This window comes from Acomys russatus, chromosome 17, assembly GCF_903995435.1.
Source record: "Acomys russatus chromosome 17, mAcoRus1.1, whole genome shotgun sequence".
Classification (NCBI taxonomy): Eukaryota; Metazoa; Chordata; class Mammalia; order Rodentia; family Muridae; genus Acomys; species Acomys russatus.
In genome coordinates, this window is record NC_067153.1 from 39152029 (window position 1) to 39221934 (window position 69906).

General features: G+C 54.8%; 2 protein-coding genes and 1 non-coding gene across 4 annotated transcripts in view; all 3 read right to left on the reverse strand.

Moving 5' to 3' along the window:
* Positions 1 to 1960: 1960 nt before the first annotated feature.
* On the reverse strand, positions 1961 to 36833 carry Plec (plectin). The gene is given in 32 exon segments (XM_051159783.1): positions 1961 to 8510; positions 8657 to 12037; positions 13041 to 13139; positions 13240 to 13344; positions 13565 to 13648; positions 13722 to 14078; positions 14167 to 14305; positions 15465 to 15918; positions 16009 to 16192; positions 16299 to 16425; positions 16518 to 16672; positions 16766 to 16918; positions 17782 to 17907; positions 18118 to 18213; positions 18315 to 18371; positions 18373 to 18420; positions 18635 to 18796; positions 18904 to 18981; positions 19068 to 19377; positions 19459 to 19613; positions 20291 to 20384; positions 20665 to 20792; positions 21046 to 21141; positions 21207 to 21335; positions 21413 to 21519; positions 21591 to 21706; positions 22255 to 22421; positions 23332 to 23424; positions 23513 to 23590; positions 24423 to 24512; positions 24882 to 24943; positions 36085 to 36833. Coding segments are annotated over 32 exon segments (14190 nt in total). The 5' UTR covers positions 36626 to 36833; the 3' UTR covers positions 1961 to 2291.
* An 8214-nt stretch (positions 36834 to 45047) lies between these two features.
* On the reverse strand, positions 45048 to 45154 carry LOC127201927 (U6 spliceosomal RNA). Its single transcript, XR_007832262.1, has one exon. It is a non-coding gene; the product is annotated as a U6 spliceosomal RNA (small nuclear RNA).
* A 16747-nt stretch (positions 45155 to 61901) lies between these two features.
* Parp10 (poly(ADP-ribose) polymerase family member 10) overlaps positions 61902 to 69906 on the reverse strand; it is an 11571-nt gene continuing 3566 nt past the window's right edge. For both annotated transcript variants that reach the window (XM_051159787.1, XM_051159785.1), the window contains exons 8-11: positions 69631 to 69906; positions 69396 to 69529; positions 62391 to 62565; positions 61902 to 62305 (exon numbers count right to left, since the gene is read on the reverse strand). The exon at positions 69631 to 69906 is cut by the window's right edge and continues 360 nt beyond it. In XM_051159787.1, the coding sequence (XP_051015744.1) occupies positions 62001 to 62305; positions 62391 to 62565; positions 69396 to 69529; positions 69631 to 69906 (890 nt within the window). In that variant the 3' untranslated portion in view covers positions 61902 to 62000. The remainder of the gene's footprint in view (positions 62306 to 62390; positions 62566 to 69395; positions 69530 to 69630) is intronic.

Below are 69906 nucleotides of genomic sequence, written 5' to 3' on the forward strand. Positions count from 1 at the left end.
TACTGACCCACAGATGGTAAGGGACCCACCTCTGGAGACGTGTGGAGACTGCTGGTCCTGTCATCCACAGCAATGCAATGGCCATGTTGAAATATGACAGCAGGCAGAGGAAAAGGTGGCCAAATCCGAAGAGACCGAGGTCAAGGGGGGCTGGGGCCTGGGGACATAAGCAGATGACTTAGGACTGTGGTCTTTAACTAGCGGGTTGCACTCTAGCAACACGGCAAGTGCCTAAGGGGCTTCCTTAAATGCGGACTGCTGCAGCAGGCTGGCTGTTCCTCTCAAGGCAGCACATGCTAAGAAACCCATTCTAGTCGGCCCGCAGGTAAGGCAGCTGTCACCTGGCAAGTGTGACCCCCTAATTATTCACCCAACATTGGCTGAAAAGAGGCCAATGAGTAGATGGATCAAGAAGGTCTGCACCCCACGGGCAAAGGACGGAGTCACTAATGCTCCCAGAGCAGGTGGCTGCAACAGGCTGCCATGTCTTGTAGGTCTTAAAAAAAAAAACAAAATTGCAACCAATGAGAATCCTGACCCAGCTCAAATCTAGGACCTACTGACCTTCACTTGAAAAAAAAATATAAGATAGACTACACTTGAGGTAGGTGGTGCTGGTCCCTGGCAACAACTACAACTAAAGCCAGCTTCCTAAAAAAAGCTGCCTGTGTCCAACAGGCACCAACTCACTACCCCGTCTCCCGCCCCCCCTCCCCGCCGGGGGATGAAAGGCACAGCCAATGACCACGGTAGGAGGTGGTGGGTGTTCATCAGAGAGCGCTACTACAAGTGCCAACCATGTGGCTGCCACAAGGTTGGGCCAAGTGACAGGCCATCACCCAGATGAGAGGCTGGCTACCAAAGGGCCACCTAGGTGGAGGCTTCTCCCTTCTCCATCCTGCCTTCTGTGCCTGGCAGCTCTGGCAGCCACCACTTGGGTTTTCCTGGTTGTGCGGCCCAGTCTTAGCCTCTTGTTTTTGCAAGGCCTCATCTGCAGAGCCCAGAGCCTGGAGCCCAGGGACCAGGGCCCCTGGCCTCCCACCGATCACACAGATGACCTAGGACCAACCAAAGCACAAGGCGAGAGCCAGAGGAAGGTTGGAATTGCTTTTATTGAGGGGCGGACACCGCAGGGCCCCGCCCATGGTCAGGTTAGTGTTCTGCCTGGCATCTCCACCTGCCACCAGCTCAAGGTTAGTGGAACATGCAAAGCTCACTCAGAGGGTGGAGGCAGGGGTAGGAGCCACCAAAGGGCCAGAGGCTGGCTGGACAGGAAGGGAGAGTGGCACTGGCCAAGTGTTTATGTCAGCACAGATGGGACAGCCAGTGTCTCTGGGCCATGGAGGGGCCAGGGCTCCCTGGGAGAGAGGTGGGCAGCAGCACCCAGAGAGGGGTTCCACAGGCTTGAGGAGTCACTGGGTCTCTGGAGTAGAAGTCTTAGATCTGCAGAACCCTCCAGCCCCGCCCAGCCAGAATGTCCGCCTACTACTACCCTGTGTCTGGGTCTTTAGGGCCTGGGTACAAGAAGGACATAGAAGGCACTTACAAGGGGAGCTGGGGCTGGAAGGCTGCAGCAGAGGCTCAGGTCTCAGGGGAGTGAGTATGGGGGTGGTGAGCTACAAAGCACAGCTCCAATGGCAGGGACAGGAGCCAGGCGGGAGGCTGGGGCTGAGAGCAGGCCTTATCTTCCCATGGGGAAGGGGCTTCTCTGGGCAGGCTGGAAGAGATGGTTGGCCTGGAACCTTTCCTTTGTCAGCAAAACCCACTGAATAGGCGGGCCATTCAGAGACACGCTGGACAGGGGGAGAAGTAGCTGGCTCAGGACAGAGGCCTCAGGAGGCTCAAGAGCTGTCTGCTCACAAGATTGTCCCCAGCTCCCCTCAGCAGCTAGGACCAGCAGGTAGATACCCAGTGGTGTTGGTTTGGAGGTCTGGGGGGGCCTTTCCCACATAGAATCCTCCCAGGAGAGTCAGGAGTAGTAGGCCGAGTGCCCAGGCCTGGATTCTCCAAGGCACCTAGCTATGGTGAGTGGCAGGTAGAAAGGACTAGGGAGACCCCAGGAGACTGAAGTCGTCACTGGGCCTGGGCCAGCCCCGGTTTCCCAAGACACAGGCTGTCTGGACATCGGATAGATATTAATGTGTTAGTCTGGTCTTTTTGGTTAAATTTTAGGCACCGCTTAGGAGGAAGACACCTTTACGTGTTAGAGGGGAAAAAAAAAAAAGACCCCGGCGCCTCCACAGGGAGCCTGGCCACATGCAGAGCAGGAGGGCAGGGTGCAGGCAGAGGGGTCAGGCCACTGCAGACTCAGGGCCCCCGAGAGAGGATGAAGGCCCTGAGGCATAGCGACGGCCGTAGCCAGAGGAGGAGTAGGAGGAGGAAGAGAAGGTCATGGAGAAGCCGGAGCCAGTGGCATCGAAGCTGCCACGGCGGGAGCCGGCCCGGGAGCCGGTGCGTGAACCAGTGCGTGACCCGGCGGTGGAGCCAGAGCCGCTGACACTGTACGGGCTATAGTAGCCCTTGCTGGACTGGGCCGCAGCTTCCAGCAGCCTGAGCCCCGTGCCGTCCTCCACCATGCTTCGATCCAAAGCGTCCTTGTAGGAGATCTTAAGCTTGGTCTTGGGGCACGTGAGGTACTTGGAATAGGCACTGACATCACGCAGCTTCTGGGCTGTGCGGGCATCCACAGTGCCACGTTGCAGAGCCTCATCGAGGGACACACGGCCGGGCGTGTCAGGCTCTATCAGACCACCTGTTAGGTACTGCACCTCCAGGAAACGCTGGCCTGCCTCGTAGTACAGCCAGCCTTTCTTCAGGGCCTGGGCAGCTGACATCTTGGTCTTGGTCCGTGGGTCCTCAAACCCACAGAAGGCCTTCTGGGCTAGATTGATACGGTCTACCATGATCTTGTCCACCAGGCCCTTGTTGACGGCCTCGGTGACTGGGAAGCGCTCACCAGTGCTGGGGTCAATGATGCCCCCAGTGCAGGCCTGTGCCTCCAGCAGCCGCTGACCAGTGATGTTGTCTACCAGGTTGCGGTGCATGGCCTCTGTGATGGACACCTTCTCCAGAGTCTCTGTGTCCAGGATGCCGGCCACTGGGCCAGTCTCCTCAGTAGGATCAGACCAGGAGGCTAACTGGGTCCTAGAGACAGCGGGGCTGATGGGGTAGGAGGACGATGAGCCCACAGAGGAGGAGCGGGAGCGGAAGCCACCAGCGTTGCCCGAGAGCATGTCGGCAAACTCGGTGATAGAAAGCGTGCCGGCCCGGTACTGGTCCAGCGCTGAGTGGTCAATGAGGTTCTTGGTGATGGCGTCGTCGATGTCGTACTGGCGGCCAGAGCGACGGTCAATGATCATAGACTTGACGACGCCGTCTGAGGAAGAGATGGTGATCTCTTCCCACTCGCACTCTTGCTCCGACAGCTCGAGGTACGTCTGGTGGTCGATGAGGCCCTTGCGGTAGGCCTCGTACACTGACATCTCCTTGCCCGTCTCAGGGTCCACAATCACCACGCGGCGCTTGCGCACTGAGGACTTGGAGGATGTCTTCCGCTCCCGCTTCTTCTCCTTCAGTGGCAGGAGACACAGGCCAGTCTGGGGGTCAGTGATGCAGCGCTCCATCAGCTGCAGGTAGGTGAGGTTCTCCTCTGTGTTGGGGTCGAAGAAACCCTTGGTGTCATCTGAGGGGTCAGTCAGGATCTCGTTCATCTCCTCATCAAACAGGCCACGCTTGTAGGCCACTTCCACAGGTAGACGGTGGCTCTCCTCGGGATCGATGATGCCACCAGTGGCGATCTGAGCCTCCAGCAGACGAATACCATGGTCCTTCAGGATTAGGCCCTTCTTCATGGCCTGGAAGAGAGAGATGAGCTTCCCAGAGTAGGGATCCTTGTAGCCCGTGACGGCACGTTCAGCTGAGAGCAGCTTGTCCTTGAACTCGGGGCCCACAATACCCATGCGCACGGCCTCCTCCACAGTCAGCTTGAGTCCCTTGATGGGGTCAATGACATAGCCAGTGGCTGCCTGTGCTTCCAGGAGCTCAAAGGCTGTACCAGGGCGGATAATGCCCTTCTTCATGGCCTGGTACACCGAGAGCCGCTCCTTGGTGGTATCAACAAAGACTCCGGCAATGCAGCTGGTACCCTCAAGGAACTTCTGCAGGTTCTTAGTGACCTCCTCGATGGAGGTCAGGCCTTCTTGCAGCTGGAGCGCTGTGGCCTCGTCCATGACCTGAGAGCGCACCAGCTCCTCCACAGTGATCTGCTTGCGCAGGCCGCGGAAGGTCAGCTTGCGGGCGTCAGAGAGAGGCAGGAGCATCTGGCCGCTGTTCTCATCACGGCGGCAGCGCTTGAGCAGCTGGGTGTAGCTGAGGCGCTCATCCGTGGAGGGGTCCACATAGCTGCGCACCTCACTGGGCTCCGACAACTGGTCGTGTGTGTCCTTATTGAGGTAGCCACGTTGGTAAGCCACCTCCAGGGGGAGGTGGAAACCCAGGCGGGGGTCCACGATGCCTCCTGTGGCTAGCTGGGCATCCAGCAGCCTCAGTGCCTCCTCAGCAGGGATCAGCTCCTTCTTCATGGCCTGGAAGAGTGAGATGGTCTGTTCCGTGTAGGGGTCACGGTAGCCAGTGACAGCCCGCTCTGCAGAGAGCAGCCGGTCATGCAGCTCAGGGCCTACCAGACCCTTCCGCACGGCCTCATCCACAGTCAGCCGCTCGCCCTTCACTGGGTCCAGCAGGAAGCCCGTGGCTGCCTGAGCTTCCAGCAATAAGCGGGCCACCTCGGCATTCAACAACCCCTTTTTCAGGGCCTGGTAGATGGTCAGCGTCTGTCGGGAGCCAGGCAAGTAGACACCAGCCACTGATCCTGTGCCATAGAGGTAGCGCCAGGCAGACTCCATCTCCAGAACCTCACGGAGGTTCTTGGTGCCTTCCCGGAAGAGGTTGTAGGTCTCAAGGGAGATGATCCGGGCCTCATACAGGTCTTCAGCAGTGAGCCGGCGGCGCACATAGTCATAGGAGGCAAGGTTCTGCTGGCGGATGATCTCGGTCTTCTCAATGATTTCGATGATGATGATGATCATTCGCTCCTTGGTTACTCTACCAGCCTGAAAGTCAGCCATGAGCCGGGCTCGCTGGTCCTCCGGGATCATGTCGGACTGCATCACCTCCCACAGGGACATGGAGGAGCCACCGTGGCTGCCACCGCCTGGGATGTCAATCTGTGTCTCCTCGAAGGCCCTCCGAGTCTCCTCCTCAGTATACACCTGTGTGGTTTCGACCACCTCTGTCTTCTCCGCCCCTTTGAGTGGCAGGAGGCGCAGGCCTGTCTCGGGGTCCTCGACGCAGCGCTCCAGCAGCTGCAGGTACGTGAGATTCTCGTGCGTGTTGGGGTCGAAGAAGCCCTTGGTGTCATCGCTCGGGTCAGCCAAGATGCGGTTCATCTCCTCATCGAAGTAGCCACGCTGATAGGCCACATCCACAGGCAGGCGGTGGCTGTGCACTGGGTCGATGATGCCACCTGTGGCGACCTGAGCCTCCAGCAGGCGGATGGCATGTTCCCTGAGGACCAAGCCCTTCTTCATAGCCTGGAACAGTGAGATGGTGGTGCCTGAGTAAGGGTCCTTATAACCAGTGACCGCCTTCTCAGCTGACAGCAGCTTCTCATGGAGCTCAGGGCCCACTACTCCTGCCTTCACAGCCTCGTGGACGTACAGCCGTTGGTTCCGCACAGGGTCCACTAGAAAACCAGTGGCTGCCTGGGCCTCCAGCAGGAGAGTGGCTGTGCTGGGTCTGAGGAGGCCCCGGCGCATGGCCTCGTAGATGGTGACTTTCTCCTTCGAGTCCTCCAGGTAGACACCTGCCAGGCAGCCACTGCCCTGCAGCAGTGTCCGCACAGAGGCCACCTCTGACAGATCTTTGACTGACGTCTTGCCATCCTTGAGCTGCTCAAACTGAGCTCTGCTGAGGATCTTGGAAGCCAGGAGCTCACTAGCTGGCACAGGGGCCCGGAGGCCACTGAAGGACAGTCTCTCCTGCCGCTGGGTCTCCACCTCTTCCACAATAGTGATTAGAATCTTGATGACCTTCTCTACGGTGACCTTGCCTGTGCGGAACTGCCGGAGCAGCTCCTGCCTCTGCTCCTCAGTAAAGTATTCGGAGCTTATGAGCTCCCACACTGTCAGTGCCCTGCCCTTAAAGCTGCCCACAGGAACCTCAACCGTGGCCTTCTCCAATGTCTCACGGGCCTGGATCTCAGAGTAGACTTCCTCCTGCCGGGCCCGGATGGCCTTTTCTGAGAGTGGAAGCAGGCTCAACCCGGTCAGCTGGTCAGGCCGGCACCGCTGCTGGAGCTGGCTGTAGGTGACTGGCTCCCGGGTGCTGGGGTCAAGGTAGACTCTAGCATCTTCCCTGGGTGATGACAGGGCCCTGTTGGTTTCTTTGTCCAGGTAGCCCCGGGCATAGGCAACATCCAGGGGCACACGGTGGCTCTTGCTGGGGTCTACAATGCCACCAGTGGATAGCTGGGCATCCAGCAGGCGCAGACCCTGTTCTCGGGGGATGAGACCCTTCTTCAGGGCCTGGAACAGTGAGACACTTTGTCCTGAGTAGGGATCCCGATAGCCGGTCACAGCCTTCTCTGCTGACAAGAGCTTCTCATGAAGCTCGGGGCCCACCAGGCCAGCTCTCACCGCCTCGTCCACAGTCAGCCGGGCACTAGTGGCAGGGTCGATGATGTGCCCAGTGCCAGCCTGGGCCTCCAGCAAGGCCAAAGCCACGTCTGGCTGCAGCAAGTCTTTCTTCACGGCCTCGTAGATACTCAGCTTCTGCCCTGCTTCGTCCAGCCACACACCTGCAATGACGTTGGCGCCCCGCAGGGCCTGCCTCACGCTGTCCATCTCGGCTACTTCCCGCACGGAGCGCTCACCCCGCTGCAACTGCTGGTAGAGTTCATGGCTGATGACCCCACTGTCCAGCAGCTCGGCAGCCGGCACAAGGGCCCGGAGGCCCTCAAAGCAGAGCTGGCCCTTCCGCTCGTGTTCTTCTACCACGGTGATGACAATCTTGATGATCTTCTCCACCGTGATGCGGCCCGTGCGGAACTGCCGCAGCAGGTCCCGTCGCTGCTCCGCTGTGAAGTACTCTGAGTTGATGATCTCCCAGATGGTCACAGTCTTGCCCTGGAACTTGCCAAAAGGTGCAGACACAGTGGCCTTCTCAAAGACGTCACGGGCCTCTGTATCGGTGTACACCAGCTCACCACCCTTGGCGGCCTTATCTGTGAGCGGTAGGAGACGCAGGCCTGTCTCAGGGTCCTCGACGCAGCGCTCCAGCAGCTGCAGGTACGTGAGGTTCTCGTGTGTGTTGGGGTCGAAGAAGCCCTTGGTGTCATCGCTCGGGTCAGCCAAGATGCGGTTCATCTCCTCATCGAAGTAACCACGCTGATAGGCCACGTCCACAGGCACACGATGGCTGTGTACAGGGTCAATGATGCCGCCCGTGGCAATCTGGGCTTCCAGCAGGCGGATGCCATGGTCCCTGACGATGAGGTCCTTCTTCATGGCCTGGAAGAGTGAGATCTGTTCCCCGGTGTAGGGGTCCTTGTAGCCGGTGACGGCACGCTCTGCAGACAGGAGCTTGTGGTGCAGCTCGGGACCCACGACACCCTCCTTCACGGCCTCATTGACAGTCAGCCGCCGGTTCTGCACAGGGTCCAGGAGGAAGCCTGAGGCCGCCTGGGCCTCCAGCAATATAAGAGCTGTTCCGGGGCTAAGCAGCTGCCTCCGAAGAGCCGTGTAGATGCTCAGTTTCTCATTGGTGGGCTTCAGCAGCAGTCCTGCGATGCTGCTGCGGCCCTTCAGGTACCGGCGCACATCTTCCTGCTGCATGAGCTCAGCCACTGTGGTGTGACCCTGTGCCAACCGCTGCACTTCCTCCAGGCTCAGAATGCCTGCTTCCTGCAGCTGCTGAGCTGGCACCTTCTGACGTAATCCCTCGAAGGTGTGCTCTGGTTCTCCCTCGTTGGCGGGACCATCAAGCGCATCGCGGCCATTGGGCAAGGCTTTCGTGGCAGCAGCCTGAGTGGTGGCAATCTCCTCAGAGTGTGCCAGCGCGGCTCGGTGCTCTTCCTCCAGGCGCTGCAGCCGTTCTCGCAGCCTCTGGTTCTCCTCCGCCAGCAGCTTCTCCTGCTGCTGCCGCTGCTGCTCCAAGTGCTGCAGTTCCTCTTGCTTGCGCCGCACACCCTCCTCTGCCTCACGCTGCCGCCTCCTGGCCTCCTCCATGCTGGCCACCAGCTCCTGTTTCTCCTGCTCCATCTGCCGCTGCTGCCGCTGCTGCTCCTCGCGCAGCTGTTGCGCCTTAGCCACCTCGTCCTGGAACAGCTGCTCCAGCTTGGCCTTCTCCTGCTCGATGAAGTGTTCCCGCTGCAGCAGGCTGTCCTTCTCAGAGAGAAAGCTCTTCTGCAGGGCCTGTGTCTCCTGCAGTATCTGCTCTTGCTGCACGGTCTGCATCTGTTGGCGATGGGAAAGGGGGTTAGCTATCAGGGAGAATGGAGACCCAGGATGAGTCACCACTCTACCCAACGGTAGACTGGACCCTCCCTGAAAACAGGTGCCACCCAGCCCGCCCTTCCGCCTGTGAGGAGGGAGGGCGCTACCTCCTCAGACTTGAGCTGGAGCAACTTGGCCTCTTGCTTGAGCTTCTCCTTCTCCCGCTCCAGCTCCGCAATGGCCTCCCTCAGACACTCGGCATCATGGTCACTCTGCTGCCGCTGGATCTCGAGCGTCTGAACCAGCGTCACCTTCTCCTGGGTAGCAAGCTCGGTGCGGTGCAGCTTTTCACCGATCTCTTCAGCCTGCTTCCGGAAGCGCTGGGCATCCTCCTCTGCACGGGCCTGGGCCCGACTCATCTCAGCCATGCGCAGCTTGAGGCGCTCAGCCTCCGCGCTCATTTCCAGCTGCCGCTGCCGCTCTGCCTCCAGAGTCCGCTGGAAACCCTGTGTCTCCTCCACCAGCTGCTGGGCCATCTGCTCCTTGTCCTCTTGCAGCCGCCGGGCCTGCTCCTGTGCGAGCTCCTTCTGCTGCTGCAGCAGCTCGGCCTCAGCCTTCAGCCTCGTGGCTTCCTGAACGGCCTGCATTTTCTCCTTGAGCATCTTCTCTGCCAGGGCCCGCTGCTGCGCCAGGTCCTCCTCTGCTAGCTGCCGAAGCCTGGCTGCTTCCTGGGCGGCCACACTCAACCGTGCGGCCTCCTCTGCCACCTGTTTCATTTTCTCAGCCTCCTCCTCCAGGAAGCGTTGTGTGTTGTCCTTGTCACGAAGGATGAGTGCCCGATTTTCAGCTTCAATGCGAGCTTTGAGCTTGCCCAGCTCCTCCATCTGCACGCGGACAGAGAAGAGCTCCTCTTCCACCTGGCTTCGCTGCCGGGCTGCCTCTGTTACCTCGGCCTTTAGCCGCTGCAGCTCCTCATCCAGAATGTTCTTTTGGTGGTCAGTCTCCTCAAGCTTCAGCCTTAGTGTTGTCAGCTCCTGCTCTACCTGGGCCTTCTGCCGCAGCGTCTGCTCGGCAAACTTCTTATGCTTCTCCATCTCCGCGTCGGCTGCTTGCTTCTGTTTCAATGCTGCCTGCTCTGCCTGGGCCCGGCGCGCTGCCTCCTGCTCGGCTTCCTTGCGCAGCTTCTCCGCAGCTGCCTGTGCCTCAGCCCGAGCCTGTGCCTGCTCCTCTGCTGACTGTTTCAGCCGCTCCGCCTCTTCCACTTGTTTCCGAGACTGCGCTGCCTCCCGCTCTGCCTGCTCCCGGGCCTCCTCTGCCTCCTCAGCAGCTCGCCGTGCTGCCTCTGCCTCGTTCCGTAGCCGTTCCAGCATGCTCTGCTCCTGCTGCAGTGTCTGCTGCAGCTCCTCTTCTCGCTGTTGCACCACAAAGGCATGTGCCTTCTCCTCGGCCTGCAGGCGTTTCTGGGCAGCCTCCTGGGCCAGCTGCAGCTGCCTTGCAGACTCCTGCTCTGCCCGCTCTCGCAGGCGCCGTGCCTCTTCCACTTTGGCCTTGAGCCGCTCGACTTCCTCCAGTGCAACCTTGCGCTGCCGTGCAGCTTCCTCCTCAGCCGCCAGGCTCTTCTGCACGCGGTCCTCGGCCTCACGGCGCCTCTGCTCCTCCTCAGCTGCCAACTGCCGCTGCCGGGCTGCCTCTAGCTCCGCCTGCTCTTTGATGCGCATTGTGTCCTCCGCATTGCTACGAATGCGACCCAGCTCCAGCTCCAGTTCTGCTTTGCCGGCAGCTGCTTTCTCAAAGCTCACCTTCAGCGCCATGATCTCCTCCTCCACTTGCCTCCGCTGCCGCAGCGTGTCCTCCACCAACCCCTTCTGACGCTCCAGCTCGCTCTCGGATGCCTTGCGCAGCTGCGCCAAGCGCTCCTCTATGTCAGCCTTGTGCAGTGCAGCCTGCTCCTCCAGCCGCCGTCGCTGGAAGGCCTCATCTTCAGCCAGGCGCCGTAGGCGCTCATTTTCGGCCTCCTTCTCTTTGAGTGCAATCTCTGCCTCTGTCTTGAGCCTTGTGGCCTCACTGATGGCAGCCAGCTTCTCAGTAAGGACTCGCTCTGCCTCAGCACGCTGCCGAGCTGCATCCTCCTCGGCCAGCTGCCGCTGCCGCTTGGCCTCTTCAGCCAGGGCACGCAGACGGGCAGCCTCCTCAGCCAGCTCTCGAAAGCGGTCGGCCTCAGCCTCGAGCCTCTGCTTAGACTTCTCACTGGTTGAGCGAGACTCTTCCTCTGCTCGGGCCTTGCTGGCCAGCAGTACCTCCATCTCTGCCCGAACCTTGGCGAGTTCAGCCTCCAGCTCCTGGCGCTTCTGCGTGGCTGCTGTGGCTTCACGCTGTAGCCGAGCCAGCTCCTCTTCCAGCAGCTGCCGCTGCTGTTCACCCTGCTCTGTCTCAGCCCGCAGGCGGATCAGCTCCTGCTCTGCAGCCAGGCGCTGCTGCGCGGTGCCCTCCGCCAGCTGCCGCTGCTTCTCCAGCTCCTGTTCGGCTAGCTCTCGCTGCCGCACGGCCTGTTCCTCTGCCTTGCCCCGCCGGCGGGCTTCACGCTCTGCCTCTTCCTTCTGCTTCTCCGCATCCGCCTGTGCCAGAGTCTTCTGCTGTGCCACCTCTTCTGCCTGTAGCCGCAGGCGCAGTGCTTCATTGGCCTTTAGCTGCCAGCGCTCCAGCTCCCGCTCGGCCTCTTCGCGGGCTCTTTCGGCTTCAGCTTGCTGCTGCGCCCGCCGTTCGGCCTCCTCCCGCAGCTGTGCCACTGTCACATGCTCCTCCTGCAGAGTGCGCTCCAACTGCGCTGTTTTCTCCGCAAAGGATGCCCGCTTGCTCTGCAACTCCACTTCTGCACTGCGCTGTGCTGTCTCCAGGGCTACCTGCACTTGGCGTGCCCTCTCTGCCTCAGCTTGTCGCAGCCGCCGTTCAGCCTCCTCCGCCTGCATTCTCAGCTCATCCAGGGCCTGCAGGGCCCTCTGCTTCTCTCGAGCCGCCTCGGCTTCAGCCTTCACGCGCAGGGCCAGCTCGGCCTCTGCTTGCCGTTTGCGCTGGCTCTCATCTTGCACCTGCCTGCGCAAGCGTTCAGCTTCCTCCTGAGCCTGCCGCTTCTGTGCTTCTGCCTCCTCGGCCCTTGTACGCAGAGCCTGTAGCTCACCCTCTGCCCCTCCACGCTGCCGCTCAGTTGTCTCCAGCTGCAGGCGCACTACACGGATCTCTTCCTCGATGCGTATCCGGCTGCGCTCTGCAGCCTCCACCTGCTGGGCCTTGGCCTGGATCTCTGCCTCTGAGCTCTGCCTCAGGTGCTGCAGCTCCTCTTGGATGCTGCGCTTCTGCTGCTGTGCATCCACCGCTGCCTCCTCACGCCGTGCCACCTCCTCCTGCATGCGCCGCTGCAGTTCTTGTGCCTCCAGCTCTGCCTGTGCCTTAGCTTGGGCATGCGCCTCAGCTAGCTGCCGCTGTTTCTCCAGCGCAGCCTCCACCTCGGCTAGGCGCTCCCGCTCCTCTGCCCGCTGTTGCTCAGCCAGCCTCTGCGGCAACAGCAGAGAGGGGAAGAGAACCACAGACAGGTGTGAGCGTGGGGAGGGTGGGTGCCAGGCGCTCACACGACGCAGAAGGTGCCACCACAGTTCACTTGGACAGTGCGGTTTGGGGGATCGGGGAGAACAGAGATTCCAACCCAGCCAAGGAGACAGCGTGCACCCACCCAGGGTACTTGGGCAGCGAGCATAGCAGCCCCACCATGCTCACCAGCCTGGGGAAGGAGGCCCAGGCGTCCTCCCCTCTTCCCGCAGACAGGCGATGGAGACAGACGGACAGGGAGAGAGAGAGAGAAAGAGCAAAGCAGGAGGCTCGCAGGGCCTGCAAGCCATACCCACCATAGTCCTGCCTGAATTCTACCACCCTATCAGACCTGCTCCCCACCACAAGGCCTCTCTCTCTCCCCTCAGGGGGAGGGGGGAATGTTCTCAAAGCCCAGTGGGGTGGGGACATGGCGACGCAGCCAAAATCGGCACAGCCGTGCAGACCAGAACCAACTCAGAAGGCCTCTCAAGCAGGCAGACAGTGCAAAGAGGAGGTAGGGCTGCAGGCAGGCCAACGAGGCCACCTGGGAGGTAAGGAACTAGACAGATGACACCATGCCTGGCCAAGTTACTCCAAGATGTTCCTCTCCAAACTCCATAACCTCATACACCAACTCTTTCCAGGGCAACAGACCCAGTGACACCAACACAGAATCCCCAGGAAAAGCACACAAGAGCCAGAAGGATGCGCATAAGAGCACTTGCCAAGGGCACACCAGCCACCAGGCGGAGAGCAGAGCCGTGCGTGCCAGGTCAAGGTGAGGGCCACAAGGAAGAGCAGCCTGGGCAGCCGTGCTGGGGTAGGGTACTGGCAGCACCAGGTGTGGGGCGTGGAATGAACTGTAACAAGTGGTCTCACACAGGTTCCTATGGGCTGCATTTGAAATTGGGAAAGAGGGGTTCCCGGTCCACCCGCACCCCATCCCTGTCCACATGGCCCCGGGCATACCTCTTCTTCTTCCATGCGGCGCAGTGTCTCACTGATGAACTTGATGTACTGACTCGTGAGTGTGGTCAGCTCACTGTAGCGTGTACGCAGATCCACATACTGGGGGAAAAGGAGAGAGTCAACCAATGACCAAGAGCTCCCCCCATGAGGCCCATCGGTCCCCCTTGGTCAGCTGAGGCTTAGCCCACTTCCATCCTACCTCCTGGATGACACTCTCTGATCCTGACTGCACCTTGGGCTTCTTGGCTGGTGAGGCCACGGGTTCGAGCTGTGCCTTGTAGGTGACCAGCTGCAGCTCATAGTCCTACAGACACACACACTGCAGTCAGCTACCAGCTCTACACTCAGGCTGCCTGGGCCTGACCACCCCCCCACCCCCCCCCACCCCCATCCTCCCAGGCTGCCTCACAGGCTTTCTCTGGCATAGTCCAGGCTTGGGAGGGTCATTCAAAAGTCCAGTGCCTGCTCAAGAGGCAAGTGTGCCTTGGTTTTGAGTTTTAGAGCTAGCGGCTGGGAGGCCTCACCTTGATTGCATTGATGTACTGCTTGGCAAATTTCTGGCATTCCTCAACCTTCTCGCCATGACGCTCAATCTCTTCCAGCAGGGCCTGAGGGAGGAAGGGGTTAGCGTCGAGCCCCAGGCTGCACCCTACCACATGCCAAGCCTAACCCTGGGCCTACCTTCTCCTGGCGCAGTTGCTCCCGTGCGGCCTGACTGTTGGCTATCGGCACGGCCTGGATCTGCTCCTGCCGCCTCTTGGCGTCCTGCAGCCAGGAGCTCAGTGGATCCGCACTCTCACGGTAGTAGCGGAGTTGGCGGCCCAGCTGTTCGAGCTCACGCTGCCGCACATCAGTCTGGGCTAGTACAGCCTGCCAGCGCTCCAGCAACTGAGTGACACGCTCTCGCCAGCGTTCGACCTCCACGTCCCGCTCACCGTGCCGCTGCTGGAGCCGGTCACCAACTTCCTGTGCCCCTCGCAACTCATCTCTTAGGGTGTCGAATACAGGCTGCTGTGCTTCGGCCTGGGCCCGCAGCTTCTATAGGGCAAGGCAGGGCGGGTACCATTTTTAACATGGGCTCCTAATGACCCTGTCCCTGGTGAAGCTCAAGCCCCCAAAAAGGTACCTTTAGTGAGGCCTTGGTTGCTTCAAGCTCTTGGAGAGTGGCAGGAACAGCCTGGGCCTCCTTGAGCTGCTCCTCATGGGCTTTAAGCACCTCCTCAGCCCCCTGGGTACTGCGAATTACCAAGCTGATAGTCTTGAGTCTAGGTAAAAGATAGGAAAACTCAGAGCCAGGAGATACTGGGCTCAAACAAACATCCTCAGTGAAGGAACTAGGGCCACTAGGTACCTCCTACTGTGCCCAGACTCTACCTAGCCGGAGCAGGTGGTCACTTATGCTGGGAAACCTGGGGGGAGGATGCCCCAGGCAGGAGCGGCAGACTGTAAAGTACTGGGGCAGGTAATACCACCTACAGTGTAGTTCTCAGCCTTCTAGCTGAGCAAACAGGAAGTAGGAAGGGGACCGTGTCTGACAGACACAGTCCTTTCAAACACCGTACCAGCGTGTTAATGAAGAGTGGGTACATTATGTAATACAGGACACAATAAATGCTGGAAATAAGTGCTGCTAGGGGCATGAAGCTTCTGAAAGTCAGGCCCTATGAATAAATGCTGTACCCACTGTGTCTGCAATAAACGGAAAGAGATGCGCAGGAGCGCTGCAACTAGGCACAGGAGGATAGGCAGAGGGGCTGCACTCTGGGAAGTGCTCTGCCATCAAGAGGTCAAGCAAGGAAGGATCCTAAGAGGTCCAGAGGCCTGGGGGTGTCTTGCTGCCTTGTCCTTCTAATGTCTCAAGCATTGCTCCAGCCTTAGGACTCCATTTTTCTCCACCGAGAAGCCTGTCTGTCTCTCAAACTCACTGATGTCCTCTGTGTAGCAGGTTGGTCCTTCCTCCTGAAACCATCAGTCTGGCCACACCTCACCTCATGGCATCCCTCCCTCCCCCCCCTCCCTCCCATCTGTGCTCCCTTCTATTCACAACTTGGAACAACCTCTGCTTTGACCCCTCCTTACCCCCACTCTTCACTGGGCTGGCTCCTGGTCAGTGCCAAGTCTAAGACTTCCTGTCTTGGCACTCAATGAGTAGCACCAATGTCCCCTTACCGACACTTCACATCCCATTGTCAGGAAGACCTATGGATCTGACCTTTAAAATGCATCAGGCTCTGAGCCTTTCTTAACACACCTCATGCTGCAGTGTAGGTCCAAGCCCACCATCCCCTAGCCTGACTCTTTAAAGGCCCCTAATGCCACTTGACACGCCCACCCTCATCTTCCCTCTTCTCAGAACATGTCTGGAATCACTGCCCTTACCAGAGGAGCCCCACTGGACCCCAAAACTTGCACAGGAACACTTACTTCTCCAAGTAGATGGCAGACAAGCTTCGGACCTGTTCCAGCTTGCCCAGGGTCAGTTCCAGCTCCGAGCGCAGAGTGGGTACAGCAGGTGATGGCTCTGGCAAGGCTAGAATCTTCTCAGCCTCTGCAGAGAGCCGGGTGACTCCTTTGCCTAGCCCCTCCACCTCGGCTTGCGCTTTCTGTAGAGAGACCAGGTAGGGACAATGACCAGCAGAGCCCACCAACCAGTGTCCCTCAAAGGCGAGAGAGGTTGGGGTGGGCAGGAGGAGTGAGAGGTGAGTGGAGTTTGTGCCTGCCTGTTGCTCGGCGATGCGTTGGGCACACTCCCGTGCAGGTTCTTTGCCCAGTGGCAGCCGCAGACGGTGCACAGTCCGAGTTTCGCAGGCTTCCAGTTGCAGCCGAATATCCTTGAGCTCCGAAATGCATCGCTGGCATCGAGACTCCTCCTGCTCACCTGGGGAAAACGCTGAGGTTAGTCAGGAGTGGCCTACATACAGCCTGCCTACTCCCCCCCCCCCCGGGGGGGCCTTGGCCACCCACATACCCTGTTCCAGACTTTGTAGCAGCTGCTGGTAGTGGCGGCTACAAGATCCGTACTCCCGCTCGGCCACCAGCCGGTCCTCAGGCCCAAAGCCCCCAGCGTCCTGGCTGTCCCGAAGGAAGGCCTGGTAGTGCAACTCCAGGTTGCGCAGAGCTTGGCGCTGCTCCTCTGGCTTCAGTGTGCGGAACTGGAGGTGGCACACATCGTTTGAGAATATGGCGCCAGGCCAGACAGTGCCCGCAAGACACCATCTGCCATCCTTCCCAGTTCCCATGGCCAGCGAGCAGTCCTACCGTGACCAGAGACCAGGACCGGATGAGCTGTATGTCACGACTGAGGCTCTGCCATGCCAGGAGACTCTTCATGTCCACGTGCAGCTGGTGCCACAGGGTAACCAGGGCCTGATGCTGGGCCTCTAGTCTAGAAGACAAGGATCATGTTCGAGGGTCCTGTCTGGAGCCCTCTTCACTCTCCACAAACTCCCTCCATCTGTAAACCCCCAGGTTACCCACCTAGCGACAGCTTCCTGGGCCTCCTGGTTGGGTGGCGGCACAAGAAAGCACACGGAAGGCACGGCAGCCTCACTGCTGGAACCACTGAGCACCTTCCAGTGAGACGGCTGGGCGGGACCCACCAGCTGGCATTGGTCACCCTTGTGCACAGTCACCTGGGACAGTCAGAGCAGTAAACGAGGTAGCTGTGCCTACGCCCTGGTCAACACAGCCCCTCCAGCTTGGGCACAGCCTGGCTCAGCTCTTACCTCCACCTGCTTATAGTCACACACAGCCAGCAAGGGCACGTGGCCCCGCGCAGGGTGGGCAGGGTTGCGCGGCTTGAGCTGCACAATAGCCTTGGCCCGCTTGGCCAGGCCGGAGAGGTGACCCTTGTATTCATTCAGTTGGTCCTTTTCATCCTGTGGAGGAGGGGAGGCTCAGGGTCAGCCCGTCCAGCTCCGGATGCAGGGATCCCTGGCCCAGAAAGTAGCAGACACCCCAGCACCCTGCCTGGAGAGGCTTTTGGTGCTAGGTGAGGGGCACTGAAAGGCGGGTGCAGCCGCGGAGGGCACAGGCCTCCACAGGTTGGTTCCACTGACCTCCTTCGGGGCCAAGACTGGGTACCCCATCCCTACCTTGGGCCACTCCTAAGTCTTCTAAAGAAGGGGATAGGGCCGACTTAGACGCCAGCCCCTGCACCCTACCTCTCCAGCTCTAGAAGGTCACTCTCCTCCCCTGTCTAACCTGAAGGGAGGGGAAGAAGAGCAAAGCTCAACAAGAGAGAGCAGTTAGGGAGAGCAGCTGGCCTCTCCCATCGCCTCAGGCCAGCGCTGTAGCTACCGCCCAGTCTTTGCAGATCACAGAGTCAGCTTCCTCCTCAGTGACTCCCTGCCTCCCTATGCTCAGACTATTGTGCATAACCCGGTCCCCCATCCATGCACCAGTGGATACGGCCCCCACAGCCAGCTGCCAATCTGCCCATCATAGCTCTGCAACCACGCCTGCTCCAGTCATCAGGCCATAAATCGATGCCGATTCACCACAGGGCTGGTGATCCCAGCAGACAGCTCCACTCGGGGAGGAGCTAAGGCTGGGTGGGGCTCATGCCAGCCCCCTGCCCCAGGGCCAGGCACCTGCTACCAGTTTTTCTGTTTGCTGGGCCCACACCCCCTGGGTGTCTCTCTATCCCTATCCTGGGGCCTTCTAGACCATTCTGAAGTACCCTCACAGCCCATGTCCCATCCAGTCTGTCCCCACTGTTCCTTGTTCCCATCTGCCTTACCTGGGCATCCTGCAGCAGGTCCTCAAGCCTGGTGACGGTGATGGAGCGGTCACAGCTGTACTTCCTGCGTAATGTCTCCTGCAGTCTCTGCAGCTGTTCCTCAGCCTCCCGAACATCTGAGAAGAACTGGGTAGGACAGCAGAAGGGGTCATGGGGCAGGATGCTGACAGGGTTCAAACCCCAGGCAAGCTGTCCCAGCAGATGCCAGAGCTGAGAGAGCAGGTGCTGGAAACTCCCCCAGGTGGACTGGCTGTGAGGGCCACATGTCTGTCAGGGCTGGTGGGACACTTTCAGGGCACTATGGCTAAACCACAGGAGAGAGGCCCTGGCCCTTACCTGGAAGTAGGCTGTGTTCTCCTTCAAGTGTGCTTCAATGCAGCAGCACAGCTGTAGCATCCAGCTCCACTGTGTCTGCAAGGCAGCCTGGAAGGACTGCAGATGACATGGCCTTAGGTCCCACCCCGAGGCCATCAGTCCCACAGCCCCACCCCCACTCTGATGCTCTGACGGTCCTCTGCAGCCGCGCCCCCCACCTCCACTGTGGGCCGGGCAGGATGGTCTTCCCGCAGCAGCCGGTCCCCGGTGTTCTGGGATCTCCTTGATTTTCTTTTCCTTCATTTCCAGTTCACGCATTAGTGCCTGACAGAAAGGAAAAGGGTCTCACAGACAATTTCGAGGATCAAGTCCCCTGCCGGCCCCCCCCCCCCCCTCCCCCCGCCCCCACCACCGTGAGGATGAACTCATGGGGCTCCCAACCGTGGGGAACAGGTATGAGTATGAGTGAGGAGGGAGGGAGTGGACACGGGGAGGGGGGAAAGGGAGGGGCGGTGCCGTGAAGGGAAAGCCGCCTCACCGAGTAACTCTCCTTCTTCGCAGCCATGTTGGTGTTGCGGTCACTCCAATCAAAGCCCACTTCCTCCTCTTCCTTCTCGTTCAGCCACATCAGCTCCTTGGTAGCTGCTGCCACAAACCCGTGCAAGCTCTCCAGGGACCGGAGGCGGGCCTTGGAGGAGTTCTTTAAGTAGGAAAGAATGAGTCAGCTGACTGCCTGCTGCTGCCGCTGCCGCTGCTGCTGCTGCTGGGCCGTCTACCCCCCCCAGTCACCTGCAGCGCCCCACTCACCAGCAGCTTTGCGTACTGCAAGTCTAGGCGACCCAGGCAGTCTCGGTAAGCACCCCGGGTGGCAGGGGAGAGCTGGCCCTGCAAGAGATAGAAGTGGTAAGGGCTGCAAGTGGTCCTGGTGCCGTGGGCCCACAACCACTGCCTACCCCTAGGGTACCGCTTACCTCATCGTTCCGTGCCCTCTCAATCTTGGCTCGGAATTCCTCAATAGACTGATGCATGCCTCGGTGGCTGCCCAGCTGTGCCTCTATGCTAGGCAGGTCCACACCCCACTCAGCATTGTCTATTCGTCGCTGGTTCTCCTCCACCCATGCCAGTAGATCCTGCAGGTAGCGTAGTGTGGAGTCCTCTAGCTCTGGGCGCCTTTGTGTACTCTGCAGGTTCACTTGGGTCACAGGGGCAGCCACCCCGGCCTTCAGCCGGAGGTTGTACTCGGTACGGATGGCGACCAGGCGCTCATGCAGACGATACACCCTGAGGAAGCACGGGAGTTGGAAAGGGGGTCAGGTGGGTCTCGGGCCTCCTAACCCAGCTTTCCCCAGGTACGGCACATACCTCCGGTACATCTGTTCGCCCTGTGGGTGCCGCCCATCTTTAAGGGTCTGCACATCGTTGAACAACAGCCGGATCATACCATCAGCCTTGTCCAGGTCTCTCTCAACTTCCCCAGCCCTCTGAGCCGCCTTGCCCGAGGCCAGCAGCCGAATGTCCTGCAAGATGGTCCTGTGTGACTCGGCCTGGCCAACTCTCCTACTCATGGCCAAGGGTTCTCAACCAAGGCTACCCCCCTTCACCCACATTCATATCAAGGTCTTGTCTGGCTCATGGCCTTGGGATTCCCTGTCACTTCTTTCCCTCTCAAAGATTCCACATATCTGGCTTCTAGACAAAGCTGTATCAGCTCTCTGGGAGAATAAGGATCCTGTCCCAAAGATTTCCACTAGGCCCAAGGATAGAGACCTTCACAGCTTTGTCTTCACGGATTCTGTGCCTCACCCTCCCTCATCTACCACATACTTTCCCCCACCCAGGCCCACACAGCCCTGTGCCTTCTGGACCCCGTGGCACATGTCCAGCAATGAGGCTGAGGTTTCCCTACTGCCCATTCTCTGAAGAGGGAGGGGATGGAGGAAAGGCGGCTGCTCTAGAGTGAGGCAGGGAGGCAGAGAGTCCTGCCTGGCGGGCAGAGGCCAGCTCTGCTCACAAAAAAGGAGGTCAGAGTTGGCAGTGGACCAGAAGGGCCTGGTTTTCCCGCCCTAGTGCCACACCCTGGGCCTGTAGCCCAGCAGGCCACAGCCCTGGCTGCAAGAGTAAGCAACTCAGTGCTCCTCCTACCTCCCTCAGGCCTGGAGGGGTGCCCACCCTACTCCTTGCCCCACCCCCTCACCGACTGCAGCAGGGAGTCGGCCTGGTTCAGCTGCTCCTCACACAGCCCGGCTTCCATCTGCAATTTGCTCACGATGCGCTGCAGACACTCCAACCTATGGACCAGATTACCCCCAGAGCCCCACAGGGAGTCACTAGGGCAGCCACACTCCAGCGTCAGAGAGAGGCACCCTCTGCTCTGGCCTCACTGCTTTCCCCGGGATGTACTGTCCTCCTGGCCCTCAACACTGGAGTTTGGTTAGGTTCCCCAGCCTGGGGGGGGGGGGGATTTCCTCCTCAGGCAGTGACTCACCCTGGGGTGGTTCCCCTGCCACCGCAGGGCCCCACCCGCCTGCTGTCTCTCTCACACAGCCTGCCACCTTCCACATGGCCCACCTCTCAAACTCGCTCCGGAGTTGCTTCTCCCGCTCCAGGATGGCCACGTGCAGCTTGCCCCACTCCTTTTCCACATCTAGCGGGTGGTAGCCAGGCGGGATCTTGAGCTGGCCTGCTTGTACCGCCCCCTGTGAAGAGAGGCAGACTCAGGCCCAAACTGGACACAGGGAATCCTGGATACTCAACTCCTCCACAACCTGGGACAACTTTGGTCCCTAAACACCATATTTGAGGTTAAGCCATACTTCAGAGGCATCAAGTTCTGGGGTTGGTGGAGGCCTCAATTTATCTACCCATGGAGTACATGACCCTCAATATCCCCAGCTACCCCCCAAACCAGGAGACACCCGACTCACTTCCCTTAGGGGCACCTCATTTTACCTCCAAAGACTGGTAGATGACTTTGGACCGGTTCTTGTCTGCTTCCTTGGCAGGAAGCTCTGTCTCCTTGAACTTCAAAAACTGGCACCATAGGATCTATAGAGACAGGGGGTGTCAGCAGCTACCCCAAGGTCACTCAAAGGACCCCAGCCCAAGCAGGCAGGCCCACCCTCAATCTCTTCAAAGCTGGCGGGGAACTTGCGTTCCTCAAAGGCGGCGGTATGGTGCCGGATCCACTGCAGCAACAGCAACACAAGCTCCCGGTACTCCTGCCAGCGCAGCTGCAGCTCCTAGGAGCAGAAGAGTGAGCGAGCAGCCATCAGGGTCTTGGGGTCCACCTCCCCCTCATCATGAGCTACCCACTCACATTGGCCCTCACCCCATCCTGCGCGCCGGGCACACGGGGCATGGCATCATACAGGGATGACACGTAGGTGATGATGGACTTTTCATCAGGCTGAGGGACATCCACATCTGCAGGAGAAGGCCGGTTCAGTGGGGGCCAAGCAGCAAGGGCGAAGATGGGGAAAGGCAGTGGGTCATACCTTCTGGGTCCAGGAGCCTTGTAACCCCCAGGTCCCGCTCTGCCACGGAGAAGGCCTGGTCTAAGTTCTCCAGGTTGCTCTGACGATACACTTTACTCATATCGATGAGCATGGGCCTGTGGACAAGTTGGGGAGGATAGGAGGGACAGCCACTGAGCAGGGATACATAGACACAGTCCTTGACACATCCTCGCAAACAAAGCCCGGCCCCGTACCCCTCCTAAAGATAGACTTCCTATTTCCCTAGCATCTCCAGTCCTGCCATGGGGAAGCTGATTTTTGTTTTGGGTTGGGAGGGTGGTTGTTATTTCAGGGTAAGGTCTTGCTGTGTAACACTGGCTGGCTGTTAACTCCTACGTAGATCAGGCTCACAGAGCCACCCGTCTCTGTGTCTGCCTCCAGACACAGGAATGGAAGGCCTGCACCACCACACCCAGCAGCGGGGCCCAAGGAGCCTTTGGTGGGCACCAGCATAGCAGTGCACTGGCGCGGACTGCTCCAGGCACCTCCCAGGGGAAGCTGCTGGCTCTCGGTACACCCTTTATGCATCAGGTTCCAACAGCGAAAGGTATTCCTCTGCTACCTCTGCCCTGACTTGTTTTGAAGTCACCGGGTTGAAGTGCTCCCAACCTCCAGCCTTCCTCTGGTCAGTGGGAAGACATACTTGTGCCGGTGGATGATAGCATTGAAGAGACGGCCATCACGCCAACTGGTGGTGAAGTTGTCACAGCGCAGGCCTTGGTAGCCCTCTACCATACGCTGGGACCACAGCAGCAGCTTCTCCTTTGCAGTCATGTCCTCCGACTGTCCGCTCACCTGAATGTCTGAGATCTGTCACACACAGGAGAGAGGCAAGAGCTCAGCCCTGGCCACCTGGCCTGCCTGACCACCCACACCACCAGATGGCCTGACGACCTGCGTGAAAGCAGAGCAGCTCACGGTGTAACTGTAATACCTAGGGCCCCCAGGGCTCCCAGGCCACCTGGGGTACAGTGGGGTTCCTGGGGCTAAAGCCTACCACATCTACCTCAGGACCAGGATACTCCAAGTGGCAGCTTCTACCGGAGACAACAGAGTCCCTAACTTCTACTGTCAAATGATTGGTGCTTAAGGCTCCCCCTAGCTGAGGGAGTGTACCCTGAATCCTCAGAGACTGGCATGCAACACAGAGGATGGGCAAGAGACACAAGAAGGATAGCTATGGACCCTTAAAGTTGGTCCAGCTGTTGGAGTGAAGGGGCAGGTGAAAGCCCCCCTCTAGTTGCAGGCAGGTATGGGTCTACCAGCCTGCCATGTTGTCGGTACGCGTGCCAGCCTGTCCCTAGCTGGCTGCTGGCCTGTCAGGCCACGTGACTCAGCTACCATGCCAGTCTGGCTTTGGGGCCCAAGATCTTAGATTTGTGGCTTCCTGTGAGGCTAGCACAGGCAATGGATGAGTCACCCAGGGCATTCCTGCAGCTCCAGAAACTTCCCTAGGCAGCCAGCAGAAAATGCATTCTACTGGTCCTATGCAGCCAGGCAGAGCCTCAGGGGCACAGGATGGGCAGGTCTGGGAGAGAGAATTACGCCCTGCTGCCACAGGCTGCATAGGCCTCAGCACAGGCTGAGGTTGGCGGGTGGCCTTAAGGGCACCACCTCCCGGGCCACACCCTAGCCAGAAACAGCGGCCGCCAACCAGCCATGGAGTGCCCCTGCCCCAAAACCCTAGGGGAAGGTAGATGGTGGCGGGGTGGCTACCAACCTGGAAGTGCAGGATGATTGTCCAGATCAGGCCAAGGGTCAGCTTGGGGTTGCCGTCGGCGATGTCATCGTTTCTGATGTTCACTAACTTCACCTGAGAACAAATGGCGTTCAGGGAGGTGACCGGGTTTGGGGCTTATGACCTAGAGACTGGGGCCAGGTAGACAGTGTCACTTACTTACCTGGCGGTGTCGGAGGTAGTCCAGGGCGATCTGAACATTCTGCAGCTTGTGGAAACGCATCCTCCCCTTCTCTCGGGGCTGAGGGGAGGCCAGGTACAGTCAGAGCACACGGGGCAACAGTTGCTTCAAGGCCCCACCCTTCAGTCATACCCAGAGCGGCAACAGCAACTAAACCAAGGCTCTCTCCCAGTGCATCAACAGGCCCCTCCATGATCCCAGGTTCACCCTCCTTAGCGGGATGACCACCGGCCCAGGGGCAGGCTTGGAAAGCCAGCAACCCCGGCTGTGGGAAGGAAGGAAGGGAGTGGGGAGGAGACAATAGCCAGGAAACCACAGGGGAGGGCAGTGGCATGGAAGGGGAGGGGGGGTCCTCAGTGGTGCCCACTGCAGCTTCTGGTGAGTCTCTGGCCCAGCCCCTGGTAGGTAGCAGGGAGGAAGGCAGGCAGCTTGACACACAGCCATCTGCCTGCCCAGGAGCCAAATGTGGGCCAGGCTGGATTGGACGCCATCCCCAGGTGAGGTGGGTAGGCTCCTCGGTCTTGGGAAGCCCGGGTGCCGCCATGCCAGCAGGCACAACCACTCACCAGGCGCAAACTCCTGATTACGTCCCGCTCCCTCGGCTGCCCAGCCAGAGCAGGGCAAAGGGTAAAGGGCAGAGGTCAAGATTCAGAGTCCAAGCAGCAGAGAAACCAAAGCAGAGCAGAGCGTGAGGTTACTGTGTTAGAGCTCGAATGCAGAGAACAGCGAGAGGGCCATGGCCATAAGAGGCCTGGCCTTTGGCTGTAACGCCAATGGTAACACTCTGGCCAGGAAGGAGCAGATGGGGTTGGAAGGTGAGAGACTGAGCTGGACACCGAGTGGGTGGAAGGAAAAGGCCCCAAGGAAAGAAGGAAGGCAGGGACACACATACCAGGCTGTCCCCGGAGAGGACCTCCAGCAGGGAGATGAGGTTGTGGCCATCACGGAGGTCTTCGTACAGATCACTGATGTGCCTCTGAGCCTGTGGAGATAGCAGGGACCAAGGCGGCCACAGATGAGGATCTGCAGGGCCACTCAGGTGCTGGGCACTGCCCTGGCTGTGGAGAGGCAGTGGGGTGGTGCACACCCTGCCCCATGCAGGCACCTACCTCTGCCCTCCAGTGCTACAGCAGAGACCACGAGAGACCAGAAGGAAGAGGAAGAAAGAGACAGGAGTAAGTGTGGGAGGAAAAGGACAGAAAATAACAGGTCTTGGAGATGAAAGGGGAGCTTGAGAACTGTGAGAACACCCGGGGGGTGGGAGGGGAGCTGGGGAACTGCAAGGACACCCGGGGGTGGGGGTGGGGGACAGATAGGGAACCCTCCCAACTGACAAGCAGCCACCACTAACCTTGATAAGGTGCTTGTTGACCCACTTGGTGAAAGTTTTCTTCTGCACGCGGTCCCGTTCATCTGCAGGGGACAAAACCAGTTCACCTGCCTGGAACCTGGGAAAAGCCTAGAGAGACCCCCCAACCTCCCAAGGGGCAGACACAGTGGCCTGCTTAGCCAAACCTTGCCTGACAATGTTCCACCAGGGCAATCCCAGGCCTTTCTCAGATCAGAAAGACTGGGGGGGGGGGGGGCTCCCCACACAGACACCAGAAACCAAGGAACCCAGGTCTACCCAGGCCCTGCTATACTGTTCAAACTTCCCTTGTTTCTAAAAGAGAGAAGGACTAGAGCCACTGTACCCACAGCATACAAGTCCCAGCCTGCCCCACCCCACATGCTGCCTTCCAGGCTGAGCAAGAACATGGCAGGGCTGGGGCCAGCAGGGGCTTTGGGAGGGAAAGCCAAGTCTCCCTGACAGGGCAGCAGGCTTCCCCAGAGACATAGAGAGCCCTATATACACCCTAACCTCTGGCTTAAGCACGGATCACTGGCCTCCATCTTGGGGCCTGTCCACCAAATCCATACCCTTATAACAGGGCCCCACCCCCACTCGGTGCCAAGGCTTCCTGATACAGGAAGGACTCTTCCTGTCACCAAGGCCCGGCCAAGACGAACCGCCAGCTACCTTTCTTGCCCTCGGAGGCCCTGAGCACAGCCAGGTAGAGGTTGTCCTCTGAGCTGGTTCTCTTGCTACCCAGGCCCTCAGGCTCGGGCACACGCAGCCGGTGCTGAGACATGGTGCTGCCCCCACCCCTTTGTCACCCTGTCCCTTAGCTCCCAGGTGCTGTGCTCCGTCTAGTCTAGGCAGCCTTGTCTGGTACACAGGCCGCTGAAGGCTGCCGGCTACTCTGGACACTAACTCAACAGAAGCTCAGCACAGACTGGAGTCCCTGTGGCCACTCCCTTGCCTGCTATACCCTTAGCAAGGCCGTCCCACCCCAGGAGCTTTACTCCGCCTTGCCCGCCCCCCAGAGGGGAGTGTCCCAGCGGGAAAGAAGGAAGGCAGCCCCTCCCCCATGGCCACACCCTCAGCCCACCAGAAACAGGAAACCCGGGTTTCCTCACCCACCCTACCCACAGCAGTAGGACCTGGGTATAGAGATGGGGGAGGGAGGGCTGGCCCCAGGACCACAAGGGAGCATATACTATCCCCATGGCCACCCAGAAGGCTCTTCTATCACAGGCAGTGAGCAGAGGCCCTCTACCACACAGGGGCGTTAGAGCCTGCCTATGTTCCTCCCTGCAAAATGACTGTAGAAGAAACTCCCAGGGGTGGGGACCAGCTGCCTCTCTGCTTTTTGAAGTTGCCCTAAGTCATACCTCCTCAAGCCTGCATTGAGCAGGGACTATGCCCTATCCAGAAGGCCCCCACAACCGCTAGGTTTTCAGGCCCTACTGGAGGACCTCCTAGGTTTGGCAGGGTCTCTACAGGATTCCCAACAAGCCAGCCCAAGCCAGCCCAGCCAGACAAAGCACACCTCAGGCAAGGACAGCTCATAGCTCAGTGGTGACTCATCCTAGGAGGGCAGCCCAGCCCAAGCTGCAGAGACACCTCCCCAGTTGGGGTGGGAGAAAGGGTTGCTATGGCAGCAGGGAGCATACCAAAGGGGGCACAGCCAGTGAGTCAGACCTGGGGAGGGGGCTGAGGTACTGTGACTCACTAGAAAGGAAGCTGTACCTTGGGGCTGTTTGCAGCAGGGTAGGGCTAGCAGATAGCAGCTGTTACAGGTTGTAAAGGTGGTGGAGCTGGGCAAAGGGCATGGGGGCCCCTGTGACTGTACCTGTCTAACTTGTAGCCTCTGGCTCCCTTGGGTCAGATGGAGCCACCTATAGCCAGCATCTGGAACTGCCCAACCTACCCGACCTACTCTTGGAACAAATGTACCACCCAAACCACAAGAATTTTCCAGCCCAGGCACTGATGTGATCCAGCTGTGGGCTGCTGAGGAACAACCCCCTTTCCCAGAGGCTAAGCCCTCTCTATTCCAGGAAAAGTTTGCCCTATGCTGCCCTTGCTGCTGCCCCTAACGGCCACGAGAGGGCACTAAAACTCTGTAGGGCGGAGTAGAAGCCAGTGCCTAAATTATTACTGGGAAAGCTTTAAGTCTTAACCCCAGAGAGCACAGTGCTCTCTGCCAAGTGTCATACACTTGAGGGTTCTCCTCAGCCTCGAACCCAAGACCATGTAGCATTCTCCCCCATGGCCTAACAACCACCACAACCCACCAGGGAATGACTTCTCCCACCCAAGAGGTCTTCTGAACCTCAACTCTGACTCTACACTGGTCTGTGCTCTGGGAACCCCTGGAAGACCAGCCAGCAACCTCCCAGGCAGGAAGCAAACCCTTCAGAGAAATGAGGGTGTGCAACAGTGACTGCACTGCTGATGTGAGCTGTCACTCTGCCGAGGGCACAGGCTCCTGGAAATAGGCCAGCAGCTGAGCACAGGAACCCAAGAAACCAAGAAGACACTAGAATGTCTAGGAGACAGGATTTCACATCCAAGACATACATGAACCCTAACCCAGGCTCCAGCCAAACTGCTTTCCGGCGTCTTTCTCTTTGCCACTACGATGTTCTAAGGATGCTGTCTGGGAAGTGGGCTCAGCTCCAGGTAGGGGTTTCCACTTCCCCAGGTATCCCTTTCCCTGCGCATCAGCTTGTCTCCAGGGGCGTCCTTCCTTAAAGGTCTTTCAGGGTCTCAAAGCTCATGTCTCCTCTCGTCCCTCCCAACCCTGCCCTGCCCCTTGGCCTTGGCTGGAGAAGTCCCCTCCCCTGCCCATCCCACTCACTCTCAAACCTGCAGATAACTGTTCCCAAGCTGGCCAGCCCCAACTTGGGCAGAGCCCAGACGTGCCCTCAAATGCTGCGACACACTTAGGGGGCCCTCCCACCTGTCCAATAGGTCCCAGGGACACTCCCCGCTCCAATACTGTGTTGCACATCTATAGACAGCAGCTGGCCCTCAGCACCAAGTCAATTTCCCTGGAAACACACACATACACACACACACACACACACACACACACAGGAAGAGAACATTGGGGGACAAGGTCAGCATAAGTGGGAGGGCCCAGAGCCCCAGCCTCAGCGCCTGCTCCGCTAGGGGATCGTCACCCACAGCTAAAGAACCAAGCCCGGAAAACCCCGAGGCCCGCCCACTTACCATCCCCCTCCTTCAGAGGAAAACCTATCCCAGAGCAAGAAAATCTTGCCTTCCTCCCAGGTGTTTCCGGAGCTTGGAGGCGGGGCTGTACCTGAGCCAAGTAACACCCTGTAACAAATTCAAGATCTGCCCACCAACCGAGCGGCCGCACCCACCTACGCAACACAGCTGCCCGTACAGGTAGCCCCTGCGGACCTGCTCGCATCCGCCATCCAGCCAGCAGGGACGCTCCAGCAGGACCTCCCTCTGCAAAGTGAAGACTCCCTTTGCCGCCCACGTCCCTGCCATTGCCAGGAGCCCAGGGTGTCCTGGGCTGCTCTCAAGCGACACGGGAGCCGTGCTCCCTGCCTGTGTTGAAGGCTGAAGGCCCTGCCTGGCGTGGCTTTCCACGTTCGCCCCCGCCCACCGAACGCAATGCCCAGACCCGGAGAACCTGCCCCTGCTGCAAGCGCCCCGCCCAGTGTGGGCCAGGAAGCCGCGCCCCAGCCCATAGGGAGCAAACTAGCTCGAGGGGAGTTCGAGGCAACCGGGGTGCAGGGGCCCTCTAGATCAAAAGGGTCTGCTAACTCTCCAGTCATCGGAGTTTTCCAGGGTTCCTCCCACGCTCAGGGTAACCCTCCGACTGGCGTCTGTGGGAGTGCCACTTCCAGCAGGATGTGCAAGGGCCACCCGATCCAAGGAACCGGATCAGCTGAGGCGATGGGCAGAGTACAGAACTGCGGGCGACCACACCCACACCTGCCACTGCAAGGCACCTAGTGAACCAAAGGGGGACACGACACGGGGAGCCCTTTCCCTCATGTGGTGACAAGAAACAAAATTGAGCCAGGGGAGGAGGAGCCAGCATCTGGTCCCAAACCAAAAAATTCTCCAAGGGGAAGAAGCCCTAATACTCTGTTGGATGCCACTGATTACAGATGACTCACTGGCTTCTGGGAACCCTAGAGCCACGCCTGGAACACCCGTTCTGAGGACCCAAGTCCCGGAGAACTTCCGCTGGACGTTAAGACTTAGCACGCCCGCTAGGGGGCACCAAGCCACAAACACACGCCCATCGGTCCTGGCTTGAGGTGCGTCTTAAGAGGACAGTCCCTCTGGCCAGAAGCCCTGGTGCAGAACTGCCCAATCCCCAGGGACTGTCCCAGGCTCCATTCACTTCAGCCCCACCCCATCCTGCGGTGAGCATGGCCACCTCGGACTGTAGCCCAAGAACTGGTGACTTTGAGGAGAGGGCAGGACATAGCCTAACTGCTTTCCTCACAACTGGTTCTGGGTCCTATGTCATGTTGGAAGATACTCAGACAAACTGCCTTTGTGCAACTCAGCCTACACTCTGTGGGCAGGGAGGTCACTGGGCAGGCTTTGTGGCCTTGCCCAGATCAGCCTGTGAACCTGCCACTCTGGTTTGGCACTTCTGTGGCGAGAAGCAGGGGGGTGGGGTGGGGGGTACTTTCTTTAGAAGGTAGGCATTCCCATAGCCCTGTACCTTAATCCAGAGCTCACCCTAGCCTCTTTTCCATTCACCTACCCAGGACCTGCTGCAGGCTAGACAGCCACAAGGTTCTACCCCCCCAGCACACGCTAGGAAGTGACAGGGTCTTCAAAGAAGAGTAGGCACAGGGGAGACAACAGCTTTCACAAACATTGGTATTTCCATTCAGGAACAGGAAGAGGAGGGCTCAGGGGAAGGCGAGGGGCGGGAGGAAGGCGGACCCTCCACCCCCTGCCCCGCCCCAGACTCCTGGCAGGGGCGGTGGCCCGTGACAGTGGCAGAGGCAAGGGTGCTTACCTTGCTCATCCTGTGCCTGCCGATGCCCCTTGCGCCAGTGCCATACAGCAGCAAGAGTGGCAACATGACCCACGACTACCAGGGAGGGAAAGAGGCTGCCCGACGGCTCCATGGCTGCCACACAGAATGGGCAGAGCCGTCCTCACCAGGGACCAGCTGCTGCGAAGTCAGACAGCACCTCCCTGCATGGAGGGTGAGCGAAGGGGCACCCCAGGAACCAGAGCCCACTCTGTCTGCTGCTGCCCTGCCTTCAGAGACTGCACTACTGTACAATCTGCACTCAGCCGGGGGACAATGAACAGTCCCCTCGGCACCAACTGCGCTCTTGCCCAGCCTCCTCCCAGCCTCCTCCCTCCTGTGGCTCTTGGCCGCTCCCCACCCGCACTCCCCACAGGGCCCAGCTCAGCTGTCTCTACGCTGAGCCACCGACGCTCAAGGTTAACTGGAACCTTAACCCTTGCGTCCCCACAGCCACACCCGCCAGGAGGAGGGGCCTGTAGCTCTTCTCCCCAAGCCTCAGCCCCCCAGCTTAGCCTGGGTACAGTCAATGTAGGTCCTCCCTCCCAAGTCAAGCCTAACCAGCACTCTCTCTCCCCATCAGGAGGAGGACCCGAGCGAGCACTCAGTCTACTTCTTAGGGTACCCTCTGGGAACAGCCACCAAGCACAGAGGGTTGACAGATGTCAGTGCCTAGTCTCTCACTGCCCTCCCCCGAGGCCTACCACTGACCCCACCACACTGAAATGGGTGGGCTCCTCACAAGCCCCAAGCTTCCAGGTGAGGTCTTGAACAGGGTCTGAGGGAGAGGCCAGGTTGAGGCTAGGCAGCCAGCTGGGTGTATGCAGAAGACAGGAGGCCTCCGGCCTAGCCGGGTTCCCAAAAGACTCTGAAGGGTCGCCCCACCTACCGGGCACGATCTTCATTGGGGACAGCGGCAGGAGCCCACGGGGCCAACAGGGAGCGGGTGAGGGGCGTGGGGTGGGTCACAAGCCCCTCTGAGGCAGCGAGCCTGCAGCTGCAGTGGTGAGGCCGGAGGAGGGCACAGCTTTCCAGCCTTGTCAGCAGAAGTTGGAGGAGGGGAGAGGAGCAGTGGGCAGGGGGCCCAGGGGGATATAAATATCCGAGGAGGGCAAGCAAGGCCCGTCACTTGTCCAGACTTAGTACATGACGTATGGAGCCCAGGCTCACTGGAGTCCCATCTGGCGGGGCGGCCCCACAACACTTAGCCCCTCAGCACTGTCACCCCACCCCACCCCCAGCTCTCATGGGTGGTGATACTAAAATAAGGAGGTGCCTGGCATCAGGACCTACCATGGACGGAGACAGAAGTGGACTTGGTCTCATGTTCCCTTGGGAGAGGGTGCTGCCCATGTCCTGCCCAACTTCTAGGTGCTCTTGGGAGATGCCACATGGGCCAAAGAGGCACCAATCCCTTTTCTCCCAGAGAGCTCTGTGTAAGTCACTCATCATAACACCTGGCCCCAGTGCAGACAGGACTATGTCTCCAAGGTCAAATGACAAGTCAGAGACCCAGGCAGACCAAAACTGGGGCCTAAGCCACGTGGGCATTCACTCACCTGGGCCCATCAGGCTGCACCTCCCACCCCAGGCCTCTCCTGGTACCCCAGGGATTACAGAATGTGGAAGCCTCTCCCCAGGCTCCCTGCATCCCTAATCTGTTGGAGGCACAGTGTCCACAGGTCAGCAAGCAGGCCCACAACACATCCGCCATCCGCCATACCGACCTGGACCCAGCGCTTCCTGAGAAGCTGGGCCAGGCCCTTGGGTCCTGACTGACAAATGGCTGTGGAACTGAAGTCTGCCTTTCATTCTGGTACAATCCCTTTGTTGAGCGAGTGCCATTTTATTAAAATCCTATAAAGTCTTGGGCTGTGAGCACCCAATTCAGATGAGGAAACGGGGTCGGGGGGGGGGGGGGAGGGTGGCCCACTGGTAATAGTGAGAAGCTGGCCTGAGGTTCCACAGGGTCAAATGACTCGCCAACATATATGGCCTCGACTGTAAGCATAGCAAACCAGCCTTGGACCCTGACTGCCGAGGTGGGGGCACTCTGCTCACACTGAGCAGACGGATGCATGAGGAGGCTGGACCTACTACTGCCGCATGACTTCCAGTATCAGACTTTAGAAATTCATTTCTGAAGAACACTAGCCTATGGTGGTCAGTTCTGAGCAACCAGAGATTGGGCCAACTTGGGGGGATGGGGTAGGGGGAAGGAGACTGACAGTCCCAGGGGCAGGCCAAAGAGACCCCTGCTGGCCTCACCAGCAGTGAGTAGGGACAGAGATAGGCGTGGCTCCTTAGAGAGAACCACAGAGCTTCTCAGTGACTAGTCCCCCAAAGCAAAGTGTTCTGTCTCTGGGAAGCCCCCTACCACTTAGCCTGCTCCCTCCACTCCCACCCCCCAATCCCACACTCCACACACCCTGAGCTAACTGTTCGGAGCCATGCCATCCCTAAGTTGTGGTACCTGAGGCCATGAGAACGACCAGTAGGCAACACCCAGTCCATCTCCCACTTAGGGACCTGACCCGTGCCCACACCCCACACCCCTAACCCCACCCCGCCAGTCTCAGCTAGAGACTCTGGTGTCCCTTTACTTGCTACCCTGTACCTGAGCCTCCACTGCTGCTGTACCCTACCTTGGCCCAGCTGGATCAGCTCCTCCATGCTGTACCTATCCATAGCTGCCGGCCAGGGTAGGCAGCTCCCAGAGCCAGCAGACAGGAAGGGAAGGCAGGAAGGAGGGAAGGGGTGGGAAGCAAAGGGAGGGCTTGCTCATGCCCTGGCCTCTACACCCGGCAGTAGCTCCTCCTCATGCCTGACTAAAGGGTCCCTAAAGTCAGCCAGACCAACAGAAACCAAGCCTGGGGACCAGCATCAATGCCTTAGTCCCAAGGCACTGGTCTTCCTTCCTGACCCTGCCAGGCACAGCCCACCCCAGCCCACAGCCCACACTCCCCCCCATACCCTCTCTCTGCCAGTTGAGCACTGCTTCCCCTCCCACCCACATGTCAAACAGCTGTATGCTAAGAGGCACATTCCACGTAGCCACGTGGGTGCAGAGAGCCCTGCATGTGCCCAGGTGCACGCGTACACAAACACACGCCAGTTTGACGGTCCTACGGATCAAACTCAGTACCCTGACCACTCTGGGCAAACACACAACTATCGAGTCACATGCCTTGCCCTTGAGTTTCTCCACTTAACTTTTTTCCCTTTCAGGTACATTTATATATTTATTTATCTAGGTAGTGTGTGTGCGCGCCACAGAATCATGTAGAGCTCAGAGGACAACTATGAGAGTCAATTTCTTTCTTCCGCCTTGTAGGTTCAGGGATCAAATGAAGGTCCTTGGACTTATCAGCGAGCACCTTTATTTGCTGAGCACCTCTCATTTTGCAGGCCTCTCTCTACTCCTCCTTCACGTTCACATCCCCTCAGCCTCCAAAGCTGGCCCCTTCCCCCCCCCGCCACCATCATGCCCCCCCCCCCCAGCTATCTCAGTCCTCTCGTCTGAGCAAATATGACATCTCCTAACAGTCTACATTTCCTTCTATCCAGCTGTATATTACCTGGGAAACGCAAACCTGACTTGTCCACAACCTTGGGAAAAACCTTCAATAGTTCTTCATATTCCTTCCTGCAGCCTAGTATCAGCGAGCTCCCGCCAAGAGCCGTAGCCCACCTGAGCGCTGCTACGCAACTATGAAAAAAGACAGGCAGCACTGCATCCCCCCATGCAAGCCGCACACAGTGGAGGATCACGGGGGAAAGTCAGGGTGCGTTAGCCACGTGTCGGCATGCAAACATGACATCCACGTGTGGATTGTCATATGACGAGAGCACATGCCACAGAGTGTTCAGACTTCTTTGCACCAAACACGTCTGGGTTGGTTCTAAATTCTGAGCCAGGCCAAAATACTACCTTTTGGAGTTAAAATGAAATTCACATACACACACCACTCCAGCAACTTTAGAACAAGGACATCGGTGGCTGCCTCCCTCCATGTGGCAATTCTCTTAGCTGACCAATTTCTCTTTGCCTATAAGGTTTAGCTCTCTGATTGCTCCGAAAGCCACATCCTACCTCACTCTCCTCACCTAGTTTGTTGTGTGTGTGTGTGGGGGGGGGGAAACAGGCTTCATCTGTACTGCAAGATATGATGCCCCCTCCACATGAGTGTGCTGATTGGAGATTGGAGGGGGAGCAGGGTGGGAGGTATACTCCCACTTCACCCTGCTATGCCTCTGGCTCCCTGGGCAGAATTATATGGACAGAGCTAGCCCATTTAACTGGGACCACGCTGGTGAACAGCACTGTTGCCGTACGTACTAAATATATAACCCGCTGGAGGGGCTGGCTGTGCATAGAGAGTGCCAATCTTTGTGGCTCACTGCTTGTTGGTTTGGGTTTTGTTTTGGTTTGTTTCTTTTTCAAGACAGGATTTCTCGTGTAGCCCTGGCTGTCCTGGAGCTCAGGCTCACTCTGTATACCAGGCTGGCCTCAAACTTACAGAGATCCACCTGCGTCAAACTCACAGAGATCTGCCTGCCTCTGCTTCCCTCCCGAGTGCTGGGATTTTAGATGGTATCAGATCTGCCCTGGTTGTATATGGAGCCATAATGTCCCTGCCACCAGCCACACCCAGCACCACGAGCCCCAAGCTCAGTCCTGAGGGTGTAGGGGGGGAATCCGCCTGGGGCCCTGACTCAGTCTGAAGCTGGAGCTTATTTCCTGTTGGAAACTCTGAATTGCCACAGGCGGTTGTGGCTGGGAAGGCTGAGTCACCTCCATGAGAGACAGGGGAGGAAGGGTGCCCCCCTCTTTGCCCACTGCAGCCACACCCAGAACCCCCTCCTAGTCCTGCTGCCAACTGCTGGCCCAGCCCGGACAAGGACGAGGAAGCAAGGCAAGAAAAGCAGGGGAGGGCTCCCCTCCCACTCACCACACCCAAAAGGAAAGGCCTGAGACACAGCCAGGGTTACTGGGAGGCTGGAGAGGCCATTGACTTGCCTAAGGCCATGGAGAGAGCCCAGAGGCAATTCCTCACCTTCAACTTCCCTGGCCCTCCCAGCTGCATTCACGATTCTGACAAGCCACAGAAGTCCAACGCAGAAAGGCCAGGACTGAGGCTTCTGCTCAGGCAGCTGTGCCAGCCCAGAGTAGAGTCTTCCCCTCACTCGAGACTCCCTTCCCCACTCCCAAGGAATACGCCCCTCCCTATATACTAAGCCACAAAGAGGCAGGCAGATGCCAGGCAGTTGCGGTGCCTGCCTGCATTACATGGGTAACAGTGGGGGGGGGGGGGCGGGGGCAGTTTGGGATGCCCTCAGCAGACATAAAGGGCAACGTGCCTCAGGAACGCCTGCACAAGCACCGTGCGTAGAGCACATAAACCTATCCATGTCCTGCTGGTATAAGGGCTTAAGGCAGACAGAGTGATTTCTGGCAGCCCTGGGGCTAATAGGGCATTGTCCTATCCTCTAAGATCTGGTTCCTAACTGGATTAAAAAAACAAAACAAAACAACAACAACAAAAAAAAAAAAAAAACCTCACCCCCATGCACTGGCCTCTGCCCTCCCAGGCAGTGCTCCTGTCTGGCCTCTGCCCTTCTTCCCATCTCACCTAGAGCCACTCCACCTCTAGATCATGGCCAACTCCAAGCATGCCAAACACCCAGTCATGGGAGCCCTCAGCACTATTCATGTAATACAGAATCTGAGCCATTTGGCCATAGGGGAAGACCCAAGCCTCAATGGACAAGTGGTTTGCTTGCGGGGCCAGTCCCATCCCCAAAGATCTTCTGCACACGCCCACTTCTGAAGAGAGGGGCCTCTAAAGGCCACTGGGGCAAGAGGAGGAGGAGGTGGGGCAAGGGCAAGGACAGTGCCCGAGAGGGGTACAAACAGGACTATGCCAACAGCTGGTCCTGCCAGTCTTGAGCCTACAGGCCCCGCCCCCAGCAAGATTTGCCTGGAGGAGAACAAGCCACGTGGGTCCATTGGCTAGTACACCCTGCACCCTCAGGCAGAAAGGGCGCCACCTGCTGATGTGAACAGAACCCATGCACACACACACACACACACACTGTGCTGCCCACCACACCTAAGCCCCAGCACCCAAAAACACCTACAGTCCCTTCCCACCCCTCGGAGCCTGGAGCCAAAATGCAGCTGACCTGTGGCGGGAGCAGGCTCTGGGCCTGGTCTGGCCAGGGTCCCCACGGTGGTGGCGGACACCACAGGGGTTTCAAGTGCCCCCTCTTCACGCTCCTTCCTGCGATAGACTTGCCGCTCCTCACGGGCAGGGTCCTCAGCTGGCAGAGGCCCCCGCTTTGGAGGGCAGCCTAGGGGACCTTGCACAACCTGCACATGGGGGGAGCGACGACGTGCAGGCATCACCATGGCGACAGGGCGGCGCACACGCTGCAGAGAGGCAGGTACGATCTCCGGTGGCAGGTGTAGGTACTGGCGTAGGTGGTCAATGCCCTCGTTGGTCAGGTACCAGTAGAAGTGGCACCAAGCAAAGGTCTCCCGCACCAGGCCCCGAGCTCTCAACGAGGCCATGGCACGCATGACCTGTAGATTGGTGACTCCAGGCACATGGGGATGCATGCTGCGGGGTCGCCGGTCCTTCTTGGCAACCATCACCCCCTCACGGAAGAGCACCTCATAGATGGCCCGTAGCTGGTCCAGCGGCATGAGCATGCCAGCCACCATGGCTGCTGGAAGCCTGCCGGTCAGCACAGAGTGAGGACAGCAGGTGAGGCACAGCCAGGAAGCTGATGAGGCTCCTTTGGCACAGGATGCGGCAGGGGCCACTGGCAAGCAGGCAGGCAGGCTCCGGTACTAAGCACAAGGGCACAGGCTCAGGGGCAGCGTAGCTCCAGAGCCTTGCTCAGTGAATTCCTGCCGGCAAGGCTGCCTGTCTGAGCCTCCCGCCTGCCCGCCCTCCAGGACGCCTGGGCCGGCCCCCTCTGACTCAGCAGCAGGGCGGCCCCTCCCACCCACTACAGGCAGGGCCCCTTGAAGAGTGGGGGGCACCAATAAGCTGCCCCTCCCCTCCTGGGTCACATAGCTCCAATATCAGAATTTCCATTCGTTTCTAAAACACTTCTTCAAGGTTCCCAACACTGTGAAAGGGCACGGTGGGGTGTAATATGGATCAAGAACCACCACACCCCACCAGAAGATGACAGAATGGGCAGAAAATGAGGAGCAGAGAGGGCAGGAGGGTCCTCATAGTAAGGATAACACCCACCCCCCTCGCTGTGATGGGAGTGGGGTGTGATCTGTTAAAGGCTATCTGAATGAGGGGAAACTGGAAGAATACAAAGGAGGAAGATTAGGGTACAGAGAGGAATCTGGGGGTGTGGTAGCCGGGCAGAGACCTAAAGGAGAAGGGCAGGGGCAGTAGCCAGAACACACAGATGGTTGGCTGCAGGCACCACTGCCATTGTCCATCAGAGAGGGGACAGTGCCTCTCTCTCCAAACGACCACAGAATGTTACACTCCCCTGCCAGGCTAGATTAGGGTGGGTCAAGAAACAAAGCTACTTTCCAGCCCATAACCTCTGAAGAGAGCTCAGGGTGGAGGGCTCTGGGAGAGGCCTCTACCCACCCACACCTTCATGCGCAGCTGTTGGAGGCCAGGGGCTCCCAGCTGCCATATGAAATCAAAGTCACCAAGTCCCTGACACCCCAGGCTTGGTGGCCCCTGCCATCCAAAAATTCCCTACCCCCAGGCAGCCTAAGTGTCCACTTGTGGCCAGAGGGGCAGGTGTTGTGGAGAGGACATGAGGACACCATCAGGGACCAAAGTGAGAGGAAGAGGAACTATTACAAGCCCTAAGGACTTCCTACCACAGCTGTCAACTCTGCTGGGTTCTCACAACTGAGGATCCAGCATAAATATAGCCTGTGCTGGCTACCACCACCCCAATACCTCAACTTTCCATGCTGTGCCCCATCAGGCCCCCATGCCATTAAGGCTCTCCCGAGGTGGACACACCCATTCCCACCAAGCACTGCAAACCCAGGAACTGATTATAAATAGGGCGGGGGCGGGGGATCCTGCGGTGGGAGGCGCTGGCCAGCGGCAGGCAGGCAGCCAACAAAGCAGTGCGTGGGGCGGGTTTATGGGCTGTCACCATGGTGCCCCGGCAGACTCCAAACATACAGACACAGGGCCGGTGGCGGGTGGAAACTCTGAAGGCTCAGCCAACAGCTCCCAAAGCCTTCCCCGAGGCCAGCTCAGCCGGCTCACTGCGGCAGGGCTCTGCCCGCGCCACGCCCCTAGCCAGGCTTGGGCAGGAAGGGGGCCCGGCCAGAGTAGCCCAGCCCTGGGAGGGCGGGGCAGCACTAAGGCAGCTCTCCAAGACCAAGAGTGTCTAGCCACCACACCCCCCACCCCTGCAGCACCTAAGGACTCTCCGCATCAAGGTTTTAGTTTTTGGGACCAGTGCCAGCCCCATTCTAAGACCAAACAAGTTCCTACTCACTTGGCCTGCCCCTCAGACCCCTCTCCACAGTAACCTGGACTCATCTCATCCGCGTGCAGCATTCCCTTTCTCTTTCAGACGTGATTCCCTCACCGACTCCTGTCAGATCTCCAATCCCACACCCACGAAGCCAATATGTAACTCATCACCATGCCCAAATGATCTCCAGTCACATCCAAAGTCCCCTGAGCCCTTGGACCTGAAGCTTCTGCCTAGGCCCACGTGGGTCCCCTTACAGTAACTAATTCAACCCAGCCACCATCCCTATCCCACCCGTAGGCAGGAGAGGGCAGTAGTTCCCAGCACCACAAAAAGCAGGTAGTGAGCTCTCCTCCCTCCCACCAGCCAGACAGAACACCTGCAGGCTTGAGACCTTAGGGAGGAGTCTAGGCCAACATGTCCTCCCACATCTGCTCCCACGTGCACAAGCATACACAGAACCCTGGTCTGGGTCTGCTTGTCTTCAGAGTCCCCGGGCTTAGGACGTGTCCTGGTGCTCTACCCTACCTTGCAGAAACACTGAGAAGTTGCTGGTTCAGCACAGAGACCAGCAGCACTCCCTGGGCGGCCCCTTCAGGTTTCCAGAGCAACCAGACAGTGCCCTTGGGCAGTCCCTAGCCCCCCAACCCTGGACAAAGAGCCACAGTGTGGCCTTTCCCAGGGCCAGCCCGTCTGGCGCCTAGTGCCTTGGGCATGAAGGTCCCCACAGGCCCACACTGCCCCCTCATACCCCAATCTGTGAGGCATCTGGCCTAGGCGGAGGAGTGCAGGCTGACTGCTCCAGGGCCAAGCTCCCGCCCTTCCACTCACTGTACTGCTGCCGCAGTACTCACAGCAGGGCTGCAGGGTTGCAGGGCTGCTGCTGCAGGTCCCTTCACCCAGCCCCAGGAGGAAACCTGAAAGGGCACAAGCCTGGGGTCTTCTATCTCCAGCTCAGCACCTTTCAATGTTACAGCTGACCCTCACAGTCACCCCGTGGGATGCTGCATCCAGTCAGAGGTCACTGAGTGTCCGAGAGCCAGCTTCCTCCAGACTGTACCTTTGAGGGAGCTGATCTCATGCTGGATGGCTCTCGAGGGGTCCATGTCTTCACTTAGGGGCTGAGGACGGTGTGCTGCAGCCACTGTGTCCAGGACCACACAGCACCGCACTGCCCAAGGCCAGCACTGCAGCCTGAAGGAGGAGCTGGGAAGTGTGGGCAGGGCTTGCTAGACAGAGGCGGGGCTTCTGCTAATCAATGTTCAGGACACTGCTGCCCAAAGCGCATGCTCCAGGCCATGCACCACACTGCCCCTCCCCTTCTACATGGCCAGCATGTGCTTCCTAACCAATAAAGTCCAGCCAGACTACCCAGACACCAGCCAAGTGTGTGCGCGCTGCCAGCCCCGCAGTCCAGGGCCTCTGCTACCTTGAGAGCCATAGGAATGGCCTGCAGGCTGCACCAGCACTAAGCCTGTCCCTCATACCGAAGCCTCGGCCACGTAGCCACTCTCTGCAGAGGACACACAGTCTACACCTACAATCTTCAGCTTTGCCCACAGACAAAACCGGAGGGCAACCAATAATGTGCCCCTTTCCTCGGCTCTGTCCCATCCGATCTCTTCTCAAATGATGCTTGGTCACTCCATCATCGTAGGCTCAAGATGCCTCTCAGCCCCAGCCTTTGCCTCTCCAGCTCTGTCTGTCCAGCTCTGTGGTATCTCATCATCCACCAACCCTGTGGCTTGGGACACAATTTCGGGGTCACTATCCCTCACAGTCATCCCCATGAGGTTTTCTGACTCTACTCTTCCATGAGTCTTCTTGTCACCACCTCTAATGTCACCCAGCATGATATGCAACTCCTAGCAGTGGTCTGCCCCTGCACCACCACCATCACCAAGAAGCAGGCAACAGATGTCCTGGTCCAACCATCACAGAGGTCACCAGCACAGTTAGTAACCACCTGCCTCCTAGATAGGATGCCCATGACAGCAGAAGGAGATCGGTTCTACCTCCTTCTATGTCCCACAGGAAGTCACGCGTGAACATGTAGACCATTTCAAGCCATGTACAGCCTACGTCCTCTGTGCTGGGTAAACAGTGAGGGGCAGAGATGACCTCTACAGGATGTTTGCAGTCGGCCTTAGTCTCTGTCATACCCAAGGCCACACTCTTCCTTTGTTCTCACCCGAGGCCCTCTGCTGGCTTCTCAGGTTTATATACTGTCAAGATGGCATCTCTCAGAGCGCCCATCTTTCTGCAGGCAGGCCTACTATGGGTCAGGTCACAGCCAGGGAGGCCATGAAAATGGAACAGGAGCAAGATTGGCACCCACAGACACAGACTAAGAGTCCAGGCATCTGTCCCATCTGGTTTTGAACCCCTCAGCCCGCATTCCTGCCATCTGTGGGACTCAGCCAGTCTAGGGCACAGGTGGGTTTCAGGAAACACTTGTTTCCAAACTTGAGGAAAACAGTAAAGAATTAACACAGTTTTCTAAATATTCCCTCTTAAATTTCTACTTTTTACTCAGTTGTACCGGGACAAGCCAAGATTCACCCTATAAATTAATGTTAACCCCAGTATCGGGAGGCAGAGGCAGGTGGATCTCTGTGAGTTCGAGGCCAGCCTGGTCTACAAAGCGAGTCTAGGACAGCCAAGGCTACACAGAGAAACCCTGTCTCAAAAAAAAGTGTGTATGTGAGTGTGCATGTGAGTGTGTGTCTGTGTGGAGTGTGTGCAGGCTAAAGGTTAAACTCAGGTGTTATTCTTCAAAAGCGGTCCACTTTGCGTCGAGCCCTGGTCTTCTGCAAGAACAAGTGCTCTTAACTGCTGAGCCATCTCTCCAGCCCCAAGAACAGGCAGATCTTATGGCAGGAAATTAAGAAGGGCCTGCGGGCAAGAGAAATGGCCGTGGGGAGAAAGCAGGGTGGTGGCACAAAGGCAGGATGGCCTAGCCCCTCACCACAGTGCTCAGCTTTTACCCACCTCACTGCCCAGATTTCATGGTTCTAGGTCCCTGGCAACCAAGTGTGGGTTACAGAGTTTTCCTGACAAAGCACGTGGCTTTGTTAGGCAGTGGGACATTCACTGCAGCAGGGCCGTCACCATGGGACACAGCAGGAAACCCACAATCTCTAGCTTGCTCTAGCCATCTTCAGAGGCCTGGGCAATTTGACCTGACACTGCTCCCATGGTGACTAAGAGTCCCATCATGTCATCTGGCCTAGGGACACACATTCCCGACAAGGCCAAGTCCTCTTGATGATTTCTGAGAATACCAAGAAAGGAGTGAACTCCCAGAGGACTCTAGGACCCAGGTCAAGCCAGATGCTCTTCTCTGCACGTAGAGCAACCCTCCCTCACACATGCCCTGTGACCCTAGCAAGCTTAGTCACATGACCAAGCCAAGAAAGAATCCCTGGTCCAGTCCTGCCTCCACCAACCCTGTGCATCAGAGGGGTCGCCCCTTGAGTCCCTTTGTTTTTGAAGCCATCTTCAACCCTGTCAGTCCCTGATGGCAGCCTTCCTTGATCCTGTGCAGGGTGACCTGTGATGTCAGGAGATCAGATCAGTAGATACCTTCCACCCCAGGGGAACAGACCCAGTATAGCCCCATCCCCAGGCCTCTGCAGGAAGGCCTCCCTGCCTGTTTCCTGGCACCGAACCCCTCCCTCGTTCACCTCCTTAAGCTGTCATCACAGGAAATATGGACCTAATAAAGCAATGAAGTCCTAGAGAGATATATTTCTGAGGAACTCCAGCACTACTGCTTACTTCACCACAGGATTAAGGGGGAGGCCGGGAATCTGGGTGAGAGTTTGGCTCAGTGGCTAAGGACACTTACTGCTCTTGCAGAGGACCTGGATTTGGATCCCAGGACCCAAAAGGGCAGCTCACAGCCATCAGTAACCCCAGTTCCAAGGGATCCAATGCCTTTTCTGGCTTCCACGGGTACTGTACGCACTTGGTGCCCATACATAGACATAAAATAAAATAAGCATATTTTTTTTTAGATAAAAGAATGGGGCTGGAGAGACGGCTCATCAACTAAGTGCTTTGGTTGCTCTTTCAGAGAACACTCAAGTTCCAGAGGACCCAGTACCATGTGGCTGCTCCTAACCATCTGTAAACTCCATTTCCAGAAGGTCCGACATCCTCTTCTGGACTCTTTGGGCACCAGACACATGAGTGGTGCACAGACAGACATGTAGGCAAAACACTGATACACACACACAAAAAATTTTTAAACTGTTTTTGTTGTTGTTGTTTGGGTTTTTGTTTTGTTTGGTTTGGTTTTTAGAAACAGAGTTTTCCTGTGTAACAACCTTAGCTGTCCTGGAACTAGCTCTGTAAACCAGGCTGGCCTCTAACTCACAGAGATCCACAAGCCTCTGCCTCCAGAATGCTGGGCTTAAAGGTGTGCACTATGACCATGCCCAGTTAAAATTTAAAAAATATATATTTTTTGTTTTTTTTTTGAGATAGGGTTTCCCTGTGTAGCCTTGGCTGTCCTGGACTCGCTTTGTAGACCAGGCTGGCCTCAATCGATCCACCTGCCTCTGCCTCCCAAGTGCTGGGATTAAAGGCATGTGCCACCACACCAGACTCAATAAATAAATTAAAAAAAAAAAAAAAAAAAAAAAACCATAGATGATCTCTAAAGCCCTGTCAGCTCATGTGTTTCTTGGCTTGCTTTTGTCGTGTGTTGGTGTGCTGGCGATAGAGTTCAGGGCTTCACCTGTGCTAGTCAAGAGCTGGGCCACTGAGCTGCTACCCATCCTCTAACAGCTCAGTCAATTAAGATGAATTTTTGAAAGGGCAGGGCTGGGGAGGGGTCCCTGAGTAAAATGCCTGCTGTGCAAGCATGAGGACCTCAGTTCAGCTCTCTATTCCTCATGTAAGCCAGGCACTCTGGCCCATCTATAACCCCAGCACTGGGTGGGTGGAGACAGGAGGATAGCCAAGGCTCCTTAGCTACCCAGACTAGTCTAAGTGGTGCTCTCCTGATAAGTAAGAAACCCTGTCTCAAAAATAATAAGGTAGCCAGGTGGTGGTAGAGCATACCTTTAATCCCAGCACTAGGGAAGCTGGGATCTCTGTGAGTTCGAGGCCAACTTGGTCTACAGAGTGGTTCTAAGACAGCCATGCTACACACAGAGACCCTGGTTCAAAAAAACCCCCATCATCATTATCATCATCATCATCATCATCATCATCATCATGTAGAATATAGATAGAGACACTACACATTGAACTCTGGACTACATACAAAGGCACGCACACCATACACACATGTCCAAGTACAACTATACAACACACACCCCACCACCACCACACATGGTCCAGTAAGCTGTGCACAGTAGCCCAAATCTGTAATCCTTGTACCCAAAGGCTGAGGCAAAAGGATTGTGAGTTTGAGGCCAGCCTGGCTATATCCTGAGGCTTTAAAAAGGGCAGAAGAGTGGGACCTATAAATCAGGCAAGATGTATGTTGTTAACAGGAGGGTAATGTCCCTTTGAAATCACAAGGGTAGGCTCAGATACCATCCTACCCCCAGCAATGACTATGGGATGCTGTGGGGAAGGGAGGGTGAGAGAACAAATGGAGAGAGACAAGTGTGGCTGTTTCCCCAGCATCAGGACCCAGAAAAACCTTCTGCACTGGCTATTACTCCTCCTAGCACCCAAACTATCACTGGCCAAAACAAGTCAGAGTGGTGGCACACGCCTTTAATCCCAGCACTCTGGAGGCAGAGGCAATCGGATCTCTGTGGGATCAAGGCCAGCCTGGCCTACAGAGCTAGTTCCAGGACAGCCAGGGCTACACAAAGAAACCTTGTGTGTGGGGGGGGGGGGGGCGCAGTGGGGGGGTGGCGGGGGAGAAGTCAGAGTTCACTGGACTTTTGGATTCAAATACATTTTCCAAGAGTCCAGTGCAGTGACTCATGCCTATACAATCCTAGCAATCAGGAGGTCTGACGAAGCAAGAGGATCAGAATTTAAGGTCATCCTCAGCCACATAAATGAGTTTGAGTCAGCCTGAGTTATGTGAGATTGTCTCAGAAAAAAAAAAAAAAAAAAAAAAAGAAAGAAGGAAAGAAAGAGAAAAAGAGAAAGAAGACCCAAGATATATATGTGTGTCTCACTGTGCATATCTTTGGCTGGCCAGGAACTTACGGAGACCCACCTGTCTCTCCCTCTAGGGTGCTGGTATAAATGGCTTGAGCCACCACACCCAGCTGACCCTGAGTCAGTGAGCCTCACTCAGAGCGAGGCTGCCCAACATCCCAGATACTTTGCTTAGCAAACTGACCTGAGCACAACACTCTGCTCTCATTTACCTCACCTACTCACTTAATGGTTGTATTATTTCTTTGAGACTGTAACACTAGATGTTGGGCATGTGGGGGTCCACGCTCTCAGAACTCCTAGAAAGGAACAATTGCAATACTAGCAAACATCTTAGAAATTATCCTAACATTTGTTTACTTTTTTATCTGTTATTTTATTTTTACTTTTGTTTTGTTTTGTTTTTGTTCTTCGAGATGGGGTTTCTCTGTGTAGCTTTGGCTGTCCTGGTCTTGTTTTGTAGACCAGGCTGGCCTTGAACTCACAGCGATCGTCCTGCCTCTGTCTCCCGAGTGCTGTTTACTTTTTAAAACGTGGAACACTTCATGAATTTACATGTCATCTTTGCATAGGGGCCATGCTACTATTCTCTGTATTGTTCCAATTTTAGAATATGTGCTGCCAGTGTGAGCAATTAAGCTGTATTTGGACAAAGGGCTTGGGATGTGCCTCAGTGCCCGAGCATCTGCCCAGCATACACGGACCCTGGATTTGATCCCCAGCATCAGGGGTTGGAGGGGAGGAGGGGGTTTAAGAAACAAAACAAGGGGGCTGGAGAGATGGCTCAGTGGTTAAGAGTGCCGCCTGCTCTTCTAAAGGTCCTGAGTTCAATTCCCAGCAACCACATGGTGGCTCATAACTATCTGTAATGTGATATAGCGCCCTCTTCTGGCTTGCAGGAGTACATGCAAGCAGAGCACTGTATACATAATAAATAAATAAATCTTTAAAAAAAAAAAAGAAAGAAAGAAACAAAACAAGAAACATGTTTGAGTAGACAAATCAGGAAGATTGGAAGTCTAAGGTCATCCCCAGCTACATGGAGAGTTTGAGGCCAGCCTGGGCTAGAGTCACTGTCTCAGGAAAAAAGGAAAATGAAATGGGTGGTGGGGAGGGGAGGCTAGTCACTTAAATCTTTTTTTGTTTTGTTTCTTCGAGACAAGAGTTTCTCTGTGTAGCTCTGGCTGTCCTGGACTCTCTTTGCAGACCAGGCTGGCCTCAAACTCACAGCAATCATCCTGCCTCTGCCTCCCAAGTGCTGGGATTAAAGATGTACACCCACAGCCAGGCGGTGGTGGCGCACGCCTTTAATCTCAGTGCTTGGGAGGCAGAGGCAGGCGGATCACTGTAAGTTTGAGGTCAGCCTGGTCTACAAAGCGAGTCCAGGATAGAGTCAAGGCCACACAGAGAAAGCCTGTCTCGAAAAAACCACCAAAAAAAAAAAAAAAAAAAAAAAAAGAAAAGAAAAAAAAAGATGTATACCACCACCACCCGGCATCAAATAGTAGCACTAGAGAGTTAACAGTCTTCTTCTGATTTTGTCTCTTTGAGATCCCAAACACAGTGTAAATACAATCACTTCCTGTTCATTCCTCCAGTTTCCTTGTGGAAAAAAAAAAAGCAAGTAAATTCTATTTTGATCTTGATTTTCTGTCTTTCAACATAGAAGATGACATCCTACATACATGCTTTGACCCTGGCTTTTCCATCAATCCCTAACCCTGGTGGTCTTTCACACTGATAAGTAAAATACATTGCCCTTGCTCCTTAAGTGGGCACACAGGAGGATGGCACTTGTTTCCTGCTTGGTTACATACTATGTTTGACGGACACGTCACTCTTCTGTTTGCTATCTCATCAACTAGTTTCAGAGATCCAGACCTTCAGAGTTTTACCAACATGATAATTGCAATTTAGTGTAAATAAAGCTTAAATTTTGAAAAATCAGAATTTTTGTTTTTTGAGACAGGGTTTCTCTGTGTAGCCCTGGCTGTCCTGGACTTGATTTGTACGGCAGGCTGGCCTCGAACTCACAGAGATCTGCCCGCCTCTGCCTCCTGAGCACTGGGATTAAAGGTATGTGCCACCACACCTGTCAAAAATCAGTAATTTTAACAATAGTCACAGATATGACAATGACACTGACACAAAGCTCCTCACCATACTAGTTTCTTTTTAAAACATTTATTTGTTTGTTTGCTTGTTGTGTATGTGTGTGGTAGAGTAGCGGAAGCCAGAGAACAATCTGTAGAAGTCAGTTCTCTCCTTCCACCATGTGGGCCCTGGGGACTAATTCAGGTCATTAGGCTTAGGAGTAAGTACCTTTACCAGCAGGTTATACTTTAAAAGAAAAAAAAACAGAACAAAGCTTGATAATAGCCTCAATGTTCCAGGACAGGGAAGTGGGTTAATCGGATGTGTCCACGGCTATTGCCTGAATGTGGCTTGTCCCCACCAAAACCCATGTTGAGGCTTAACCCCTTGAGGTAGAGAGATTGAGGCATCAGACCAGAAGAGAAGCAATTAGCTGTTTAAGAGGATTAATGTCGTCTCCCAGGGGTGCCCTCCCTCGAGGGACAAGGTTAGCATGAGCAGACTGTTCTCAATGAGCTCTGATGTCCCAGGCTCTCTCTTCCACAGCCACCAGCTCTCCCACATGATGCCATTTCCCAGGCTCTACCACAGCCCAGAGGCCCTCCCTCCTCACCAGAGGCCAACCAGATGAAGCCATCTACTGTTAGACTTCCAATCTCCAACACCTTGAGCTAAACAAGCCTCTTTATTAAAATATCCAGTCTCACCAGGCAATGGTGACACGTTAATCCTGGGACTTCATAGGCAGAAACAGACAGATCTCTGAGTTCAAGGCCAGCCTGGTCTACAGAGGGAGTTCCAGGACAGCCAGAGCTACACAGAGAGACCCCGTCTCAAAAGGGAAAAAAGAAAAAGCGAAATCCAGTCTCAACCACTTCTAAGCCTTTTGGCTACCACCATGCGTAAAATACCCAGTCTCAAGTATTTTGTTATAGCAATAAAGAATGAACCCAGGATGTTACCATAGGAAGGAACAGGACTATGTAAATCACTGCCACAGAGAGCTGTCCATGTTCTATCATTAAAAAGTTACAAAGGAGCTGGGCATGGTGGTGCATGCCTTTAATCCCAGCACTCAGGAGGCAGAGACAGGTGATCCTGTCTCTCACAGATCTCTGTGAGTTCGAGGCCAGCCTGGTCTACAAAGTGAGTCCAGGACAGCCAAGGCTACACAGAGAAACCCTGTCTCGAAAAACAAACAAACAAAAAAAAGTTACAAAGGTCAGCTGGGCAGTGGTGATGCACACTTTTGATCCTGACGCCTAGGAGGCAAAGGGAGGCAGATCCCTGTCCAGGCCAGCTTGATCTACAGACAGAATTCCAGGATAGCCAGAGCTACAAGGAGAAACTCTGTCTCAGAAAAAAAAAAAGTTACACCATCTAGGTAAAGCGGTGCATGGCTTTAATCCCAGCACTTAGGAGGCTGAGGCAGGCCGATCTTGGTGAGTTCAAAGCTGGCCCAGTGCATGGCTTTAATCCCAGCACTTAGGAGGCTGAGGCAGGCAGATCTTGGTGAGTTCAAAGCTGGCCCAGTCTACAAAGTGAGTTCCTGGACAGACAAAGTTATGTAGAGAAACCGTCTTAAAAAACAAAGAGTTAGTTACAAAAGTCAGTGCTAGAGAGATGATGGCTCAACGGTAAATAGCACTTGCTGCCCTTGCACAGGACCCAAGTTCAGTTCCCAGAACTTGGGATCTCCAATTCCAGGGGATCTGACTCCCTTTTCTGACCTCCACAGATACCAGGTACACATGCAAGTAAAACACTCATACACATAAAACAATCTGAAAAAAAAAAGGGGGGATTTTTTTGTGGTTTTGTTTTATTTTGTTTTTTGTTTGGTTTGGGTTTTTGAGACAGGGTTTCTCAGCCTTGGCTGTCCTTAAACTGCCTACCTCTGCCTCCTCAAATGCTGGGATTATAGTTGTGTGCCACCATGCCTGGATAAAAGGGTCCATTTTTAAAAAGAAGAGGAGGAGGAGGAGCCAGGAGTCAGAGTCAGAGGTGGGCAGATCTGAATTCAAGGTTACCTTGGTCTACAGAGTTCCAGAAGAACCAGGGCAACAAAGAAAAATTCTATCTCAAAAACAAACAAACCAAAAACCAACAAAACAAACCAAAACAAACACACACACACACACACACACACACACACACACACACACACACACACACTAAGGTTCACTAGATACCTTTTTTAGATAAAGCCCTAGTTGGCTGGGCTGCAGAGATAGCTCAGTGGTTAGTCGCATTCACTGATCTTCCAGATAGCCCATGCTCTACTCTCAGAAGTTCCAACCCACATGGTGGCTCCCAACCATCTGTAACCCCAGTTCAAGAGGAACTGACATCCTCTTCTGGCCTCCAAGGGCACCAGGCATGCAAGTGGTGCACAGACATGCATGGGGGCAAAACATTCATTCATTAAACAAAACAAAAAAAAATTTTTAATCCCTAGTTACTGAAAAAATAGTTACAAAGGCCTAAAATACTTAATTACACTACATCATAGTCACAAGGAAAGCACAGTAAGAAACATGGGACAGGCGAGTTTTAAAAAAACAAACACAGAGAAAGCATGTCTATGTTTTACATCATCAAACACTAGAAGAGACAATTTGAAGTGGAAATTAAATTTTAGACTCCCAAACATACGTCTATGTCCCTGAAATTCATAAATGTGACATTACTTGGAGACAGATACAAGTAAGATTCAAAAATGAGGTCATCCTGGGTTACTGAGGTGGTCCCAAGTGTAAGGACAAGGGAGCTTATGAGAGAAGAGGAAAGACACAGGCAGAGCCTGGAAGGAGCAGCGCAGTCAGAGGGAGGGCAAGTTCTTCCCAGATGCCTCCAGAAAAAGACACGAGAGAAGAGGAAAGACACAGGCAGAGCCTGGAAGGAGCAGTGCAGTCAGAGGGAGGGCAAGTTCTTCCCAGATGCCTCCAGAAAAAGACACACTAAGGTTTGGATTTTGGATGTCTGGCCTGCTGTGATCTCAAAGGACCACAGAAATCAATGCAGTAACTATTATGAGGTGTGGGGTGCTGCTGTCACAAATATCTGAAAATGTGAAAATGTTAGGTGGGTGTCATGGTGCACATCTTTGATCCCAGGCCTTAGGAAGCAGAAGCAGGCAGATCTCTGAGTTTGAGTCCAACATGGTCTACATAGCTAGTTCGAGGTCAGCGAGGGCTATATAACAAAACAAAGCAAAAATTTGGAAACGGCTTAAAATTAGGCAATAAGCAGAAACTGGAGAATTTTGAGGCATATGAGAGAAAAGGCCTAGCACTGTCTGACCTGATTGCTGTTAGAAACATGGAAGGTGAAATAGGGATATGGGAACATAGTAAGATCCTGCCAAGAAGAAAGAGGTAGGCAGATCTCTGAGTTCAAGGCCAGCCTGATCTACAAAGCCAGTTCCGGGACAGCCAGGGCTACACAGAGAAACCACCCCAAAAAGGAGAAAAAGAAATAATTAATGAGAAAACATATTCTTGGATACTAGAAGGTGTTTCTTGTCATGCAGCTGCCGCAGTCGACTGGGTTGTGTTCTCCTGCTGGGTGCAGAATTTGTAAGCAACAAGCACAGATATTTAGCTGAAGAGATTTCCAAGCAGTTATAGCTCAGCTTCTTCTTGTAGTTCCTAATAAAGGTCATGAAGAAAAAGAAATTGAGGAAGGAACAGTTGGGCAAAAGGAACCAGCCTTGGTGATTTGGGAAAGCCATAGGCTGTTCAGTGTGCAAAATGATGCCAACATAGGGAGTGTCACTGTCTGGACAGGATGCTCTGGAAAGAAAGCCACATGTGTGACTAGATAGCCTTTTGCCTAGCTGTGACTCATGAGTCCATTCAGCCGCCCCTGCAGAGTCAGGAGGAAAGAGATTAACCAGAAAAGTCCTGTGGCAGGCACTTTGGGTTAGTGGCCTGACTCTCTGTGACACAGAGGGAAGACACAGATTTATGAAAACACTGTACCAGAAGGAACCCTGCCAGCCTGGACTAAATGGACACACCAAGGGACACAGGGGTGCTAGACTTCCAAGACGCCGTAAGTAGAATCAGTCAGTTGCAAGCTTGCCTCCTCTCAAAGAAGGGCAGAAAAATGGCCTCCTCCTTCTTCCAGGGTCAGAGATTCCTTTTGCCTTGGGGAAACAATACATGCCCCTGTCAACAGCCAACTGCCCGGCTTAAAGGACTTTTCCATGACTAAACCAGGACCCAAGCCCCGCAGAGAGCTCAGGAGGGAGGAGCCCTAAAGGCCTGTACCCCCAGCCACACTGGGACCACCATCATCTCCCACCAGCTTATACTCCCCAGCAGCCTCCCACATGTTCCCGGGTATCTGGAATCTGACTGCACCCTAAAAAAAATCTGGTCAAGGCTCCTGAAGTCCCGTATCCACTGCTCCCAGGACTGCCTGCTCTCAGGACTTGATGCTCAAACTGGATGTGGTGTCGCAGTTCTTTAATTCCAGCACTAGGGAGGCAAAGCCAGGCAGGTCAACTTATTCTTCATACAAGAGTTCTGGGCTAGCCAAGGCTACATAGAGGCCTTATCTAGAAGGAGGGGGAGGAGGAGGAGGAGGAGGAGAAGAGGAGGAGGAGGAGAAAGAGGAAGAAGAGCCCCATGCCCAGGTAGCCCTCTCCACTTCGTGTTCTGCATCCTTTTTGTCTCTAGACTTAAAGGGTCTGAGGCAAGAGGTCCTTCCTGCAGTTGGCTCCAAATAAACTGTCCCCAGTGAAGCTCAATCCAACATTTCTTGGCATCTTGGCTCTCTATACACATCCCTATCCCCATGTCAGCTATGCACGCCCAATGCCGGCCCGCCATTCTTATTCCCCTGACGTGGGCATGCTACCTCCACCCAGTTGCTCTCCCTCTCCACTGCCACCTCAGGAGATTCTTATGGCAACTACGGAGGCTTTCATTTCAGGAAACTGGAGTGCCTGTGGGGTCCAGCTTAGAGTCTACCTGTCCATCCAGCAAGTGGGGGTGGGACTTAGCTCAGGGATGCAGAGATGCAACAAGTTGTGGACCCTGCTCTCCAGAAGCCGAGTTTAGTGGGAGAAAAGATGTTTAAAATACTCCTTGTTGCCCGTGAACACACCTCTAGACCCTGAAACCTCTTATGATATCAGCACCCCCAAATTTCCAAACAAGTTAACAATAGAAAATAAACTGATGCATGTGTTTGTTTTTTGGTTCCCTCACCCCCCTCCCCCGCCCCAAGACAGGGTTTGTCTGTGTAACAGCCTTGGCTGCCCTGGCTATCTACAGGCTAGGCTGGCCTTGAACACACAGAGATCCTCCTGCCTCTACCTCCCGAGTGCTGGGAATAAAGCTTTGCTGCTTGCTTTTGTTTTTATACTATACAGTGTGTGTGTCTCACTGTATGTGCATACATATGTGCAGGTGCCAGAAGAGGACACTGATTTTTCTAGAGGCTATTACTGTGAGCCTACAGGTATGGATACTGCATACCAAACTCTGGAAAAGCAGAAAGGGCCCCTAACCACTGAACCGTGTCTCCAGCCCCTGGTTTTGTTTTTTGCTTTGCTTTTCAATAAAAGAAAGCCATTCAGATCACAGCATAAAATCCAAAGGTCACAGAATGAAAGGCTGTTCTTATTTTTATTTTTTTAAAGTTTTTTGAGACAGAGTTTTTCTGTGTAACAGCCCAGGCCGTCCTGGACTCCCTTTCGTAGACCAGGCTGGCCTCAAACTCACAGAGATCCGCCTGTCCCTATCTCCCTAGTGTTGGGATTAAAGGCCTGTACCACCACACCCGGTTCTTATTTTTATTTTTATTTTTATTTGAGACAGGGTTTCTCTGTGTAGCCTTGGCTGTCCTAGACTCGCTTTATAGACAGGTAGGCCTCGAACTCACAGTGATCTGCCTGCCTCTGCCTCCTGAGTGCTGGGATTACAGGTGTGTGCCACCGCACCCAGCTTTATTTTATTTTTTTAAGACTTTATTTATACAACTTTTTTATTTCTATGTATGGGTATGTGTCTGTCTAAGCAACATGAGTGCAGGTTCCTGTGGAAGTTAGAAGAGGACGCCGGATCCCTGGAGCTGAAATAACAGAAGCAAGCCAGCCAGAGTGGGTTCTGGGAATAGAACTTGTGTCTTCCGGAAGAAGAGTAAGTGCTCTTAACTGTTTTATAATAAGTTCAATGTCCATCTAAATGGATCAAGCAAACAAACAGTGATGTTCCCAAGTAATGGAGTATTTTGTAATCATTTTAAAACATGAGACTTGATAGCATTCAGTAGGGGGAAAAATTTTGCAACAAATCATGCTGGTTCCACAGGCTATTCGCACGCTAATGTGGATATCTACTTCATGTCATGAACAAAACGAACTCAAAGCAGACCAAAGACCTCAACATGAGAACTAATACAGGGGCTGGAGAGAGATGACACAGCCGTTAAGAACACTGGCTGCTGTTTTGGACAGTGCAGGTTCGATTCCCGTCACCTACAAGGCAGCCATCTGCAACTCTAGTCCTGGGGGATCTGATGTCTTCTCCTGACCTCTACAGGCCCTGCACACACATGGCGTACATACAAGCAGGCAATGTACCCAGACAACTTGAAATTAAAAAAAAAAATTAATGAGCTAAATATATGTGACTAGAAGTGGATCTCAGTGGTGATCGCTAGCTCAGTTTTCATATATGAAGCCCTGCAATGCCAGCACCACAAGAAAAAAAGAAAGATAAAAAACCAATAAGCATAAATCTTTGTAGCTTTGGTTAGAGCAAACATGTAAAGATATAACATGCAAAGAACAAGCAACCAATAAATAAGTCAGACAGACAGACAATAACTAAAACTTAATATGGTTGTGAGCTGGGAAGATGGCTCAGTGGGTAAAGACACTTATCACCAATGCTGAGGACTTGAGTTTAATCCCTGACGCCCACGTAGAAGGAAAGAGGTAAATTCCACAAATTGTCCTTTGGCCTCCACATGCTCACCATGACACATGCTTGCCCCACCCAGTAAGTAAGTGTAAACATTTTCAATTAATAATATTTTTCCAAAACTTAAGTATTTCAAAAGATACTTCAATAAATCAGAAAGGCACCTTGCATGCCCAAGGCCCTGGGGTCCCTCCCCGGCTCCACAAAAGGAAAATATGAGTAGATTAACATTAAATAGATGGTGAAGGGGAAGAAAGGGAGACAAAGCGGAGTAAAGAAATTAGAAACTTTACACAGTGGTATTGGCAGACCAGAATGCTTCAGTTACTGTGGAAAACCATCTGGCAGTTCCTCAAATGGTTAAATATAGAATTACCTCATGACCCAGCAATTGCGCTCGGAGTCATCTACCTAAGAGAAAGATATGTGTATACAAATGTTAACAGTACTATTAACCATAATAATTCAAACATTCATTAACTCACAAATGTCACTATATGTATAAAGTGCAATATTCTTCCATGGGGGCATATGTCTGCACACTCAACACTCAGGAAGCAAAGGCCAGAGTATTGTGAGTTCAAGACCAGACTGGAATATACAGTATGGAAGGCAAGCAATGGTGGCGCATGCCTTTAATCCCAGCACTTGGGAGGCAGAGGCAGGCGAATCTCTGTGAGTTCAAGACCAGCCTGGTCTACAGAGTGAGTTTCAGGACAGCCAGGACTACACAGAGAAACCCTGTCTTGAAATAACAAACAAAAGACTTCTAGAAAAAGAGGATAGAAATAAAATGGAGGCAGATAAAATACTGGCACATGTGAAAGAAGGTAGGCGTCCATTTAGATAGCCCATCCAGAATCTATAAGGCTGAAATCAAATCAGTGACAGGAGAGACTAGGGGACAGTATCTTTTATTTACTTATTTATTTATTTATTTATGTTGTTGTTGTTTTAAAATAGGGTTTCTCCTGAATTCCGAGATCTGCCTGCCTCTGCCTGGCAAATGCTAGGATTAAAGATGTGCACCACCACCGCCCCGCAAACAGTGAATTGTACATGTAAAGTACACCAAGCAATAATAAGCATGAGGTCAGCAGAGTAAGGGCTGACAAGGAACGCTGTCCAGAGGTGATAGGCCCCAGAGGTCATCACAGCCTGAGAGCTAGTGAGTACAGGAAGCTCCCCTTCCCCTCACCACCTTTTACTACTTTTCTTTAGTGGAGTTCTATTGTGCTAGACTTTGGTTTTTTGTTTTCCTTTAGTGTGTTTCACTTTCCGCAGTAAAGAGATCATAAATCTTCTCCAAAGAGTCCACAAACAACTGCCAGCCTTCACCCTTTGCCAGCTGAGCTCTGCTGAGAGGACATGCATCCAGTCACTGGTCACCCATGCAAACTCCCTGCAAATGCTAGCTGGGGTGCGGGGGTGGGGGTGAGAGGGCTGGTGCCAGGGACACAGATAACAGAGCTCAGAGTCCAGTGTGGAAAAGGACAGGAACACAGGAGAGGGTACCACCCACAGCAGTACTATCAGGTAGGCCTCAGCCTTCAAAGGAGTTTGGGAGCCCCCAGATGGGTCACTGTAAACATACTGACAGAGCTCTCAGACTTTTTCTCCAGCCCAGTGGGGGGGGGGGGGTTCCTGGGCAGATGCTTCTTGAAGATTCCCAATTCCCCCACCCCCTGCCCCCTCCCCCCCACACTCCCTCTCCTCCACCACCCCATCTTTGCCCACTCGCCAACAGCACTCACTCCCGTCTCACTTCTTATGCCTTTTGCCCTGATGGCCTAGCAGTCGGGTCAGCACTCTCAAGCCCTATCCTCCCCCCGCCCCCATGCTACCCGTTGCTATATGGTTCCCATAATTGCTCTTGTCCTGCACCATAAACTGTGGCCCTGACTCATACTTGGGGATAGGGGTCGAGGGGTGGGGACTCAAGCTTTTTCTTCTTTACCAAACATCCCAATCTCCATATATTTAAAACATCCTCTCGCCCCCAAAGCCTTTGCTGCCCTCCTCGTACCCACAGCTCCTATGGCACAGCAGCAGAGCACAGCTCTGTGAGCTCTCATCGACCCAGGCTCAGTGAGCCAGGGGTCAAGATGCCTCTCACGGGTGGACCCAATGGCAGTAAATCATCAGCCCACAGCATCACAGCAGGAGTGGTACCCTCCCGCTGGTTCAGCACCCCGAGAGCTCTCCAGCCATAAGGCCCAGCAATTTTCAACTGTGCAGGGATTCCCATGGCTAGAAGGCAGGATAGATCAGGAAGACAGTCGGACTCAAGTAGACAGGAAGTTTAGAAAGTTTTGGGACAAGCATTGCCTTGTGGGGAAGGCTGGGGATTTCCAACCAAGAGCAGCCAGGAATGACTCCAGGGAAGATGCCTGGGAGGTTGTAAATAGGAGTGAAGGTCAGTGCGAGTGAGAGTAAAAAGGAGAAGGTAGCATCACTTTAAAGTGTCCTTCCTCCGTTCAATCCCCTCGGCTAGCCTGATGGGACTAATAGGGTCTAGTCTCAATGAGCTCACTAGGGTCAAGCCTCAAAAGGAACCGGGATACCTGGGGCACCTCTGGCCTCCTTTGGTCTATTCCCTACCTTGGCCTATAGCCCCAGTCCTCAGCTATGCCCTGTATGGAGTTAGAGTCAAGGAGACTCTGGTGTCTTGGCATGCCTCGGAAGCATTCTTGATCTTTAGTCACTGTTCCAGGAGCCCCCCAGCACCTGCTCTCCTGCTTAGCAACTCAGCTACTTTGAGGCTGGTGAGGCACACATGCACACACGGCAGCTGCGCCTGTCACGTGACAATCCCACTTGAAGCAGTGCTCCTGCACCCATCGCCCTCTCACCAGCCTCCAACGCCAAGCCAGAATACGGACAAGGGCCACCGATACTGCTTAGTCGGCCCACTGTGAACCTCTGCCTCCAGGGAAAGCAGGCTAGGAAAGGACACAGAGCTGGGTCCTGGGAGCCTCCAGGGACCTGTCAGTACACTCCTGGATGAGCAGGAAGCCCCCACCTCAGGAATTAGAGCCAGAATGGCTTTAGCATGATGCTTAGACAAGGCATCTGGCGCTGGACCATATAGTCCAGCAAACCAACCAGACAAAGAAGGTTTCAGAGGTGTTGCTCTCTATACTTAATGCTGCTTTACACGGTACTGCCTTGGGAGTCACCAGGATGGCTGTAGCCCAGGTGGACAGCTATTTCCTCGCCCAGCATCTTTCCAGGTAGACCCTCTAGGAGTGAACATCAGGTCAGCCCTCCAGAAGATTCTCTAGAGATAACAACGGTCAGGCTCAAGAATCCACTGTCCCAAGAGCATCCACATCCGGTCCTAATGTGCAAACAGGTCAGCCACGGAACTAGCAGATACGATTGCCCCCCCCCCTCGCACAACACACCCACTGTGCCCATAGCGCTGCCGTGAAACCTGCCTTACCCTACCTGGATGAGGGGTGGGGTGGAGTGGCACCACAGGCTCCAGGCAAAGCTGCAGCCGGGACTTCTCTCCCTGAGCTGCCCTTGGGGGCAGAGCCAGCAAAACCAGCCATGTGGAGCTGGAACCTGTTTTGTTGGGCTCTGCCTGGGGCCTCCATATCAGCCCTCCCCAGCGGCACATACCCAGACCTTTAAGTCTTTTGAGAGCTCAGAGGTACAACTAGAATCATGCCTATGTCGAACATGTGGACCCCAACCCAGAGGCAAGCATTTGGGCCTTGAGTGGCTGACAGCTTCCAGAACCTGGGCAGGTCTGAGGCTCCCTGAGGGCAGGAAGGAGATAAGTTGCCAAAGCCACAGACTGGACTGGATGGACACTCTGAGGGTTCCTTTACACAAGAAGGGGCTATTTCCAGGGGACAAAGTCAGGATGCAATGGAGTTCCCTGCCAAGGGAGGGTGTGGCCGGCCCAGTCCTGGCCAGTTTGGGGAGGTGAGGAGAGGCGACAGCTATGCCATTCACTGCCAGGCAGTAGCAGCCACCCGCCACCCAACACAGGCAGTTGCCCCAGAGGAGAAACTGGGGATGGCTTAGCCTTTACCCACGTGTCTGCTGGGTAAAGACACCAGACTTTGTCTAGACTGTGGACCCTGGAAAGCCCTACTTCATACAAATACATATACACACACAACCGCCCCCACCAGGGCCCACCCCATCCACCAGTGCCTCGAGATGTCCTATTAAGGTCATAGACGCGGGGGCTCAGTGGAGCGCATCCATCCCCTTCCCTGGGTCCCGAAGGCTTCAGGGAGCGAGCGAAGCTGGTAAGACTTGCGGGCGACTGACTGAACTCTGTTGGGACAACGGTCGGTGACAGCAGCTGGGGACGCGGCCGGCTGTCAGGCTCGCTAACCTGGAGGGGGCACCCCCGCGCGCCTGAAGGGCGGACAGGGGCCAGAGGCTCCGTACCTTTGTACTTCTCCCGCACCTCCTCGTAGGCCTGGATGAAGTCCTGTTCGTCGGGTGGTGGGCCAGATGTCAGCAAATGGGCCATGCCGGCGGGAGCAGAACTCAACGGGCCGCTGCGCAAGGCCAGCCCTGGCGGCCGCTCTGCCCCCGCCGCCTCCGCGCGCACGGCTTAAAGAGGCCTCCCCCGCCCCGCCCCGCACCCAGGATGCCCCACGGGCGGGGCGGGGCGGGGCCGGGCTGGCCTGCCTGAGACCTGGCGGGTAGCTGTACCCGCTGCCTGGCTCCCCTTCACGGGAATCCGAGCCTTGATCCCACACACTGCCAGTTGCAAACACTTCCCTGCCTACTCGGGAACCAGATGCGGCTGACAAGCTAGCCCTCCTTACCCAGAACTCAGTCCGAGGTGGCCATTTCCCTAGGTCAGCTCGCACTTCTCCAACTCCTTCGCCCCTGGCAATTTACCTGGCCACCTGAGTGAGGCCCTTCCTGCCTGGCTCCCTCCCTCCCTTTCCTGTTAGGACTTTCCTCCGTCCTAACAGCGGAGATACAGTTGGCATCTCCGAAATATAAGAAGCCCTTAGAACACAGGAAAAAGTCCCACATAAGAGAAACAGAGTACAAAGTTTACAAAAGAAAATACCCTAGTAATAATAATAATAATAATAATAATAATAATAATAATAATAATAATAATAATAAGTCCTTTTTACCCATCTGCCTGACGAAGACCCGTCTCCCAGCAGTGACACAAGCTCCTTTCCCGACCGACAACTGCACTGTTCCTGGAAACCTTAAACACTATGTTCACCACTCGTAGACGCTCTGGCTCTGCGTCTGGGAATCAGTCGCTAGAAAATTACCAGAGAGCTCAAAGACGATAGCAGGTGAGTCTGGCTACAGCATATAGAGCAGTGAACATGGAAGCCACCCAACTGGCAAAAAGTGCTGCCAAGGCACCCTGTCTCTACCCTCACCCCTGTCTTTAAAAGGTCTGAGGTAGTGAAGTATATTCATGAATCCAAAGGGGAAAATAAGCCCTTCTGTAAAACCACTGAAGTGTGTGCGTGCACATGGGCTCCGATCATAAAAAGTCCTTGAGGAAGGGAGGGAAGCGTGCCCCTTATCTGTTCTTTCCCGTCTCCACAAGCTGCTGCTACGCTTTCCACCATCCAAGTTCCTGGATGTTGTACCACCTCCATGCTCGCTCAGCACCTGGGCATTCAGCTCTGAAGCCTACAATGTGCCATATCCTGCTTTTCAAATGCCTCATCGTCCCCCTAGGGGGCCCTGCTGATGGAATGCGGCCAGCGCTCCCTTTCCAAGGACATCCCACCCAGTGGCCTCCAGCCTTAGGTGACCCACTTCCCAAAGGAACAGGCTGCCCTCCAGCTAGCTAGCTCCAACTGCCTGCTGCCTCCTGGCTGCCTCCTCCCGTGGTGCCTTTTGCCTAGGACTCTCATAGATTAAACATCCTCTCCTTTCAGGTGGCAATGCACTCCCATCCCAAAATGGCAGATGAGTCTAGGAGAAGCAATTTGACATCAAGAGCCCAAGAAATTATTCCCACTGGAGTGGGCGTCTGGACCCGTTTCCCAGAGACCACTGAGGAGCTGTTGCCGCAGGAAGTAGCAGACCGACCATGCTTAAAAAGACCTCCAACCTCCCGCATCTACCAAGGTAGAGCCAGCAGGTGGAGCTGTGCTGCCCTTACGAACCACAACAGGACAAGCTCTCCCTCATCTGCCCCCCCCCCCATCTAGGCCAATCCCTACATACAGTATGTACGTATAAGGTGTTTAACACCTGTGCTAATGAGACGAGGGACCAGACCCTTCCCCGTTACCTGCAATTCGGATGACTGCCCGCTCTGCAGGATCCAAGACGCTCCCATTGCCCACAGAGCCGCCTCCACTTCGCCTGGTTCGCTGTGTTTTCCCAAGGTTCCAGGGCAGTGTGTCCCCGGGGCTGGGTGAGCCACTACTTCCGTTGGAACTACTCTCAGCCACTGCCACTGGCCGTACCTCGGAGTCCTCCGCTGACATGGCCTCCTGGAGGGCGAGCAAGGGGATTCACACTCTCACCTGTGGGAGAAGTTGATACTGTATATTGACCCATGACCTCCTTAACCTAAACATTGATACCAAACTCCACCTAGGCCCCATCTTGCCCACACATTGACACCCCCTGGTGCTCATCCCAGACTTGAAAACCTCTCGGGCATTCCTATCCTCACGTCCTCCTACACACACACACACACACACACACACACACACACACACACACACACCTGTCTCTTAGTTACCCAAAGCAGACTATCTCCACCCCCATCCCCCAACACAGGACACTGACTCCGCCCTCCACCTGGCAAACCAGAGGGGAAAGAGGGCACTACCATCAACTACACATTGATAGGCTCCTGTCACTGGGACAACTAGAGCCTCCATTCCCTGCATTTCAGTCTTGGACTCCCTCTCTTCTGACCCTCCAATAGGCTGGCGAGGAGGCCATCAACAAACGCTGCCTGTGCCCCCACTGTTCCGAAAGGGACCCCTCCCTCAACCCCAGCCCGTGGTCACTGCATTCTACCTCTGGCCTCGGTCTTTAGGATTCCCCATCACTCTACCCCACCTTCGGCCCACACAGTCCCACCTCTTGTCTCTACGATCTCTGCAGCAAAGGCCTATAAATAGCTGGAGCCGCAGCGGCGTGGGTTGCGGGAACTCGGATGCCGCAAGGCCCGCGGGGGGAGCCCGGCAGCGGCTTTAGCAACCCATCAGCTTACTGCAGGAGCAGCCAAAGTGCACGCATCCCCCACGCGTGCACACGCCCCATACATCTCTCTGCCCCAAGAGCACTGGCGTGTGAAGAGGTGAATGGGGCTCTGTCTCAGCGGGGGTGGCACAGTGTGGGGGCACAATGTGGGCTCTGTGCCTCGCCCTCAGGCCAAGGGCTGGGAAAGAGTCAGCGGTCCCCGAGCTGGTGCCTCTCTCGACCCCGCTCCACCACAGGGGCCCCTCGGTGACTGTCTCTGTCTGCTTCAGCCCCCCAACCGAGCTGCCTTCACCGCAGCGTTTCTGCCCACACTCAAGCACCTCCCGTCCAGTTCCGCAATTTCCTGATCCCAGGGAGGTGTTGTTCTCTACATTAGAGCAAGAGGGGCTGCGAGGCAGCACCTAGTTCCGGGTGGTCCGAGGCCATTTCACCCCCATCCACCCTCCCCCCCGCAAACTCCCAATCCATCTCGAGCCTCTCCATACCCTCCCAGTTCTAGGCTCCTGGTGGTTCCGCTTCCCTCCTCTCCTCCGCTGCAGCCAGACTCCTGGGGCCAAGAGAACCGCGGAGGCAGCGCAGGCGGGGCGAACCCAGAGCTCCGCCCTAGTCCCACCGAGAACGGCGCTGCCTGGGCACCTCCGAGAGCCGAGCAAACGATTCACGCGTGACCCGGCTATGAGCCAGGAGTCCTGGACCTAGAGGTTGCAGAACCGCAGCCTACGATGTGACTAATCAGGCGGCACCAACCGAGTGCGCATACCTTGGCGGTCGATGCAAGAGTAGACCAAGATGCTGCTGGCGAGTGTGAGGTGGCAGAGTGCACCGCGTCCAGACGCCCGGGTCCACTGCCCACCGCCGCCCCCAACCCTCTGTGAACAGCTGACTGGGTCCCTAGCCACGTGGGTGGCCCCCACTCCCCAAACAGAGGTCTGATTCCGAGTTCCAACCAGTCTTTCAATCTAACTGGTTTCAAGTATAGGTTTATTCAAAGACAGAGACGCGTTAGGGCGCGGTCCAATCAAGACGGGTGTGCCTGGCAGTGCGCCCTCCTGGCGTGTTCTGCTGACCCCTGGCGGTCGAGCCGGCCAAGGGACCGATTAGGTCTGATCTACCTAGATCACAGTCATCCTGGCTTTCCAGTCAGAGGCAAGAGGGGCCCCGGGGGCAGCTCTGACGCTTAGGGACTTTGTAGAGCAGGGAACCAGAAGCTGGCCTCTTGAGGTCAAATGTCCAGGAAAAAGATCCAAGACACCAAGGGAGCTATCAGAGTGTACCCCGGTATATCTTCTTGCAGGTTATTAGATAGGTGGGCAGAGCTTGGGTGTCGTGAAAGATAACAAAGATTTTGGGCTGGTGGAGGCAGTCCACTGCGCTGTCATAGCGAAGGACCTGACCGGTAGCCCTCAAAGGAGGCGCCTTCAGACCTTTCGAGCCCTGTCCATAGTCACCGGTCAGCACCTGTGCCACAAACACTGCCTTGTGGCCTTCTGCGTTGGGAGGCGAGTAGCGATCCAGTACCGACAGAGAGGCTCGCTTGGCAAAGTACACGCCCTGTCCGTAGAGTGTGCCTATAGGACAAAAACAGGTGAGCCACCAAAAGTGAGGATCAGCAGGGTCAGCACGGTCCGTGTCCCTTCCCTGCACAGGCCTTACCGATTCTGCCACAGAAGCTGCGGTTGAAGCCGTGTGTGCAGATGTCAAGCACAGCAGACTCTGATGTGCCGTGGTAGAGGACTTGCTCCACCGGGCGCTGCTGGCAGCACTGCACCAGGCGTTCCCGGTGCAGCTGGTACTGTTGTTGCAGTAGCGGGTGGGATACTCGGTCCACCTGTGGAGTGCACGGTAGTTGGGGGTGAAGTTATTTGGAATCTATGCCTACACTGGCCAGAAGTAGAGCTGAACTCAGCAATCACTAGCTCTCTGGTGGAAAGAAGAATTTAGGATTTGAGTGAAGATGTGAGGCGCCTCTCCATTCCAACCCCTCTCCAGCCCCCACCCCCAACACACACTTGTGCTCTGTCTAGAGGAACACACTGACCACCTCTATGAGGGCTTTGGAGGGCTGGCTTCCAGGAAGACCTAACTCCCCCAGGGAGCCCTGCAGGTGGGTAGACCTCACTAAATTTAGCACCAACAATCAGATTCCAGCAGTAAAAAGCCAAGCCAAGAGCCTCACAGTACTGAAGACTTAGACGCTAGTAGTTTTAAATAAACTGCACATGGTGACACATGTCTTTGGTCCTAGCACTCAGGAGGCTGAGGCAGGAAGATCTCTGTGAGTTCGAGGCCAGTCGGGTCCACAGAGCAAGTCTAGGATGGCCAAGGCTACACAGAGAAACCGTGTCTCGAAAAACCAAAAAAAGAAGAAAGAAAGAAACTAACTCTAGTTGGTCTTTTAGGAGAAGGAGGAAGACGAATACTACATCCATAAAACAGAACTAGCTGCTATGAAAAGGAGTCTGTGTGAGTTTGAGGCCAGGCTGGTCTACAAAGAGAGTCCAGGACAGTCAGGGCTATTACACAGATAAACCCTGTCTTGAAGAGAAAAAAAGTGAAAGAAAGAAAGAAAGAAAAGAAAAGTCTGAACATCAGAAACAGAATATTAAAGATGAGATCCCAAGACTGGAAATACAGTGCAGGGGCAGAGTGTTTGCTAAGTGGCTTGAATTCTCAGGTAAAAGGAAAGGGAGCCAAGGGTGGTGGCGCACACCTTTAGTCCCAGCACTCAGGAGGCAGAGGCAGGTGGATCTCTGTGAGTTCAAGGCCAGCCTGGTCTACAAAGTGAGTCCAGGACAGCCAAGGCTACACAGAGAAACTTTGTCTCGGGGGGAGGGGGAGGGGGAAGAAGGAACAGGAAAGCCAGGTGGTGGTGGCGCACACCTTTAGTCCCAGCACTCAGGAGGCAGAGGCAGGCAGATCTCTGAGTTCCAGGACAACCTGGTGTACAGAGTGAGTTCCAGGACAGTCATGGCTAGACAGAGAAACCCTATCTAGGGGTGGGGGGGGGGGAGCAAAGAGTGGGAGGAAGAAAAGAAAAAGAAGAGGAGGAGGAGGAAGGGTAGCTGAGCTCATTCTGTGGGTAGGCTAGATAAAGATCTGACTGCATGGTCCTCTAGATGGATTTAAGGAACTGGAGCTGGGAACGGAGCTAAAGGAAAAGGGAAAGAAACCATGAGGGGCAGGTAGATCGCTGTGAGTTCGAGGCCAGCCTGGTCTACAAAATGAGTCCAGGACAGCCAAGGCTACAGAGAGAAACCCTGTCTAAAAAAAAAAAAAAAAAAAAAAAAAAACAACAACAACAACAACAACAACAAAAAAGAACCATGAGGGGCCAGGCGAGAGCATGAGGTGGATGGAGAAACTCGGTGCACCTGGGAACACAGAGAAAGATGTCTCCCTGAGCCGGAGGCCATATCACCAGATGGCAAGAACCATGAAGTGCCAAGGACATTGGGAAAGACATGCCCCTTGGCACCTAACAGAAAACTATAGCTTTTGAAGTGCAGACACCTTTGCAAGTATCCACGTACACACATCAAGGTCAGGATACAAAGACAAGTGGGAAGAAATCCCACAGTGCGTTTCTCAACACCAGTACTGGGTGTTGGTGAATTATCAAACGCGGAGCTGGAGAGAGTTCAGCAGTTAAAGAGTGCATACTGTTCTTGCAGAGGACCCAAGTTCAGTTCCCAGCATCTCTGCCAGGTGGTTCACAACCACCCATCATTGCAGCTCCAGAGGGGTCAGAGGCCCCCTGCAGTCACCTGCATTTATGTGCACTTAATTCCCTCCCCACCTGCCCACACATGCTCCCATCACACAACACATATTTTTAATCTTAAAAAACAAACAAACAAAAAAATCGATTGTCCTAACTTTCCAAGAATTGGAGGGGGGGGGCTATAAGGCTATAAGATGACCCAGAAAGTACAGGTCCTTGTTATGCCAGCCTAGAATCTGAGTTTAGGGCCCAGAACCCATCCACATAAAGCTGAGGAAAAAAAATGTATTCAGAATCTAAACACTATATTCCAGTCAAGATGATACTGAAGACAAAGAAGGACATATTAGCAAATGGAAAGCCGGGCGTGGTGGCACACGCCTTTAATCCCAGCATTCGGGAGGCAGAGGCAGGCAGATCGCTGTGAGTTCGAGGCCAGCCTGGTCTACAAAGTGAGTCCAGGATGGCCAAGGCTACACAGAGAAACCCTGTCTCGAAAAACCAAAAAAAGAAAAAGAAAAAGAAAAGCCATGGAAAGTTTACACCTATATCAAATTAGAGCCATGCCTTTAGTTCCAGTATTCAGACGGCAGAGAAGGCCAGATCTCTGTGGGTTCAAGGACAGCCTGGTCTACATCACAAGTTCCAGGACAGCCAGAGCTACATAGTGAGAACCTGTCTCAATAAAATAAAATACAATAATAAAATAAAAGAGTTGTGGGGCTGTAGAGATGGCTCAGAGGTTAAGAGTACTGGCTCCTCTTCCGAAGATCCTGTGTTCAATTCCCAGCAATCACATGGTAGCTCACAACCATCTGCAAGGAGATCTGGTGCCCTCTTCTGGTGTGCAGGTGTACACGCAGGCAGAACACTGTATACATAATAAATAAATCTTTAAAATAAAAAGAATTGTGAAACAATCCTCCAGTTATAAAAGGCTATATACATATTTTTTGGGTTTTGACAGTTTTGACACAGGTTCTTGTTATGTAGCCCAGACTAGCCTTTATTGTGTAAACCAGACTAGCCTCAAACTTTCAGGAATCCTGCCTCAGCCTCTGAAGCACCTGGATTACAAGCCTTTGCCACTACACCCCGTTGTTAGTACAACTTAAAACTCAGAGAGGTTCGCTACCCACTCACAGACACTCAACTGCAGAATCTACACATCAGGGTGGCAAAAGGTCAGCTTGCCCAGAAGTCAAGCATGACTCAGAAGAAACCAGGAAAATAAAAAATAAAAGTAAAGCCGGACGTGGTGGCACACGCCTTTAATCTCAGAACTCGGGAGGCAGAGACAGGCAGATCGCTGTGAGTTCGAGGCCAGCCTGGTCTACAAAGTGAGTCCAGGACAGCCAAGGCTACACAGAGAAACCCTGTCTCGAAAAACCAAAACATTAAAATAAAATAAAAATTAAAAAAAGAATATCCCCGAATATTCTCTCATCCAATGTTATTCGTTTGCTTCTTTACATGTTTACTTATTGTTGCTTTTTTTTTTTTTTGGTTTTTGGTTTTTCGAGACAGGGTTTCTCTGTGTAGCCTTGGCTGTCCTGGACTCACTTTGTAGATCAGGCTGGCCTCAAACTCACAACGATCGCCTGCCTCTGCCTCCTGAGTGCTGGGATCAAAGGTGTGCACCACCACACCTGGCTAGTTGTTGCTTTTTGAGACATAGTCGCATGCATCCCAGGCCTTGACTTCACTATATAGCTGAGGATGACCTCATCCTACTGTCTCCTTCTGCCCCTCACTGCTGGGATTCACATGCGACTCTGTCCCTCCATTCGCTGCTGGGACTTGCACCCAGGGCTTTGTGAATGCGAGGGGCATTCTACCAGCAGAACTGCATTCCTAGTCTACCACACAGGGTTGTGATGGTTTTTGTAAGTGTTTGTTCTGGTTTTCCCTCTTGAAGACATTTTGCTGTTTTAATTTTTATACGTGTCTGTAAGTATACTCAGAGGCCAAAAGAGGGCATCAGTTGTCTCCTGGAGTGACAGGCCATTGTGAGCCACCTAACATGGGTACTGGAAATCAAACTCCAATGAGTCATCTCTCCAGGCTCTGCACATTTTTTTTTTAAACTTTAAAAAATAGATTTTTCTCAGCGAGTCCAGGAAAGCCAAGACTAAACAGAGAAACCCTGTCTCGAAAAAAAGAAAAAAAGAAAAAAATAGATTTTCTTTTTAGAGGCTGGCTCTATAGTCAAAAGCACAGGCTGGTCTTCTAAAGGATATGGGTTCAGGTCCCAGGAACCATATGATGCTCTCTTCGGGCAACCTTAGGTATCAGGTACACACATGGTGCATAGACATACATGCAGGCAAAACACTTATATACCTAAAAATAAAATAAATAAAACTTGAAAAAATATATGCTAAAAAATACCTGTGTTTGTCTGCATGTATGTTTGTATACCATACGCATGCCTGGTGCCAGGAGAGTTCAGAAGAGGGCCTTGGGCCAGGCGGTGATGGCACATGCCTTTGATCCCAGCACTCGGGAGACAGAGGCAGGCAGATTGCTGTGAGTTCGAGGCCAGCCTGGTCTACAAAGTGAGTCCAGGACAGCCAAGTCTACACAGAAAAACTCTGTCTCAAAAAACAAAAACAACAATAACAACAAAAACAAAAAGAGGGCCTCAAGTTCCCTGGAACAGGAGTTTCAGATGGATTTAAGTCATCATGTGAGTGCTGAGACCTAAAAGTAACATGTGCTGTCCGTCTCTGAGCCATCACTTTAACTCCTACACTTTTGTTTTGCTTTGTTTTGTTTTCTTGGTTTTGGGAGACAGGGTCACTCTGTGTATCCCTGGCTGTCCTGGAACTCACTCACGGTGAAAAACCAGGTTAGCCTCGAACTCAGAGACCCACCTGCCACTGCCTCCCAAGTGTTGGGATTAAAGGGGAGCACCACCACCTCCTGACAGGACCCCACAGTTCTAATGACCATAGATGCAAGGGTAGATATTTTTTCATTCTCATTATAGAGTCAAAGTATGAAGGCTATAGCCTTCTCTGTGTGATTGGCCCATGCACCTTAACCACATAGGATAAACACTGCAAATGACCAAAGTATGAGCTGGTAGGAGGAAGAGGTGACAGAAAAAGAAAGAAACCCCATTCTATTCCTCTTTGTATAAGTAGATGAAGGGGGGAAAGTCTCTAAAGTAATAACAGGAAGAAAAAAAAAACCTCAAATGTGACATCTTAACTTATAGATACACTTACTAGAAGAATCAAGTAAATGACTAATACTAACAGAAGCAGCACTGTGACCACAGTACTTCTGGATGGCAGTTGCCATGGCAACGATGGTGATGGTAGTGACGGCCGTAGGTGACAACTGTTGTTGGAGCCCAGTGGTGACCTTCCTAACCTCTGGGGAAGACAATTCTGTATTCCCAGACATATCTATGTGAAGATTGAGGCTGCTAGACCCACCTATAACTTGTAGCACCTTGCCCAGTCTCACCACAAAGTGACAGCTCTCCTGTCCTTTCTATGGGTTTAAGGCCATCTGTCTTTGGCCTCATCCATGAGTGCATGCAGTCTTCTGGGTGGGAAAGCTGCTGTTCATCACACACTTTCTTCTACCCTACTCGCCAGCTCCTTAGCATATTTCCAGGGATGTCTCTGTTGTCACTCCCTAAATATTCTGTTCCCTCATCACATGCAGCAGACTAGCCTGACAGTTCCTCGCTCCCTCCCAGTCAGTTGTTTGTTTGTTTGTTTGTTTATAGACAGAGCCTCACTATATAACTCGGGCTGGCCTGGAACTCACTACATAGACCAGGCTGGCCTCAAACTCAGAGAAATCCATCTGCCTCTGCTCTTCTTTTCTCACCTGCCTGGACAGGTTGGGGAGGGGGTCCTAAGGCTTCATTCTGGCTCCCCACTACGCGGTACTAGCTTGGTTTTTGTCCATGCTCATGGCTGCCAAATTTACCAAGAATATAGGAGGAGCAGCCACCATAAATATATACAATGTATATGTAGACATATTTTTCTCCTACTAACCTATATTCCCAGCTATACACACATACACACACACACACACACACACACACACACACACACACAATTTTATTCACATGGAGAGAATACAGGGCTAGACCTCTGCCAGAATGTGCCTCTGTTGGAGACATAGCGGTAGCCCTCCCCACCCCAAACGGGAACAGCAATCCCCACATTGGCCACCAGATGGTATCAACTGTGGCACAGACAGCCATATAGTCCCCAGTGAGAGCCTCAGGCAGGCAGGCCTCTCAGATCCCTAGTCCGTGTGCCCTCCTATCTTGCTCAGACTCTGGGTGAAGAAGGGGCACTTATCCATTGTAGGAAGCAGAGAAACCCCGAGTGAAAGAAGTCCTGAGTAAATGTGTGTTATCGGCACAGGCAGCCATGTCAAGGACCCCAGAAGCACGGCAAAGCCTTCCTCTGGTCCAAATGTGGATGCTGATGGTGTGTGCGGAAGGTGTCCACCACAGCTCTCTCCCTGGGATATTTACCGCTTGAAGATTGCTCCTGACAGTGACTGCTCCTACTGCCTCCTTGGCCCATGAACCCTTGTTTTTATCTGTAGGTAATTATCCTGCCTCTTTGTACAGCTGTATGCAATAACCCTGCCTCCTGGTCAGCTTTAGATAATAAAGGCATTCGTTCAGCCATTCAGCTTCTGAGGTGATGCAGTTTCTCCATCTAAGAGCCCAGACCCCATCCCAGCGTTCCTTGTCTCTGTGTGTCTGTCTTTTCTTCATTCCCTCAATGGCCCCCAGTCAGGTCCAAGTCCCTGGAGCCACGTACCAATGCGGCGACCCGTTCTATCAGCTTTCAGCAACACATCCAACTTTAAGGAGCTTTTGGTCAACTGACCCCAATATAAAGAAAAGTGTACAGATGCCACAAGGCCAAAAGCACAGGTCGTGAACTCACTCGAACAATGCAGATCCTGTTCTGGGCAGCGTCCAGGGTATTGTAAAAGGCCTGTACCACATCCTGGAACTCCTTGGAATTTTCTTCCAGGGCCTCCAGCCTGCCCAAGGGTTCTTTTAGCCTCTGCCCTGACACTGACACAAGGGAAGAAAGGGCATCAAGGCCGTGCCTCAAGCACTAGCCTAAAAGCTAACCCATTCCACCCTCCCCAGGTCCAAGGTACAGACAGACTCACAGTTGTTTTTGGCGGCCTCCGAAGGGAAGGTCAAATTCTGGTCCCAGGGGCCAACAAGCAGAGCAGCTAAGTGGCGAGCAGCACGGGCAGGCTGGACCCCAAAGCCACGGAGGACAGCCTGATCACCATGCAGGGTAACCTTCACATCATGGCACCTCTCCAGGCGAGCCCCAAGCTCCGAGGGCAGCATACAACCTTGGAGGCTCACTGTCTCCTCCCGAAGGTGTACCTCCAAGGCAGTCAATAACGCCCGGTTCAATTCCTCTATATCCTGCT